A 72089-nucleotide genomic window follows, 5' to 3' on the forward strand; every position below is an offset into this window, starting at 1 on the left:
AGCTCCGGTGGCGAAACATTGCATGTATGTGCCCATGATTTGGTATAGCCCCCATATAACGGTACCTCCCGATATTCTGCAATTTGATGATTTTTGCCACATTTTTTCACGTATTTGTCTGAAAATTGGTATTTGTAGGTCATAATGGGTTCTAGCTCCGTTGGCGAAACATTGCATGTGTACGTCCACGATTTGGTATAGCCCCCATATAACGGTACCTCCCGATATTCGGCATTTTAATGGTTTTTGCCACATTTCTTCTAATGTTTCCTTTACCCTAAGGTGGAGGGTATTAAAAGTTTGGCCCGGCCGAACTTAATGTTTTTTTTCTTTTACTTGTTTTTTTTTTTTTAGACTGAATTTGACATTTCAGAGTTTATTTCATATAGACGTACATCCCAAACCTATTTTCCCAACCAATATTCTCTTGGGGGTTACAAATTCAATAGAATGGGAAAGTGGACATGCGGGTACACAAATGTGGGGACTATACTTAAATAATTGTCCTATGTGGACAATTTTCTTTAGGGTAGCCAAATCAATTGATGAATGTGGTCAAGGCCAAGATGGTCCTTGCTGCCAAAATTGAAAATTGTGTGCGAAGAAGTCGTCTACCTATTAGAAACAAAAATGCCAAAAAAGGGCCAAAAAATTAAAAAACCTCGAAAATTGCTTTCAGTTCTCATTAAACTCATTATTGTCAGGTAAAAGAAGTAGGTCCACGTTTTGAAATGAGCCCCATAACGCTTTGTCGGTCATTTTTGTTTATTTAAATGTGTTCGCATCTTCCAGCTGAAGCACGATGTAGGCCCTGTAGTTGAAAGTTAGATGCCAATTTTAGACATGAAAGATCGTTATTTAATATCGTATTGCGCACTCATTTCATTTTTGATATTATTCATTCAGAATTCGAAACAGTAAAAAAAAGTACATTTCAATATAGTAGGTCAAATTGAAAAAATTTCACGTCAAAAATAATTTTTCTTTCATATATTTATTGGCATATTTTTATTTCTATGTACAGGTTGAGATAAAAAAAAAATTGCCACAAAGTCAAATACATATATATATATATATATATATATATATATATATATATATATATATATATATATATATATATATATATATATATATATATATATATATATATATATATATATATAATATATATATATATATATATATATATATATATATATATATATATATATATATATATATATATATAATATATATATATATATAATATATATATATATATATATATATATATATATATATATATCTATATCTATAAAAGAGGAAAATGTTTGTACGTTTGATTGTTTGTTTGTTTGTTTGTTTGTTTGTAATTTATGGACTCGAAAACTGCTGAATAGATTTTTCTGAAAATTTCCATATATACTGCAACATCGCCTGAAAGTAACATAGGCTATATAAATTTTTGAATTTCCACTTGGAACTGGAGATATAGCATCAGAATCGGAGGTACCTCCCAAAAATTTAGATTTTATATGCACATATCTATTGATCGGTTAAAGATACAGTCTCCAAATTTGGAATGTGTAACGGAATTTGGAACAAAAATAAGTTTGCTAAATTATATTGTAATCGGTTCAGATTTGGATATAGCTCCCATATATATTTTCGACCGATTTCGTTCATTTGATGCCTCAAACACAATATGAATGTTCGATTCCAATGAAATTTGGAATATGTGACGGGATTTGATCCGAAAATAAATTTGTCAAATTATATTGAAATCGGTTCAGATTTGGATATAGCTCCCATATATATTTTCGGCCGATTTCATGTGATTGGTGGACCAAACAAGATATGTATGTCCAAATTTAATGAAATTTAAAATAAGTAACGGAATCGGGAGCAAAAATGAATTTTTCAAATTATATTGAAATCGGTTCAGATTTGGATATAGCTCCCATATATATTTTCGACCGATTTCATGTATTTGATGCACCAAACACGCTATGTATCTCTAATTTCAATGAAATTTGAAATGTGTAGCGGAAATTAAAACAAATATACATTTGTCAAATTATATTAAAATCGGTTCAGATTTGGATATAGCTGTCATATATATTTTCGACCGATTTCAAGTATTTTATGCACCATACACGATATGTATGTTCGATTTCCAAGAATTTTGGAATATGTAACGGGATTTTGATTAGAAAATAAATTAGTCAAATTATATTAAAATCGGTTCAGATTTGGATATAGCTCCCATATATATTATCCGCCGATTTCACATATTTGATGCACATTTGACAAATTATATTCAAATACGCTCAGATGTGATTATAGCTCCATATATATACTCAGCCGATTTCACATATTTGATGCACCCAAAGCGAGAGAGACAAAATCTGGCACCAGCAAAAATTGCACAATTATATTGAAATCAGTTGAGGTTTGGATATAGCTAACATATATATTTCGGCCGATTTCATACATATTATGCACCAAACACGATATATATGACCGATTCCAATGAAATTCAGAATGTGTGGCGGAATTTTGTTATAATAATAAATGTGATAAATTAATTGGAAATTAGTTAAGATTTGGATATAGCTCCCATATATATATTCTCGGCCGATTTCACAATTTCAATTAAATATGAAAGGTGTAGCGGAGTTTGGTGTAAAAGTAATTTTTTTTAAATTATATTTAAATCGGATCAGATTGGGATATGATTTTAATAAGAACCATTGACCCACAACGCCTTAGGCTAACACTAAAAAACAACACAACAATTTATTTGAAATACGCTTATTACGGCGAAGTATGTTGCTATCTCGAATTCACTATTTGCAATAGAAATGCCACTCTACTTAAAAAAATTGCAGTTTCCTGCACGCTTGGTATTTGCTATGAAATAAATAAATGCAAAGGACAAACCCTTCGTGTATGCATGTCATGTTACTGCTTTTGTAATGATTTTGTTTATTAACGCATTAAATTAGTGCAATATTTTTTTAATTTTTAAATTTGTTTTTCTTTATCCAACATATATTCGTAAATAAAATTTTGAATGCATATAAAATCAAAAGGGGTAGCGAAGCGCACCGGGTTCAGCTAGTATATATATATATATATATATATATATATATATATATATATATATATATATATATATATATATATATATATATATATATACATATACATATATATATATATATATATATATATATATATATATATATATATATACATATATATTAATTTTATTGAATGAAAGCAAAAAAATGTCGGAAATATCATCAAATGTTAGAATAAGTTAAGATTTGTTCGAATTGGTCACCTTTGGCACGAATTCAAACGGCCAATGAAACCGTCACTCACTACCCGAATGTTTCTCTGCGATATTTTTTGAGGTGATCGACACTTTGCTTGAGGTGATCGACACTTTTGTATTTTTTACTGCCAACCTTGCTTTCCAAAATACTCGAGATTTTGGTGACCATTGTGCCCTGGAAATGAAGCGAGGAACCTAATTTCGTAACCATTCGTGGGTGGTGCGTGCTGAGTGCGATGGTGTCGAGTCCTGCTGGAATGTCCAAGGTCTGCGGCAAAAATGTTTGCGTGCCCAAGGCTTTAATACACCCTCCAGAATATTTTCGTGATAATATTCGGCATTTATTCTGATGCCACGGTCGATTAATACGAGCGGAGAGCGACCATCGGCTGTTATGGCGGCCCACACCATCACCATGGCCGGCGCTTGAGTTCTGGTGGCCAACCGAAGGTGCACATTTTTAGCTGACCTCCACGGCAAGTAAACACGATAATTTTATGTGGTTACGAACTGCTGGACAACGAATGTTTTCTTATCGGAGAAAACCAAATTTAGCAGTTCACCACTTTTGACCAAGCGACTCTTTAGCTCTTTTGAGTCTATTTTGCTTTCTGTTGCGGTGTAAATTCTTGCACTTTGGCTTTGACTTTACCCCGAGCTCATTTTTCAATATTTGCCGAATGGAATATTGCGATATCTTCAGTTCACGAGCCCTCAAAATGGCCACTGTGACGCGGGTTTCGGTCAAGTCGCTTCTTTACTTTGCGAACCATTTCTGCTGATGTTGCTGTTTTCTTCCGTCCACTTCCACTTCGACGTCGGGCTATGCTACAGGTATCACGGTAACGAGCGATGGTACAAGATACAAAAGATTTATTTACATTTAAATGCTGGAGTGCTCTAACGCCCAAACGATAGCCACTTGTGGGTTTCCAGCCAAATATAAAGAAATCACACTATCACGCTTGAATTCCATCACGAATAACTTTTTTCTGGAAAATTGTCACCAAAATGTACATTTTGTACATTTGTAAACAATATAATGACCTGTCGCTGGAATAATTTTAACAGCTGTCGGACGAGTGGCAGCAGTCTGAAGTTGGTTGCAGTTTTTTCAACTCACCCTGTGGTTCTCATATAACAGTTACTCCAGGTATTGAACATTTTTATGATAAGTGAACCTAGCAATAGATTACAACCACTGTGGATTTTTTTATTATAGCCCCATATGACGGTATTTTGAAGACTTAAACTGCATACTCCAGCCGATTTCACAGACATTTGCAAGTCTGTAAAAAAAAACAAGTAAAAAAACCGGGCCGAACTTTTAATACCCTCCACCTTCGGGTAAAGAAAACATTTGAATATAAAAGTTTCTGAATTCAAGCGTGTTCCACTTTAAACTACAAAAGTTCCACTTTAAACTACAAAGAAACCTAAAAAAACATAAAGTGAGTGAGTACCCATACAGACAACTTTATACTACAAGGATTGTTATATATTGCGAGTCTTAAATACCAAATTTGAAAACATTTCGTAGGCAAATGTGACTAGGATTATCAAAATACCGAATATCGGTGGAAATCGTTATATGGGGGCTATAGGAAAACATGAACCTATATATGCATTGTTCTGCCACCGGAGATAGAACAAATTATGACCTACAAATACCAATTTTTAAACAAATCCCTGGAAAATATGCCAAAAATCATGAAAATACCGAATATCGGGTGGTACCGTTATATGGTGGCAATACGAAAATGCGGGACTAGAACCCATTATGAACTATAAATACCAATTTTTAGGCGAATTCGTTAGAAAATGTACCGAAAATAATCAAAATACCGAATATGGGGAGGTATCGCTATATGGGGGCTATGCGAAAACATGGACCTATACGTGCAATGTTCCGCTACCGGAGCTAAAACCCATTATGACCTACACCTACCAATTTTTAGTCAAATCCGTTGAAAATGTGGCGAAAATTATTAAAATACCGAATATTGGGAGGTACCGTTATATGGAAGCTATACCAAAGCGTGGACCAATAAATCTCAATTTTAATATCAATTATCCTAGGCACAATTCAAATTGTTCTGCCAAATTTTGAAGGTCTACGTGATTTCAACAGACATACAGACAGGTTGGCAAACAGACAGACGGACATAATTAAATTTACTTCAAATGTTATGGGGATCATGAATATATATATACTTTACGGTGTCTACGTCGAATATTTAGGAATGTTACAAACGGATATACCCTCCTTTTCAAGTTATAATGAAAGTCTCTCGAATATATTGTTATTAATATTGAATTCCGAAACTTTTATTTACAAAGATTTCTTTACCTCATGGTGGAGGATATTTAAAGTTCGGCTTGGTCGTATTGTAAATCTGGTTGAATAAATCTAATAAATCCTAATAATGTGGGTTAAATCAGATGTAAATTTGTACATAAAAGGTTCATAAGTCAATTGGTGCACAACTCATAAATAATACTCAGTCATAATAACCCCCCATTTTTTAGCAAATATCCTCGTAATCGCCTTATTTTACAATTTTCTTGCACTCTTCTGGATATTTCAGTATCGGATGTTTTAACTTAGAAGGATGGCGTCAGAGAGAAAAGTATTATCATCAAATGTAACTATAAGTCACTAAAGAAAAATAACTATTTCCAATATTTACATCGATGTCAAAAAAAAAAAAAAAAAAAAAAACAAGTTAAAAAGCAGTAAGTTCGGCCGGGCCGAGCTTTAAATACCCTCCACCATTAGGAAATAAAATCCTTAAAAAATTCTGTTAAAATTTAAAACGTACCGAACATAGCCATTATATAAGTGTCTATTCGACGTGGACCTACATGGGCATTGTTTTTCATAAGTCACTGCCATATCCAAATTAGAAAATTGAAATAAACGGTGAATAATGTAGCTAAAATCATCATAATATCGTATATAGGGAGGTAGCGTTATATCGGAACTGTGCTAAGACCTGAACCAGCATAGACAATTTTCTGCCATAGGCTGACGAACTTCAAATATGCGTCTCAGACAATTTCGGTGGGTATTGTACCTAAACTCGACAAAATGCCGAATGTAGGGAGGTACTGGTATGTGGGGCCTATACGAAGACCTGGACCTGCATAGACAATTTTCTGTCACAGATTGTAGTTCCCATTACGAGTTCTAAATACGTAATTGGAAACAATTCCGGTAAATAATGACGCTAAAATCCTCAAAATATCGAATATAAGGAGGTACCGTTATATGGGGGCCATACGAAGACGGGGACCTGCACAGACAAATTAATTACGAACTTTAAATGCCAAATTTCAAATAATTCTGATTAATAATGTCGCTAAAATCATTAAAATACGGAATATCGGGAGGTACCGTTATATTGGCGCTATATGAAAACGTGTGAAAACGTGAACCTACATGGTCCATTTACGAACTTAACCTGCCTACTGGAAAAATATACATGTGCGCAAAATTTTAGCCTTCTATCTCAATTCGTTCGAAAGATAGCGTGATTACAACAGACAGACGGACAGACAGACGGTCATCGCTAAATCGACTTAGAATTTTACGCTGATCAAGAATGTAGTTTGTGGTAAATGTATTATATAATACACAACTTAAGAATTAAGATGCCTCTTACTGAATATTTTATGTAGTAAAATAGTTTAATTTGTTTTAATGGCTGGGGAGCCAACTTTTCTTTTCTTTTTTGAATATTAGAGTAAAAGTAGAAATAGTTTTAAATAAATTAAGAATCTTTATATTGTAAATAAATTAAGCTCAGGTTATATTATTTAATGCAAGTTGATACACATTATTGGCCTTGGAGGCTTTGTATCACTAATGAATTGAAATAAATAAATAAATAAAAAAATAAATATATATACTTTGTTGGGTCTGACATGAGTATTTCGAGGAGTTACAAACGGAATGACAAAGTTAATATACCCTCCATAGTATGGTGGAGGGTATAAAAAACAGAAATATTCCCTAATTTTTTGATAAATTTTTCCTCGGACTTTTTTTGAGTTGAAGCCTGAAAGCAACTTAAAATTTCGTATTTGGAGGAAGGTGTTGAACGAAGAAATTTTCTACACAAAATTTCACTATAATTTTCAGAATAAACAGTATGTCTAGGTAGAATAGTTTATCTCTAAATAAACAGTATATCTATGTACAATAGTTTTTATGAAAATTACATTCAGAATTTATGTACTACAAGCAAAAAAGTGTCAATCGGGTTTGCCAACAGATGTATAGCCTCAGCCAATTTCGATTATTTAAAAATATTTTGACTTCTGTTATGATTATTCAAACTCTTGACAATATTTAGATACAGCAAGTTGTAAGAAGTCGCTGAGTTGTTTCGCAATTTATGACAGCTAAAAATATTGAAAATTGTGTGAGGTACCACAAGGGGTTCGCAGATATATAGCATCTTCACAACAGATCTGTGTTAGCAAAAATGTTTGTATGTGAAATTTATAGAGAGTTGGATGCTTATTTGGCCTTCTTTGAGCGTTTTGTTTTTCAAAATCTTGAACAAGCAGCAAAAGAAATGGACCGATCTCTACCATCTTCATAACAGATATTGTGTTGGTGGAAATATTAAGATGTACGAAGTCTGGAATGGAATCATATGTTGATTTCGCTTTTTATGAGTTTCATGGATATTTGAGGCCTTGTGGAGGATTTACCAGAAGGAGAGGACCGACATATCCCATCTTCACAACAGATCTTGTGTTATTGGTAAAAATATTCAGATGTGCCAAGTTTAAATAGAATCGGATGTTAATTGCCCCCTTTTGTGTGGGAGGTACTAGAAGGAGTGGGCCGATATATTCCATCTTAATAACAGATCTTGGGTTCATAAAAATATTATATGTGTGAAATTTGAAGACAATCGGACTCTTACATCACATTGTATGAGAGTTGTAATTATTCAAAATTTTGACCATTTGTGGGAGAGACAATTGATGGAGTGGACAGATATTGTTCATTTTTGCACCTGACTTAGAACTGGCGTAAATATTAGGATTTTCAAAGTTAGAGCAAAATTTGAGTATTGTTTCCCTTTCTATGCAGGAAAAAAAATATATATATATATTTTTTTTTTTTTTTTTTTTTTGAAAGTTTAATAATGATGTAATTCATACATCACCGATATTGTCCATTTTCGCACCTGACCTAGCACTGACGCACATATAAAGATTTGCAAAGTTTGGGCAAAATCGAATTATCGTTTCTTTTTATGTGTAGAAAATATTTTTTTTTTTTTGAAAATTTCGACCAGAAGGTGGTGTACAAGAAGGAGTGGACCGATATATTCCATCTTATCACCAGACCTTGGGTTAATATAAATTTTGGGATGTGTGAAATTTGAAGTCAATCGGACTCCTACAACACATTTTATAAGAATTGTAATTATTCAAAATTTTGAACCTTTGTGGGGGAGGTACTTGATGGAGTGGTCCAATATTGCACATTTTCGCTCCTGAACTAGCGCCAACGCAAATATTAGGATTTGAAAAGTCGGAGCAATATCCGATTATCCTTTCCCTTTCTGTGCAGAAAATGTATTTTTTTTTAAATTTCGACTTTTTGTGGGGGAGGTACCAGAAGGAGTGGACCGATACATTCCATCTTCACAACAAACCTTGGGTCAGTAAAATTATTGGGATGTGTGAAATTTGAAGACAATCGGACTCTTAAATCGCATTTTCTAAGAGTTGTAATTATTCAAAAATTTTCCCCTTTGTGGGGGAGGTACCTTATGGAGCGGACCAATATTGTCCATTTTCGTACCTGACCTAGCACTGATGAAAATAATATAATTCGCAAAGTTGGAGCGAAATCGGATTATCCTTTCTCTTTCTATGCAATAAATTATTTTCTTTGAAAATGTTGACATTTTGTGTGGGAGGTACCAGAAAGAGTGGGCCGATATTGCCCATCTCCGAACTAGATCTAAGATTGACAACAATATTACGACTACCCAGTTTGGATCAAGATCAACCAGCCAGCCAGACAGATAAACGGACGGAGAGACGGACATCGCTAGATCGACTCCAAATGTCCTAAAACGAATTTGGTCCAAAGAAACCTAGGGTCTTAAACCGTTATTTCGATGAGGCACGTTTTGGCCGTATCAAATGACATATACCCTCTGTAGCCTTATGACTGAGAGTATAAAAAGTCAAAATAATGTCCTTGCTTTTTTCTGGTAATTTAACGCGTATCCAATCCAAGTGAAAATCTCCCTTTATAATTCATATTCTGCGGAAAGTATCAAAGTAAGAAAAGATAAAATAAAGATAGATAAAATTTCATTATGAGATCTTTAGATCACACGTAGAATTATTGGTACTATTTGGAATAGTCGCCTTGTAAGGACATTTTTTTTCAATTTAATTTCACCAAATTTTGCCATTTTGAGTTATTATTGTATAGAAAAGCTATTTACAAAAAAAAAAAAAACTATCAATATAGTTCCACCTTTTGGTCCAGCAGTTGTATAATGATACCCCTGATTTTGGCTATTTCGGTTAGTTATTTTTCAATCGATTTGGATTGAAATTGATTTTTTGGCACCTTTTGCCCAAATCGAAATCTTATGCCGAAAAAAATGGATCCCAAAACTTTGTAAATATTTTCTTCTATTTTTTTTTTGCATATTATTAAATTTGATAAAAAATATTTTTGTCTTTGACGTCATTTTTCTAAAACGATGTATTGTAAGAGATTTTTGCATAAACTCACATAAGGTACGGCATTAACCCTAAAATTATTTTTTTAATATATATGAATTCCTGGCGTTTAGGAAGCATTAAGACTCTTACGTTTTTTAAGACATATAATAAAATTTTATGGCAAATAATTTTGTAGAATACTTTGACTTGTTTAACCGTATTAAAAAAGAACCATTAAGGCCACTTTTTTAACTCGCTTGAGTGTTAAAATTTACTACGAAAATATTCCTCGTATATTTTTCTGCAATATTGTCGAAGGCAATAAATACCTAATATTCAGAAAAATCTTATTTCAATATGTGTCGAAGAGGGAAAATTTGTACCCTCTATTTTGTTTACTTTGCGAAGTAAACTTTCAAAACGCCGATATACGTGTCTCCTTCTTTTAGCTCTACTTTTATAATATGCTGAGTTTCCCTCGTATTTTATAATTTTTATAAATTGGTGTGGCACAGTGTAATCGATGCGTTTATTACAATTTATTTCCTTTTTTTGGATTTTGTAATCTTTTTATTCAATTGACAATTTCCTTGCATTTGGCCACCAATTATTCCTGAATACTTAAATTCCTTTCTACTGGACAGTTTACTTTTTGGTGATATGTATGCAAATACAAAGTTTAGTAGATATAGAAAACTACTTTAAAATTATTCTATGTAAACTGTTGTAAAAACAACATTTTGGTTGCCCAAATAGATTTGTTCATATCTATTTGGGCAACCAAAATGTTGTTTTTACAACAGTTTGCTACTGATATTCTATAAAATGAAACGAGACATCCTTCGGAGTCTGCAGCAAAATTTCTCTTTTAGTAGTTCTGCTCAAAATAATTTCCACTCAATTTGAATTAAATTTTATTGCCCTATTTGCGTTTTATTGATATATTCATATACACATTCGAACGTATGAGCGTTCGTTGACAATCGATTACTTTCTTCCAATAGACAAGCAATGCAAACAGAGAAAATGTAAAATAATGGGGGGCCTTCTTCATTCTTTCACTTCACCTTGTGATCAAAATCAAACATCGCCATTATAAAAACAAGAAGAAATAGCGGTGGCAGAGCCACGCTAGCAACATACAGGGGTTTTGTTTGTGTTATATTAGTACGACAACGACGACGTCGATGGTGATGATGATGACGACGACCACGACAACGAATGTCAAATGACCTCGTTTTAAGCCAACTTAAGTTAAAACAAAATTCAACGAGCAAAGAAAAAATAAGCAATAAAAACAATGAGACAAAAGCCGTCGCAGCAGCAGCAGCAAACACGAAGGCAACCGACCAGCACCCGAAGATGTTGCCGAAGAGGAATTTTTTCAAAAAAAAAAAAAAAAAGAAACAAACAAACATGATGGCGAAGACGCCAACGATGTTGTGAAAAAAAGACAAACAAAAATATTACAATAAAACAAACAATTGCTACGCCAATGTCTTCTCACAAAGGCCAACAATTGCATAAAATTTTAATTTCAAACTAAATGAAACGAAAAAACTTGGTCTAATAAATGACAGCTCACTCACTACTTCATCCATCCATACATACATACATACATAGATAGATACAAAGAATTTACCAAAAGTGAAACGGCAACAACGGATAAAGGCAGGCTGCATTGGCAGATGTCCTTGAATAACAAAAAAACAGGATACCAACACAAAAAGGAAACGTGTTTTTATATGGCCATAAGGAGGGAATGATTAATTGCCAACAAAAGGTCCCTACAGAGAAGTAGATCTCCGATGGGAGGGAGGGGCCACTCGCAAGGATATAACCTTTTGACAGAAAAATCAATTGAAAAGAAGAAAATATTTTAATTTTTATTTAACACCTATTTTCCTCTCTCCTTTAATTAAATCTTACACAAAAGAAAGTAATCCTTCAACTAAAAAAATTCTTAAAAAAAAGGAATAATATCGTTTGACTTTCTTGTTGAGGCATTTTTTTCTCATTTCTCAATGGAGTTTAATCGAATTAGTATAGGAAAAAAGCCACATTTATGGCTACTTAACTCAACAGCTGGGGCAATTGTATACATTGTGGACATGTGTTTGTTGTTGCTGCTGTTGTTTTGGAAATATAAGGAGAATAAGAGTGCCATAATACAATTAAAACGCACACACACCACTCGGCCGGCCCTCGGCTCGGCTGTATGGTATGGACCGAAGTCATTCAATGCTGAAGAGAATACAAAACGAAGCGCATTGCCGTAGTCGTCGTCAAGCGAGCGATGTGTTGTTGCTGTTTTTGTGTGTACCATAGTGATTTAGTGAGGGACCGCGAATGAAGAGTTTAGTTCTGTTTCCAACCCCGACGAAAGTGGGTTTACAAATCGCCGCGTTGTTTACATTGAAGGCACAGCAGAAAAGCAACAGCAAAAGAAACACACATACGGACAAAAACAACAAATGCTTTTGAGAATAATCAATTCCCAAGCAGACACACAGAGAGAAAGAGACCCGCACACAAACCAAAGACACAAGAGAAATGTTAGTAGATTTAAGAGTGTTTACATGGCTCTGTTAATGTCATAGAAAAAGAGAGGGAGAGCGGCGGCGGTGTCAGTTGTACGACGTTTGCTTGCTTATTTCTCGGTTTCTGTTTTATTATGTTGTGTGTTGTGTTTCCACACACAATTTGACAGATTTTGTTTTATTACGCGAGTTAACCAACGACAACACGACGACGTGCATATTTTCCAAAGCAAGTGAAAATTTTAGTTGAAAATTTCATTTAATTTGTTTTTCCTTGGTTGATTTTCACCATTGAATGGTAAATTTCTTTGTGGATAAAATGTAGAAACTAAAAAAAAAAAAACTTTTTTAAAGTATTGAATATATTTAAATGGAAAAATTTGCAAATTGCAAAAATTATTTTCGTTTTTTTTTTATATATTGTGTCGGTTTTCGTTCGTTTGCAATTTGTGTTAATGGCTCGCTGGCTAAATGATTGGAGTAAACAGCAAAGAAATGGAAACTTTGTTTTTACTAAAAAAAATTAACTTTCATGTGAATTTTCATATGTTTTCTATTGCAATTTGCAAGTGTTTGGCATTAGCGTCGTCGTCAACGTCTTGCCTAAGCATTTTGTATTATTATTTCTGGCTTTATCATTTATCGGATTTTCTTCAAGTCGTCCGTGCCGTGTTATATTTGTGAGCGTGTTTTGTGCATTTCATATTTACAGAGTTTCTTTGGTTACGTTCGTTTATTGTATATTTCCTCTTTATGCCTGCTTCGTTCGTGTTTTCTTTTTGATTATGGTCGCCATTTACGCGTTCAGCCGACCGACCGACCGATTGAAGACATCGTTAATTTCCGTTTTTGTTACGTTTCCTTTTCACATTAAATAGCAAAAAAAAAAAACAATAATAAAACAGAAAAGTTGATGATTCTTCGGCGTTGTCGCCGCCACCATCGTCTCTGTCGTCGTTAAGGCTTTGTAGTTATTGTTCTTTGGCCGTTTGTTATTTATTGTTTTTCGCTGCTTCAACTTGAAAATTGTATTCTTAAAAGAACATGGCCGTCACAAGTTATTGCGGTAAACAAATTTTGCTCTCCACTCTCCCTCTCAATGGTTTTGTTCAATTTGCCATTCAGTCTTGCTCTCTCACACAGATTCAGTGTTTTTGTTTTTGATAGAGAGGCTGTTGACTGACTGGCTCTGAGTTTAATGTTTTGTTACATTCTTCCTAAAAAATTGGAAATTTGTGAAAAATGTTTAATTGTAAAAAAAAATGTTTAATTGCAATTTTAAAGTGTTTTATTCATAAAAATTATGCATATTGTTGTTTCTTTGCCTTCTAGATATTATTTGCATATTTATAAGACGAAATTATAATTTCTAAAGTGAAAACAAATGCAAAATTTTATGCAAATTAACTGAGCAAGAAACTCCTAATAAAAAATATCAAGCCACAAGCCAAACTTAATGAAGATAACATAAGAAGAATCGAAAAAAATTGACAAAAAAAAAAAAAAGAAAAGAAAAGGAATAAAAAAACTAGATCAAAAAGGAAAATTGCAAGCAACAACAAAGCATCATCAACAATTCACCCTAGTAGTGCTAGTGTCACCATCAGCAACAGAATATTACACTAACAGTGGCCGCGCCATCATATTCGTCGCTGTTATTACAATAAATGTCAATTGCATACCTAACAGCATTTATTGTTTGTTGTGTGTGATTTTCATTTTTTGTTTTATTATTACACCGCCCCCTTGGAAATTCTTTACGTACGGCAGCTTAAACATCCAGCAGCTCAGTTCCCCCATAACCAACAAGTATCGATATACAGCAACACATTGATGGGTGTTCTTTGAAGCAGTGAAGAGAGGCAGGGAATCACAACTGTCAATCTGTGTTGCTGCAGCAGCAGCCGAAAAAAGCTTATGCTTCCATAAAACGCAATTCAGGATTACAATTAACGCTTCTTTTGAGTTTGACACAAGATATTGTTGACTGGCTTATATTTGCTTTAAAAAATGGTAAGTGTGGGTGTTTCCCAAAATGCTGTGCAGTAGGCTATTTTTTATTTAGATTTTATTCTGTTTGGAAAGCTACTAGCGAAGGTTATGCAATTGCATCCATATGTCAAGCTTGTTATTGTATGTGTGAGATTCTTATTGGAATCTTGAGAACATCCTATATTGGGTTTTAAGGAGATTTATCTCTTTTGCAAACCTATCGGTTTTAAACTTTTTTTAGTAAATAGACATTTGGCTAGTATTTTAGTGAAAACTCGAAAAGTTTTAAATTTTTTGGAGGTAGATATTTTCCCTTGATTACGGGAAAGTGTTTACTTGTTGGTGGACGGAATCCAAAATCTGGGTTCAAGCCTCGGGTTAGACACAGATTTACCTGATATGTGGAATATTGGTATTATTTGAAAGCTAATGATAAGAGTTTTCGATAATAATTACGTTTTTTAGGCCCGAAGTTTTATTCATTAAGTTCATGCATTTTTTCTGTGCCAAGATTGGGAAATTGAAAGTTCCAAATGCCTACGTGGTTATAATCAGGAAATCGAAACCATATAGAGTTTGGCCGGTACAACTCATCCGTGTCGCAATCCAATTTTTAGATTTGCGGCCTTCGCCGGTTTGTACAACGTCCACGATTTTCTAAGTCCTCGTGCGCTATGGAAGTTTATTTATTCAAAAATAGCATATCTGAAAATCTTAAAAAAGTCTCCATGTATGCAAAATTTATAAAAAATGCTGTCTAGATTTTAAGAGTTTTCTAAATAATATAGTTTTCAATGGCCATTTGATGATGCATCCAACAAGTGGTACTGAGTTAGAGTATTCTGTTTCCATTCCATGGTAACAGTAGTTTGGAATCACAATTGAAACAGTCTTAAATATATCTCATTTAGGTGACATCCTGCAATAATATTTGGTATTCGTAAGATCTCACATAAATTCTATCTTATAGCTTAAACATGAAACACAAAATAAGTCAAAGAAAACGATGGAGAATTTTTGGCAACTTTCGTTTCAAAAGACCACTTCCACAAATTTAGATTCAACATCACAGTTGGATCCTAAATGGCGCTGCGTCCTTATCTATTGCAAAGATGTAAATATTAGGGGCTTAAATCAGTTTAATCGGGACTATTATTTTATAAATAGAACTGCGATTTGTTATAAGACAGGCTGTGAAACCATCCAGTCAACAATCCAGAAAATCCCTCACATTTAATTATTATATTTTGAGAACGCTGTGTATGTGCAAACATCACCACATAATTTCATTAGAAAATCTCGCAATAGACCTCAAAGTCATCGAGGCAATGGGCCTTAAATGTATCAAGTCATACACTGAATTTTCTGTATAACTTTATAGAAGAAGCCTTATATGACTACAGGACATTTGCTCAAAACTACTTTTCGTTAAGGACTACTACTTTCTGCTTGATTGTACGTATTTTTCCCTTCCTCCGCACATTCACAGTTTTAAAGAATGGAGTCAATAAAGAAAATGACGAATTATCTACACAGACATTAATTATGAATAACTAAATAAGTTGATACAATGATGGATACTTAAAATCTTAAAATATTCTATCACAGATGTTGGGAAGGGGAAGTGAAGTATTATCGTGGGTGAAGAAAATAAAATAAAAAAAGAAAACTAAATTTATTCTGGTAAAGGTAGGTTGATACTCAACACAAAAATATATTCTTTCTCTTTAAAATATTATAAAAAAGTAAGGACAGATTGGTCCGGATTTCATTCGAAATTTGAGACTATCACTAAACTAACTGATCTAGAATTTTTTAAAACTATTTTTAATATTTTATTGACCTGCATTTTTTTTATATAACTCGTAAAACAGTTCTTCTCAAAATTAACAATCCACTTTTAACCAATAGCACACACATTTATAAAGGGCCTGTTTCTGTATGACTATATGAAAGTGTATGCAAATTGAAAACACAATTCCAAATAAGTTGTTCATATTTTTTTTAATTTAAATTCGGACCAACGTTACTTAAAGTTTTCTTCGTTTTTTTATTTTTTTTTTATTTTGAAGCTAACATATTATCTGTTGCTCTGAACAAAAAAAAAAAAACATCACTTTTTCCTCAATTATGAAAATAACTATCGAAAAAGGTAAAATGCCCTTACTCACAACACACATACCATCAAATGAGGCTGGGAAACCCCTCGTTTGTTGCCACGGCCTACCCCTATTTGTTTCTTATTATGTTTTTTATCTTGTTTTGAGTTTCCTTATTTTTATACTTCATTTTCACACACTCAGGAAAAATGGTGGTAGAAACAGGAGCCAAAACACAACAGCATCTGTTGAAAAACCTGACCTACCAAATCAACAATGTATTGTTGAATGATTTTGGTCACAACCCTAGACATTTCTGTTTGTCGCAATGTGAGAGACAGTGTGTGCTTTTCTCGATTGTTTTCTTTTTTCCTATGTACAAAAAAAAGAGATAATGTGTGAAATGTTTGGAAGATTGTTTTTCATCAGCATGTACACAGTAAAGCGAGTTGGTACTTTGGTGCGTATACGTATTGCAGAGTTTCCCAATGTGTTGCTGGCGATGAATTGGCCATGACAATGCATGACAACACTGTTGCACTCAAAGAAATTTGTATATTTTGTCAAACATGGGAATCTCAAATAGTTGAAGGTTGTTTTATTTAATTATTATTATGTATATAATTATTAATATGTAGGTTCTGGAACATAGCTTATGTGCAAAATTTACCTAAAATTCGACGTACTCAGTCGACGTTTTTCACCACACAATTCAAACATATGTATTTATCTGGAAGTTACCCAAATGCGTCGTGCTTACAACATTTCAACATCAAACTTTTTCAATATTAACATTTGAATTTTTTTTATTGAAAATATAAATGAAAATGCTAATCCGGACCGCGATGCTGCTCCATAGTATTAGTCTTTAAAGTTTTTTTTTGGGAACCTAATATAATTTGTAAACGTTTACCTTTGCTCTTTGAAAAAGTTGACTTACAACGGCAGTCAATCTATACATTTACCAGTTTTCATAGTTTAAGGTTATTGATGTTTTCCTTATTTTGTGGTTTATTGTTGTATTCCTTTGAATACAGTTATTTAAGGTGCATAATATTTATGATGAATAAAGGTAATTTTGCATATTCACTTGTATATATATTTCTTTTTTTTTCGTCCTCAATAGTAATTTCTAAATTAAAGTAGACACTCACTGCAAAAATGTCAATGTAGATTTACGTAACGGTATATTTTAATGTTTCTAATTCTCTGGCTACATGGATTTAATTGAACTATCAAAAATAAGGTGTCATCGGTTTATAAATGTTAGGGACACCATAAAGTATGCCAAATATTAGAAATCTTAGTCGATTAAATTATGCTATACAAGGTATATATTTATCCTCATTTAGATATAGCTCTCATACAATAATATCTCCTAATATTCTTCGACCAAATGTGTTCTAATTTGACATTTGATGAGTTCAGTACAATTAATTCTTGTTTTTCTTAATACTGGTTTCACCCATATAACCTGCCGATTTGAGTTATTTTAAAGGATTTTCAAGGTTATAAATCCTTTGTCAATAAAAGTCATATTTATGATTTTATTTCCTATTTACAAGTACCGCTTTATACTCGTTATATCATCGTATTTAATACATTTTCAAACTTCAATTATTGGTATTATATAAAGGTCTTAGCAACATTTTCCAAATTAAAAGTAATTTTGAATTCATAACTTTTAGGACCATGTTGAACGGGTATTTAGTTTTGTCAACCTCATTTATTCTAGATCAGGATTAAAACCTGTAAACCACATATTAAAGCGCATTATTTGGGATAATCTATGAATCTCGTTTTGGTTTAATACTACCTTTAAGAATTAGTCCTTTTGCATGTTTTGTTACAATTTCTACCGAATGAATTGTAATTTGATATTTCAAGTTTTCAGTGTTGTGAAATCTATACCGTCAATAACTGTTTAACTGAATTTCCATTAGGCATAGCTGCAATTTAAAAGTACGTGTTTCGTTGCTTTGAGAAGTATTTTGTAAACGATCTCAAATCAATAAGAATTTTCAATTTCAATGGCCTCTCTTTTCAATTTCAAGTCTACACAAAATTCCATATCAAAAAACATCTTTCGATTTTTTCAGTTTCGCGACTTTTTTTAGAGGTTTTTCCTCCTAATTTTCTTTCGTATAACCTTTCCATTGTAATTACAAATGAACGGAAGTCAAATCGGCCCAGCCGTGTTTAATTGATGTGTTACTAGACTTTCAAACATAATCTTCTTTATTTTGTCAAATATAAAGATTTTAAGTAAATCGCAAAAAAGGATGTTGTTAATTTTTATTTGCATAAAAACATGTTGCAGTTACTTTTGTCTCTGGGCAATTCGTTACTTTGTAAATAATAAAATTGTTTTTATACTTTTTTTCAACATGCAGTTGCACCTAACGAGACTTATAGGAAGATAAAATGCAATACATCTTGTTTTTCAAAAACAATCTCTTAAGTATCCTTCGCTTAGGTAACTGAAGGTGATGACGAAAGCGACACGCACACACTTTTAAGGGGGTAACGACAACACCGATTATTACAGGCTCTGTCAAGGCGAGTAGGAAACTGAAACGATGAAACTTACTTCGACACTGTCCAACTGTTTTCGGTGTTAGACATAGGCTTATGGGGAAGCAAATTATGCAGTACTTGCTTTCATTCAGTCCAGCAGTCATTCTCAAATTATGCAGTACTTGCTTTCATTCAGTCCAGCAGTCATTCTCCACTTGGCCACAAAACTAAAAACACAATTTTTTTTAAACAATAATCTCTTGAACTTATGGCTTCGCATTTTGGGTTTTTAGAAAATAAAATGTTTGTCTTCAAACATTTTAATGCTTCATTATTTAACCATTTTGTAGATATTTTTCATTTTGTGCACAGGGACGAATGATTTTCTTTATTTAAAAATTTTAATTTAAATTATGTGAAAAATCCAAGGGATTATAAAAGTAGAGTTAAACAAGTAAGCAAAGGCTACAGTCGAGCGGGGCCGACCGTTGAATACCCTACAACACTATAATAAACGATACAGTTTATATAGGCGAGATACTCGAAAGAATTCCACAAGATATTGTGACAAATAATAAAAGAAAACCATCAGGTTTCGTTCTCTAATTTTCGAATGGTCTTCCTAGATCTGGAACCAATACTTCCCAAAGAACTATAATCTCTCAGAAGTGGCAGGACATTGTGAAGAAGTGAGTGACATTTATTAATGGTTTTTGACTGAAATGCATCTATATGAGATACATACATTTGACTATATTCTTCAATGAAATCAGCGTTAACGAAATAGTCAGAAGTGCGGCTTTCCAGTATTTGTGAATTCTCCAAAAAGTCACTGGAATGGACATTTTCTTATTTTGTCTATAAAAGTTGGCAAACTATTTCAAACATTGAATATTTTTGGATGGCCATCCAAAACTGCTTGTCTTTTGCAATGTTCGGTAACCCCCATTCAAATATGCGTGAGGATCGGGCGACAATTACGACCTGCTCACAATTTTGCAGTTTTTTGGTCCATTTCAACTCCGAAATATATGGCGATCATCTCCAAAAAGAGTAGGCTTATATTCTGACCCTCATCTTATCCCCATGCAATATTTCGTAAGGATCGGGCCATAAATGCGATCTGTTTATGATATCCTGCTATCCTACCTACTTAGTTTTGTTAGCTGCAGAAATATTACCAAATGTTTAATTCAAAATGAAAATATGCCAAAAATATGACAAAATTTAAAAAATATGAGAAAATGTTACAAAATCAATATTTTTATCGTTAGAGGGATATTTTTATGCGATTTTTTAGACGTTTTTTCTTTCCTGCCAAGAAGCCATTCTGAATTAATTAGAACTGTCGAAATCAGTTCAGCAGTTTTCGACATATAAGAGATCTTTCAAGCATATCTTCTTTGATAGACATATATATCGCACATATTTTGCTATATATCCCAATTTTTGGATGTTAACATCAATGTAAAGGTTAGAACTAACCTTGTCATGGCTTCGTGATTTCGCCGGGATTTAAAATATTCACGGTTTAATGAAAAATGTTGAATTTTTTCAACACAAAAGATATGGTCTATTTTACCCGCTAAATATTATCCGATGACCACCCTAATTGGTAGGCTTCTTCCCCGCCCTAAACTCTAGCTACATACGAAATTCCGCGTCGATTGGTCTATAATTGCGACCTGTATATTTATTTCAGTATTCGATATTTTTTCAGTACTTGGTCCATTTCAACCCCTAAACAATTAGCGATCATCTCCAAAATAAATAGGCTTCTATTCTGACCCTAACCCCATCTCCATTTTAAATTTCGTGAAGATCGGACCATAATTGCGACCTGTAGAGTGATTACAAATTAACATGGACAGACGGACGGTCGGACATACATAGCTAGATCGACTCAGCTCGGCGAGCTAGGAAGATCTAAATATACTTTCCTATATGGGAAACCAATATTTCGAGGTGTTACATAAATTCTGGCCCAAACCGACTAATTTTTCTGTAACATTCATTATTGGTTAGTTCTTAAAAATTAACAAATGATCAGCTTTTGACATTTACATTTGACGATTTTCTCCTTGAAAGCAGTTCTACGAAAGGGACATGTACACTCCATATGAATTATGAATTGTAAAATCAAATGATAGAAACTCAGGTCAACAGATTAATTCCAATAAGTTTGTTCGAAGTATGTATAAAGGACCCAAAAATATATGATTTGCTTTATATCGGAAGGGATGTCTACTTACCTCCCTCCGTTGGTCATATTGTTTTAATTCTTTCTTATTCATTGATTATGCTGGAAAACGCGAAAACCTTGTTCTGTTTGAAAGTTTGTCTTAATTATGTTTTAAAAATAAAAATTTGAAAAACCGAAGTTTGTGGAAATGGGTGCTAAGATTCAGAAGAAAATAATTACTTCTACAGAGTAGTCTTTTCGGTTTATATGTCCAATAGAAAGACATTTTTTATAGCCTGAAAACCCCAAAATGTCCTTTAGTTTCAAGAATAGAATTCCGACACAAAGCCAAACTGACCCACAAAAACATTTTGTGGCACGAACAGAGATTCTTACCAATAGTCTTAACTTTATGCATACAGCGTTTGAATATGTCAAAAAGCTGGCGCTGGCCTCAAACACACACACACACTTTTCCAACTTCATCTTGTTCTTTGCATTACCAACTCTAAAGAACACAAACTCCATGGTCGAGTGACAATATAGACAACAAACTCTCACACCAAAAACCGGTTTCAAGGAGTTTGTTTTAGCACATAAAACCAAGAAAAATATAAAGCAAAGCATAAAAGCTAAAAGAGCAAACAAGCAACAGCTAGAAGAAACACATGCTTCGTTTTTTTGTTTTTCTGATCCAACCATCATCATCGTCATCCATCTATTCACAATGCATACAGCAGCAGACATATCAGCAGCATCCAACTTTCAATATATCTTCATAATGTGCTACATCCAACAACCAAGTGTTGCGTTTCACCGCTGTGCATGGGGTTGAGTGTAGTTGTGTATGCTATCAATGACTTTATATTTGAGCTTAAAAGTCTACCCTACTGAGGAGTAACCAACAAAAGAACTTACTGCATAGTTACAGTATTAGCTGTCATCACCAAGCTTTAAATACAGCTATCTGATTCAGATTTGTTGTTGACCAAAGAAATGAAAATACAAGGGATACTAATTTGCTAAGTAAAGGAAATCTTTGGAGGGAGGGTACATTTTTACATCTATGCATGCACAATGTTTCGATAATTTGATTAATATTTACCCTTTTATCTTTTTTCCAGTTGACGTAATGGGAAAACAAAGGGACCAATCTGTATTTTATTGATCCGAGATTTTCGGTAACTGAACACATTGAGAACATCTCATACACCGTTTGTGGGCGACACCGCTTATATATTTTTGGACCATGTCAACACGGAAATCGACAACAGCCACTTCGACAGTTCAAGGGACGAAGGCAGAAAATGCCACAACGACGACAGCATCATCAGGAACGGGAACAAAATCGCTGGACACTAAAACAATTAACACCACAAATACACAGAATACAACAAATACAACAACTGCATCAAAACAGGAAACGACGACAGGAGGAGGAGCTGGCACCGCAGCTTCAGTAGAAAAGAGTGGAAACGAAAATTCTGTTGAAACAAAAACTTTCCAACAACGGGTAACAAGAAATTCGCCCCTCTTATTGCATTCTCCGGGCTCTTCTGTGGTAATAAAAAAGGAACCATTAGATCCCTCGGATCCCACAAACAGTGAAAGTGAAGAAAGTAGTTCCTCGCATGCAGGAAAGAAACAGAATATAATAAGAGGCAGGAAGTCCATCAAAGATCATAAAGAAGCTAAGGAACAACAGGAAAAAGAAAAAGAGACAAAAGAAGAAAAGAAATCTGACTTGGCGGACACCAAGGACAAAGAGGACAAGTCTAAGGAAAAGCAAGAGAAGAAAGATTCAGGGGAATGTAAAGAAACCCCAAAAGACCAAAAAGATACAAAGGACCAAAAGGAACCGACAACAACAACAACAAAAGAGTCTTCTTCTGCTACCAACAACACCACCAGTAATCGCTCTACTCGCAAGTCAACGGCCAGCCAGGAAAATTTAACAACTTCCTCGTCCCGCATAACACGACAACGACAAACAACGGCCACCGGCGGAGTCACCACACGTTCCGAGACTCCTCCGGCAACACGTGCTGGAAGTAGAAGTCGCACTTCAAATCGTGTAAAAATGCCACTACCCATAATAGAGCCCGCTACCACAGTTACAAAACGTAAACGCTCCGTCGATGCTGAAATGACTGCCACCAATGCCCGCAAGGCATCGAGTGATGAACCCGGACCAAAATACATTAAAATTGAAGTACGTGATCCCGAAATAGACGGTGATGAACCCATGCAGGCTTCTCAAACAACCACTGCCAGTAACGAGAGCAATGATGATACTCCAATACTCGACAACATAAAAATCAAAGAAGAAATCATGGATGAGGATGAAATTAATGTGGCGACCTCGGACTCTACCACACCCACAACAACTACAGATAGTGCAGTAACAGCATCTGCCACATCCAACAATACACGTGGTAAGGGTCGTTGGGCTTCGCGTAAGTCCAATACTGGGGCCACCACCAACCCCACTGCATCAGCCAATTCTAACGCCGCCTCGCCTTCGACCAGAGCGACTAGGCAAACCAAACAAAATTCGCCAACAAGAACAAGCGGCACAGTTTCTGAGCCCAAGAGAAGACGTGTGACCTCTCAAAACAGAAGCCTTCTCAAAACCAATCAATCAAAAGGCAGCAACACCGTTAATGCTGACGAAGAAGAAGATTCCAAAGACAGCATGGCATCATCTACGAACACAGATGATATAGTATTGTCTCAAATAAAAACGGAAAAATCTAACTTGGAATCAGAAGAATTCATAGCTGTTAACGAAGAAGAAAGCAAAGACGATGCGTCGGTGATCAAGCCCAACGATAAATCCAATACCACTGAAGATGTGAATAGTAAATCTAAAGACACTGTTGCTGTGACCGTTGATTTGCCTACTCCTCTTACGGTCGATACCGAATCTGTACACACTGAAAGCGCGGAGGCACAAACAACTATAGTATTGACCCCTGTGACAACAAGTTCTCCACAATCGGTGGCTTCTGGCTCCGAAAAAGCAGCATCCTTAAGTCCTGCCGACTTGGTAAGCGAAGGTGTGTCGGAAATAAGTGTACAGCAGTTTTACAAAAAACCTAAGTTTTTGGAAAACAATTTGGGCATTGAAGAAGATCCTAAGTTGGGTAACATTGTTCAAAAAGCGGTAAACCAGGAGGCGGGTGCCACAACATCAGCTACTAGCACTGCCACAACCGCAGCCAACGTAAGTGCCGTGTCAAAGGTTAATGATGACCGTGTGCCTGAAGATTCCTACTCCAATGAATCGATGAAGGAAGGCACGTTACGTTTTGACGAAAGTGTAGATGAGCGGAAGTCTATTTGTCAAGAGGATGGAAATAGTCAAAGCTCCGATGATAAACTTACACCGCTTGTTGTTGAGGATGATGATGAAGATGAAGCACCCGTGGAGGAGTTGGAAGGAGATGAAGTTTTGCTGATTGATCCAAAGGCAAGAGTAGAAGATGAAACTGAAGATATTAACTTATCAGATTGCGGGGATAACCACACAGACTTGACAATCGTTGATAAAACCGAAGTCACAGGTGATTTAAACAAATCCAACAGCAACGTTGCTACCTTAGCTGATGAAGAACAAGAAGAAGATGAGCTGACGATGGAGGAAAGTGAAACTATTTCCATGGACAATAATGCCTCCGTGAATGATGATATTACCAATGAAATTGAAGAAGATGTTGATAATGATGAAGATATCCCAGCCGAAATCGATGATATTGAAATAGCACCAACAGCGGCAGACACTTTAGACAACAAAGCTGAATCTGAGTTGAGTGCACCGCTAGTGCTTACCGAAGAATCGCAATCTTCCAGCGATCATTTAGTCATTGATGACAAAGAAAATATTGAAATTTCAACTGATGACGCTGTTGTGGATGAAAATAAGGATGTGCTGGCTAAAATTGATGCCGAACTTAAGAAAATTGATGAACGCCACAAGGAAAAGTTGAATGCCGCTCAAATTGCAGACAAATTAATTGTGCCAGTTGAAGTTACAGCCGGATCCGAAGAAACAACGGTGACCATAAAGGAAAATACTATTGAAAAACCAGAGCCAGCAATTTCACCATTGGACACAGTGTCCATGGATGTTGATGACGTCATAAATGATATTAAAATAACTGCCGAAGATGGTAAAATCAATTCAAATGATGCCGATATTGCAGATTTGGAATTAAAACTTGATGATGAGAGCACTTCATTACTAATCGACGACATTAAAATAAATGAAAATGCCAAAGTGATCGAAGAAGCTGTAGATGCTGTAGAGATGAAGAAAACCCATGAGGCCGAGAAGTTTAGCAAGATCGAGGAAAGCGTGATTCCCGAAGAAAAGACTGAAAAGATAGAAAATGAGGATGAAAAGACTTCGCTTGAGAAATTCGAAGAGAAGCCAAAAGTTGAAGTTGAGGTAAGTTAATTATAGATAGTGCAAAACTTATAATATATTTTCAATGCAATTTTAGGTTCCTATTGAATCAATTCTGCCAGACGATGGCCCCTTCAACGTCAACAATATTGAAACAGCAGATGTTAAATCTATCCCCTTAACAAAAGATGATGATGCCACATCCATGAAATCGGGCCAATCAACCAATTCTTGGATGACCCTAGATTTCGAGAATGACGATGAAGAGTCGTTGAGGAAAAAAGAATTGCATTTGCAAAATCTGGGCTTGGTAACTCATAAAGCTGCCGAAAAACGCCGTCTCGAGGTCATACAAAGCTCTGCAGCGGCCGTTGAAGCCAACAGAGCTGCCAACCAGCAACACGGCAGTAACAAAAGAAATGGTAAAAACTCATCTCATGCTGCATCCACCCATCACGAGTATACTGGTACATTGAAAACAATCATCAAACTTAATCGTAATTCAACAGGTGGTTCTACTAGTGGCAATAATGGTCGCAAGTCCAATGCCGCCGGTGGAACATCATCATCGTCGTCGTCTTCGGCCGCCAACAAAGAACAGCAACAGAGACGTCAATCACTAAAAATGACATTCCAAAAGAGTCGGGGACGTGGCCATGGCTCGGGCTACAGCGATCGTACGCCGCACGACCGTGAAGGTCATGGCGAGGATAATTATTATACCATACAAAATGAGGTAATATTTGTGCTGATCGCGAAAGTTGACACATTTTAATGGGGATTTGTTTTCTTATTTCTTTTATTTGCAGACTGAAGGTGCGCTTCACAAATTACATTCAAAAACCACAACCTGTACTACTACCTCCAATACTAGATTAGCTTTAAACCAAATTAACAATAACAGTAAAACTACTACTACTACTACTAACAATACTAGTTGCAATTCCTTCTCCAACACTAATTCTACGTACGCTAGAAAATCATACAATTACCGTCACTCCAACCATCATCAGTATAACAAATTTAGTGCCCATTCACAAAAAATGGGTGTGTATTTTAGTGTTTGTGTGTGGTGTTTGTAACATAACCCTGGGTCCATAATAATGTAAAAAAAAAATTATTTACTTTTTTATTTTTTTGGTGTCGAATCTCAGGAATATGTCTGTTTCTTTGTTTCTATTTTAGATTTGAATTTTCTCTACTAACAGCTAACAATGTAAAGACTTTGATGAAACACATATACCAGTTATGAAAAATTATCATTAAGTTGAAGTGAAAATCTGATTACAGACTTTTGCACTCAAGGCAATACATCATCAAATTCTTTACGTACCATTACAATTTTGATTATGTTCAAAAGAACAACCTAATTTGCAATATAATCCCCGAATTCGCCTGACCACCACCCTTCATTGTTTTCTTTTCTTTTTTGTAAATATCTATGTGTGTGTGTGTTCTTAACTCTATGGTATACATTTCTCAATATAGATTCTTCCCATTCAGAATCACACGATCACCAGTCCACAACATCAGGCATTTCCACCAAGAAGGATGATAAGGAAAAAATACTCATACCCGAAAAGGCATCATCCTTTAAATTTCATCCCGGACGATTGTGCGAAGATCAATGTTTTTATTGTAGTGGTAAATTTGGGCTTTATGATACTCCCTGTCATGTGGGTCAGATAAAGTCGATGGAAAGACAACAGAAAATATTGGCAAGTAAGTTAATGGGTAAAAGATTAACTCGCATTTCTTCCATGAAATTCTCCTATTTGTTTTTTTTTTTTTGTTTTTTTTTCAGATGAAGAAAAACTTACTGTCGATAATTGCCTTTGTGATGCCTGCTTCCGTCATGTGGATCGTCGTGCAAACGTACCGTCGTATAAGAAACGTCTATCAGCACCCGGTGGCTTGGAAACAACTTCGAATGGCGTGAAATCTGCTGATAACCAACAGGACTATGACCAAAATGAATCTGAAGCTGCTGTTGCCGAACATTATGCCTCAGCATCTTCACACAGCTGTTTGGTAACAGGATGCTCAAATCCAGCCGCACACTCCTTGCGCCGTAAATGCATACGCAAGAGTGTTAAGAAGTTCTTGTTGAAGTTTGAGGTTCCAACAAACTCACCATGCATTTGGTTGTGTCAAACACACTACGATACTGTGATCCAATGTTCGGGTTGTGTTTTGTGTAAGCGTCGTTTGGGTAAAAACCACATGTATCACATCACCTCGGACACGGATCGTCTCGAGAAGGCTTTAACGGAAATGGGCATTCCCGTGCAACTGGGCATCGGCACAGCTGTTTGTAAATTATGTCGTTATTTTGCCAATCTCCTAATGAAACCTCCGGATACAACAAAATCTCAGAAGGCCGAATTTATTAAAAACTACCGAAAGCGGTTGGTATTGCACTCCTCTGACTTTGCAGCTCCTATCACAACCCACTCATTTGTTTTTCTTTTCTTTTCAGTCTGTTGCAATTCCATAACATACATGATGGCAGTAACGATGCCTCTGAAGCTGATGAGGACGACAATAGCAATGGTCCCACACCCAACAATGAGAACACTGAATCACATCAACAACAACAAAAGCAACACCATGATGAAACAGCCCAAAAATCTCCGCTGCCTGAAGATGATGGTTCTTCGAATCAAAAGGATCTCCTGTCGCCTCTAAATTCTTCACATTCCGGAGAGGATGAATCGGCAAAAGGCAATGCCAGTGTGCGAGAGAGTACTAGCGAGGCAATGGATCGTGAATTCGAGAATGCATTAATGGATTCTTCAAACTCATCGACATCAAACGCAGCTGACAATTCGCCAAGCGAAATGTCTAAATTGAAAGCCATCCTGCAGAGTAATAGTTTGCCTGTGGAGAAAGCGGCCAGCACAAACAACAGTTCATCCTCTTCCTCCTCCGACATCTCAAATGTTTTGAGAGCAAATCCCAACATTTCAATGCGAGAATTATTCCCTGGTGAGGAAGATTTGGGTTTACAGTTCAAAGTTCCATTTGGCAGTAGCGCCAGCCAAAGAACTCCCGAGGGCTGGACAAGAGTACAAACATTTTTACAATACGACGAGCCTACACGACGGCTTTGGGAAGAGTTACAAAAGCCTTATGGCAATCAAAGCTCTTTTCTTCGCCATCTAATTTTGTTGGAAAAATACTTCAGGAATGGTGATTTGATTTTATCCGCTAGTGCATCAAGCAATGCTAGCGTTTATACGCAAACCGTTCGACAAAGGTTGACGTCTTATGATAAGGGTCATTGTGGAGGACTTCACCAAGAGGTTCCCTCAGATAATTCATCCACAAGTACTGCCAAGGAAACCAGCAACAAACCTAAAGAACCCGAACCACAAATTCCCACCTTCGAAATCAACGAAGACGATGATGACGACGACGACGTTGAAATCACAGAGGTGTCCAAACTTCCGAAATCGCTACAGTGCAGTAATAACAACAGTCCAGATAAACAAGTTTCGCGCTCAAGAAGTCTTTCGGTAGACAAACTCACTAAGCAATTGAGTACCAATGCTGTAACAATTACGGCACGTCCCAAGGATGGGTCAAGCAATAAGCGCACTCCCACTCCATCGCCTCAGAAATCATTGCTTAAAGACACTCTAGCAGGAAATACAAATAACAACGGCAGTTCGAACGCTGCAAATCTAGCTGCAGCCAACGCAGCAGCAGCTGTTGCTCTGGCTGCCTCTACGGCAAGCTCTGGTGCCCCAAGCAACAGCCGAAGTATTTTGAAATGTAACCTCCTGGGAATTAATAAGGCAGTTGAGATTTTACCCATCAACAACTCAGCTACATCGTCTGCTGCTGCATCCCAGCCAAACAAAACTGGTAGCAATTCCACATCACACCCCGCCCCACCACCTCCTCCTCCGCCAATGGAATCAAAACAACAGAAGATACTAGATGTGGCTAACAAATTACTGGGCAATCAGATGGATAATAACTCCTCTGCTGCAAATAAAAATGCTATTTCTTTGCTCAGTTCTCCACCGGAATTGGTTAGTCTTCAAAGGAGATCTGCTGGTCCAATAATGACTTCGGCACCGGCTGCTGCGCCTGCGCCTCCTGCCCCTTCGGGTGTGAACCCTAATGCTAGCTCAAGTAATAATAGCAATACCAACAAACGGCCTCAATTGAATAAGCCCGGAACATCAAGGCCACCTCCGAATGTAGTTGTTTTGCCAGACACATTGACACCACAGGAGCGGTTGCAAAGTAAAACGTGGCGCCCAACCTTGATGCCGGTGGAAGAGAACCTGAGTATGCTTAAGAATGGGCCGCTCTATCAGACGGCAGATGGCAGGAAATTGCCAGCCCTGGTTCAAGTGCAGTCGGGTGGTAAACCCTTCCTTATCTCCATATTCGACTATAATCGTATGTGTATTTTAAGACGAGAAAAGTTGTTACGGGATCAGATGCTGAAGGCCACTAAAAAGAGGCAAGAAGCCAAACAACAGCAACAGCAGCAGCATCAACAACAGCAACATCAACAGCAGCAACAACAACAGCAGCAGCAGCAACAAATGCATCAACAACAGCAACAACAATTGCAACAACATTTACAAAATAAAAATCTGCAAAACATGAACAAGAATTTCAATTCCACGAATGCAGCTGCTGCAGCAATGAATCAACAAAGGCAACAACAACAACAGCAGCAGCATCATCAACAGCAACAACAACATCAACAACAAGTTACCCAGCAGCAGTTATTACAACTGCAAATGCTGCAACAGCAAGCGTTAATGAAAGCCGCCGCTGCCAACAACAACCAAACAACCAATTCGCAAGCGGTAGCACGATTTCAAGCGATGACTCAGAAACAAACCCCCACAAGCAATATCTCCACCATACCACCACTACAAGCCTCCATTAATAGCAATGCCAATTTCTCTGCCCCCATAATGCCTCTGTTGGCCAATGCCATAACAAATGCAACCAACAGCAGCAACATTAATCCTGCCTCCAATTCCATGAACAATACCTCCTGGCTGTGGAATAATTTCCCCGACTCCAATCAGCTGCTACTTAATGGAGCTTGTGGTGGAAGCGGTGGTGTTGGAAATGCGGGCGGCGGTAACGGTGGTCCCTCCAATATGATGCCAAAACTACCGCAACTTCTAGCGAAACCAAATCATCCCAGTAATCCCGCCTCATTAGCTGCCCCGAATCACATCATGAAACAGCATCAACAACAGCAACAACAATTGCTGCTCTCAAAAATTCCAAAATCTCTGACAGTTATACCACAACATAAGCTAATGAATCAGGCAACGGCTACAGCGGGTGCCAATGTTGCTGGAAACTCATTAAAGGAGTGATGATTATTGAATTGTTATCGGGCGGTAAAGCGTCGTAAAAGGCTTCAGAAGAAACACCTAAAAGGAAACCGAAGGGCTTGCACGAAACATTGTCGTAAAACGAAGTAAGTCAATGGCAGTTGTTTATTGGAAAAATCAGGAATTTGTCGGTCTAAAAGGTTTGAGAATCGGTATTTTGAAGGAGATGAATGAGTTCAAATTTATGTACACATGAAAGGGTTTAGGGTTGAAATTACCATCAAAGTTAAAATGCCTGAAAAAGTTAACACTTTTAGCTTTCACGTCGATCGGTTATGGAGTCTTGGTTATCAGAATATCTACTAAATTCCTAAATTGTCCTAAATCTTTGTTCGCTTTTTTCGCAAAAAAATCCCATTTGGGGTTATCCATATAAAAAATCCTGAAACTCAACCTTTACAAACCCGAATTCATACCGCTCAATATCCTTAACTCAAAAACAACAAACCAAATGTTTGTTTAGAACATATTAGTGGGTTATACTAGCATCTGTATGCCCTCTGTCTATAATACCTAACATCCCATCTTCTTTTGGTAGAACTATTGCAAAGTTCTAATTATTTCAAATTTAAATCCACAACAGCTGATCCAACCACATTTTCGAATAAGTGAAATAAAATCTAGTTCTTGATTTTATTCCTCACATCAGTAACTTGTCCCCAAATACTAGATTTTCTACTAATTTCTGTATTGCGGTTCGACTAGTTCCTTCACGACGATCCAAAATTGTTTTTGCTTGGCGGGTTTGAAGCGTAATGGCAAAATAAAACATTTTCAGCATGAGCCTGGCTGGGAGCAGAACACACGTCCTCGTCAACCAACGGAAAGTGTTACCGGCGTCTTAGCGTTTTAATCTACAACACGCTTATAAAACTTCCCAATAGCATCTAATATGCCTGTTGAGCCACTTAACCAAATGGGACTTCGCTAGATTCCAAATTTCAGTGTCATGTTATCAAAAGCTCAACTCGAATGGGAAAATTATCGAAAATATTTTAGATTTTCCATGCAGATTTTCTTACAGACGTTGAGATCTTTGCAAGTCCTTCAAATCGAAAGTTGCCTCTGTAATTTAGTCCATTATTTATGCCTCATTTAATTGACCTCATTGTCATGAAAAGAAATTTGCAGCTAACCAAATAGCTGTTCAGACATCCAAGCATTTGATACCCGAACCGTAAACCTTGAATCCTGTACAAGTGTTGGTTATCAGCAGGTAGTCCATATATTTGAGGACCTTTCCACTATAAAAGTTTAGAGTTCAATTCATGATCCACCAAACAAATATTGTTTTCTATTAATTTTTATACCCTTGAAAATGCGCCATGTAGGTCCAAGTTTTGGTGTAACCCCCATATAATGGTACCTCCCAATTGTCGGTATTTTGGTTATTTAAGCGACATTATTCACCGGAAATGTTTCAAATTTGGTATTTCAAGTTCGTAATGTATACTGCAGTCTATGACAGAAATTTGTCTGTACAGGTTCACGTCTTCGTATAGCCCCCATATAACGGTATTCGCTATTTTGATGATATTAGCGACATTATTTACCAGATTTTTTTTTTAAATTTGGTATTTTAAGTTCCTAATGAATACTACAGCCTAAGACAGAAAATTGTCTGTACAGTTCGACGTCTTCTTATAGCCCCCATATAATGGTACCGCCAAATATTCGGTATTTTGATGATTTTAGCGACATTAATAACCGGAATTGTTTCAAATTGGGTATTTGAAGTTCGTTATGAATACTACAGCCTAAAACAGAAAATTGTCTGTACAGGTCCACGTCTTCTTATAGCCCCCATATAATGGTACCTCCAAATATTCGGTATTTTGATGTTATTAAAAACATTATTCACCAGTATTCTTTCAAATTCGGTATTTGAAGTTCGTAATGAATACTGCAGCCTGTGACAGAAATTTGTCTGTGCAGGTCCACGTATTTTATAGCCCCCATATAATGGTTCCCTATATTTGGTATTTTGATGACTTTAATGACATTATTCATCGGAATTGTTTCAAATTTGGTATTTGAAGTGCGTAATGGATACTGCTGTCTAAGGCAAAAAATTGTCTGTACAGGTCCACATTTTAGTATAGCCCTCCCTATATAGCCCTAGTACCTCCCTATATTGATGATTTAACTACATTATTCATCGATTTATTTTCAAGTTTCGCATTTGAATATTGTAATGGCTTATAACAAAAGTTGCCTAGCCGTCTATTAGACCCTAATATAACGGCTACATTTGGTATTTTTTAGATTTTAACAGAATGTTTAACTGATTTTATTTTTTTGAAAATTACCAAATTCGTTCCAAATGGTGGAAGGTATTCATATTCGGCCGGGCCGAACTTACAGCTTTTTTACTTGTTATTTTTAAAATATTTAATTCAACTATTCGTATTTTTTATTTCAGGTAAAAGGAAAGACTTTTTTTTTTGGATGAGTTGAAAACTTTGCAAAAGAACAACAACAACTAACATAAATGTGAATGGAATAAATTATGAGATGCAAGCAAAACAAATCTAATTACATATTCGTTTATTTTACAATATACATACAAACTTATATTATTTATCATTTTCAAACAAGATTATTTTATAAGGTTCACAACATCAAAATTTACCACTCCACTGGAAGTGAATTAATTATTTAAAAGAGCAAAATTAAAGAAAAATTGTTAATTACAGAACCTCATCTTAACAAAACCTGTAGAACATAAGCAATACTTAAATATTTAGATTTACATGCAAAAGCAAAACAACAAGGTTTTAAGAAAACATAAATTTAAGGAATAACAGTGCCTAACATTACAGCAACAAAAACAAAAATAAAAAAGTAATAAGAATTTTTTTTCGAAAGTTTTCGATTTGTTTAATAAAAAATACCTACAAATTACATACAAATTAGATTTGGCTAGAACAAACATGACTAAGAAGAAGCCTTGTTTGGTGGCAAAATGTTATGGAAAACAAAATAAAAATTTATACAAATACCAATATATATTTATAGTTAAACATATATTTTGAAAACAAATGTTAGCAGGTTACAGAAAAGGCCTCCATAGTATAGTCATTAGTGGTTAAGTATTAAAAGATATATAACATAAACTTATGTATTTACTTTATTTAAAAACAAAATTTAAAAAAAGGAAACATCAACAACAAATTGAAAAAAAAAAACACTGAACAAATCATACAATGATTTCATATATTATAATTATTAAAATAAGAGATAACTAATTTCTTTATATATAGAAAACTATAACATGTATACATGATATACTTATTTATAGTATATCAACTAGAATTAAACAATATTCATATATGTATATGTTACACAAGACGTTATTTGTTTAAAATTTCTTTAATTAACTCTCTTTTTCTTGCTTAAGTTTTCATATATTTTATTTATATAAATATTACATATATCAATTATTATTTCAATATATTTTAGGATTTTATAAACATATTACTCTTTTTGTTAATACACACACAACCACACATTTACATATTTTGAAAAAAGCAAAAAAAATAAATTCACCACACATATTAATATGTTTATATTTTAAGAGTTTTAATTGTTTATTAAAAAAAGAGAAATGAAATGAAATCAATCAAAAATGAACACACAGATTTATTAGTTTAACAAGAAGAACAGTAATTTATGAAATTATGAAAGAATAAAATACACGTTTTTATTTTTAAATCAAACAAATTTGCTTTATATTTAAAAAAGAAACGATAGAAATGTTTATATTTGTGCACACGTCAGGTGCGTAGTTATGGAAAAGTAATCGTTAAAAAGGAAAAATCTTAAAGAGCCGATGTTCGATTAAAGTAAATTGACTAATAAAGAATCAGAGACAATGTAGCCTTTTTGTGAAATTATGGATGTCGAAGGGTTCCGTGTCTGAATGCACACTAAGATCATGAGTCGAAAGTTCACCCAATGCTCGTAGTTTTTTCTTTCAGCAGGAAAGTGACACAGTCCATGAAGGAAAACCAAACCCAGTATCAATTTTCAGCCCGCTGAGGCAAAGCCCAATAAGAAAATATCAGGATCAAGGGATCTATTGTTTTACAAAATTGCCAACAATGATATGTTCCAGAAACTGCAAGAATCTACTAGCTTTGCAATTTGTTTCGATATCATAAGAAAAAAATGGCTATCGTAGTAAAAAAATTACATTCTTGCAGTTCTGGAACAAAGCAAATATGAAGCTAAAAAATGTTAACTGTTGTTTACAAAAAAAGTTAAAATATTCTCCATTTTGGATTTTAAGTTAGAAACAGATTAATCAGTAAGAATGCAGAAGTACGTGCTACTGCAACAACAACAATTATTAAAGGCAATTGATCACCAGACAAAGATATATAACAGGACTTTTATTCAATAGCACTGTGCAACAAATTTTTTTTCAATAATTACAGTGAAAATCCTGCAGATTATGAAAGTAAAAATAAATTCGCTCATCTTCCACACATTTATGGAAATTTTCGGATTAAGATTCCTCGAAATCTTCCGTGCATTTTCGGTATATAGTGTCGTCGGGAATATTGCAGAGGAAAATTTGGGTAGAAAATTGTAACCCACAAGAGAGTCAATTTTTATTTTATTTTTGATCAAATTATTCTCGGCTTGTTTCCGAGTTGACGCCTGAAAGTAACTTAACATTTCATTTTAGGCAAAAGGTGTCAAAAGAAAAAATATTCTACACAAAATGTCACTACAAATCTCTGAATTAACTATATATCAGAACAAAGGTTTTTGAGAAAATTACATTCAAAATATACGTCCTGCAAGTGAAATTTATGTTTTTTTAACAAATTTACTTTCACTGTTTATTTAACAAGTTTCCAATCCGAGTAAAAAATTTCCTTTATAGTTAATTTTAAGGGGAAAGTGTCAAAGGAAGAATTATTCTAGATCAAATTTCATTGTTAGTCTCGGAACAAAAGAAATTTGTAGACTCAATATGTACCACGAAAAAATATCAAGTTTTGTCAATCCTCGTTTATTTCTCAAAATGTTGACATTTTTTTTCAAATTTGCTGAAAATACTTTTATAATTACACATAATTAAACAGCCAATTCAGGTTGTGGACAATTCCAAGTGGATTTAACAGAACTCGTTTGTAGATCAAAAGCCCAACGAGGTTTTGGGTTTTAGGCCAAAAGTTGTTAAGGCCTTCATAACCTTTTGACTGTAGACAAAGGGACTACTATAGTTTGAGATATATTTCGCAATATTTAAGATAGAGCTTTAAAATTTGATAAAGATCTGAGGAATACATCCAGAATCATTGGTACAGAAAATGTGTCATATCGGTCGACTTTATGAAATATTTCCATCTAAGACTAACTCAGATTTCAAGGTTATTTTCGTTTCGGCCATGATTTTATTTAATTTCACCAAATTATGGCATTTTGAGTTCTTATTGATTAAATGATCAATAAAGGTCCACCTTTTGATACATATGACCAGTCTTGACCATATATTCCATATTTGTTGATATGTTTGGCCTGTCGATTTTATATATAAACAGGATATACCTGACCAAATTTGTTTTGATATCTTGCACCGTGGTCTCCCTAAAGAGTAATTGTTATTGTCTGTTGAATTGAAAATAGGGGATTTTAGGTCTTTTGACTGCGAGCATATTCTTGTCAATTCGTCGGCTTTCTCATTTCCTTCAATATTACAATGATCAGGTACCCAGCAAAGCCGGATAGCAGTATACAGGACTGTATCAGAATTGATTTTGGAGATTTAATAGCTTTTAGAGCCGATTAGAAAGTCCAACAAGCTGGCATGGGCCTGTCGTGATAATACATTTTTGACTGGTTCATGACTAAATAATTAAAAAGCGAAAACTGATTGAAAGTCCAACATTTCTTTTAAAATCAAGATCAAAATATCTTTAACTCGTTACACCTTTTTATACACTCCATCATTCTATGGAGGGTATATTAACTTTATCATTCCGTTTGTAACTCCTCGAAATATTCATAATAGACCCTACAAAGTATATATATATTCGGGATCAGCGTAAAATTCTTAGACAATCTAGCGATGTCCGTCTGTCTGTCTGTTGTAATCACGCTATCTTTCGAACGAATTGAGATAGAAGGCTAACATTTTGCATACATGCATAGTTTACCAGTAGTCAGGTTAAGTTCGTAAATGGGCCATGTCGGTCACGTTTTTGTATAGCCCCCATATAACGGTACCTCCCGATATTCAGTATTTTGATGATTTCAGCAATATTTTTCACCGGCATCCTTTTAAATTTCGTACTGGAAGATACTAATGGGTACTACAGCCTATGGCAAACATTTTTGTATGCAGGTTAAGATCTTCGTATATCCCCCATATAACGGTAACTCCCGATATTCGGTATTTTCATGATTTCAGCAACATTATTCGCCGGAATCGTTTCAAATTTCGTACTGCAAAATCCTAATGGGTACAACAGCCTATGATAAAAGTTTTTGTATGCAGGTCCAAGTCTTCGTATAGTCTCCATATAACGGTTTTCATTTATGTGGTAGTTTTCTTTTTTTTTTTTTTTTTTTTGAAAATTTTCAATTTCATCGAAATGGTGGAGGGAATTAAAAGTTCGGCCCTGCCGAACTTAGCTTCTTTTTTACTTGTTATCACTCTAAAATGGACATACAGAAATTCATTTTCATCGAACACTTTTCGATATCGAATGCAAAAATTTGACCCTGAATTTGTAAACAACTTTGATGCATTTTATTCCATATTTGATTTATGATTGAAAATTCTACGAAATCCTGTTTTTTTACTCATATCATATTTGGTATTTTTTTAAATATTTTAATTTAAACTGTCAGGCTAAAAATATATTTTTGGCTTGTGGTTATACAGCTAATATGTTTTTTTATGATTCTGAAATTTTAATTCAAATAACGTATTTTTCAACATTCTCAACATAAATTTATATATTTTGTATGTATATAATACACAAGAGAATTTAGAATATATAAAATAAACTATAAACAGAAATGAAATAAATCAGGTTAAACAAAACAATTAAAAAAAAACACAGTTAAAAGGGTAGATTGAGCAAGGACAATTGTTATATACATAGATACAATATGGTATAATATAAGATATATAATTAGTTTTAACAAAAATTATTAAAAAATGCAATCAAAAATCTTATTGAACATTTTCATGTTAAGTTTTGGATTCAAACAAATATTAAAAAAAAACACTGTTATAGAAGTAATAATCAAAAATATGTTTATCCTGGAAAATAAGTTAAAATCGCCGAACATTTTTTATTGGTCAACAACAACAAAAAATTGTTTATTCGAAATAGAAATTTAAAAACAACCTTTCCAAAAATATGCTCGTACAAAGAGAACTCCCAAAGCCTTGAAAAAAAAAATACAGAGAAAATAAAATTTTCGTAATAAAAAAGAATTTAAATATTGTTTCAATTTAAAATTAGAGATTGAAGGAGAAATGGGAAGCCGGGTGCCTTGGCGTCCCTGATTATGAAATATAAATATGTATTTCTTTTCACTAAGCAATGCCCACCACATGAACTATTTTCCCATAATGCATTTTTCAGTCGTTACAACTTTAGGTTTTTGGTTGCGTGCAATCGAAATAACTTTATTTGAAAAAGAAAACAAGAAAAAAAGCAGCTAAGTTCGGCCGGGTCGAACTTTTTATACCCTACACCATCCGAAGGAACTTGAACATTTTGAAAAAAAAAATAATAATTCTTCGAAAAATTCGACTCAAATAAAAATCTTTATATAAGGGCTATACGAAGACGTGGTGCTAGATAAGTTATTTTCTGTCACAGGCGGTAGTACCGATTCCGAAATTTAATACGAAAGACGTGGACCTGCATAGACAATTTTGTGTTATAGGTTGTACTATCCATTACGAACTTTAAATACGAAGTTCCGGTGAACATTATTCACCTGGCAATAGCGAATATCTCGGGGTAGTGTTATATGGGTGCTATACTAAAATGTAGACCTATATAGACAACTAGTTGAACCCGGTGCGCTTCGCTACCCCTCTAGATTTTATATAGGAACAACAAAATTATTGCATTAACATAACAGGACCAGCTGATCATGAGAAAAGCAGGAACATGCCAAATTTAGGCCGCATTACGAAGGACTTGTCCTTCGGATTTATTAATTTCATAGCAAATGCCAAGCGTGCAGGAAATTGCAACATTTAGAAGTTGAGTGGCCTTTCTGTTGCTATTAGAAAATTCGAGGTAGCAACATACTTCCCCGTAATAATCATATCCTCAATTACATTGTTGTGTAATTTTTTACCTTATACCATTACAAAGGCTTATTGGATCAGTGCATCTTAATAAAATCATATCCCAATCTGAACCGACTTCAACTTTTACACCAAATTCTGTCACACCTTCCATATTTCATTGAAATTGGTGCATCAAAGATGTGAAATCGGCCGAGAATATATATGGGAGCTATACCCAAAACTTTGGCAAATTTATTTGTGTACCAAATTTAGTCACTCATGCTGAATTTCATTGGAGATCGGTCGAAAATATGTATGGGAGCTATATCCAAATCTGAACCACTTTTAATATAATTTGACTCATATATTTTCTGATCAAAATCCCGTCACAAATTCCAAGTTTCATTGGAATCGAACATACGGATCGAAAATATGCATCAAATATGTAAAATCGGCCGAAAATATATATGGGAGCTATATATTCTAATCTGAACCGATTTCAATATAATTTGGCAAATTTATTTTTGTTTCAAAATCCGTTATGCATTCCAAATTTGGAGACTGTAAATGTAATCGATCAATAGATATGTGCATATAAAATCTAATTTTTTGGGAGGTACCTCCAAATCCAATGCTATATCTCCAGTTCCAAGTGGAATTTCAAAAATTTTATAGCGTATGTTACTTTCAGGCGAATTTGTAGTATACTTGCAAATTTTCAGGATAATCTGTTCAGCGGTTATCGAGTCCATAAATTTAAAAAAACAAACATACAAACAATTTTCCTCTTTTATAGATATAGATTCTCTTTCAGGGAATAAAGTACTCACCGAGAACTCCTTGGGTAGAGTTTCAGACATTCCATTTGAAAATGTGGCTAAAATTATCAAAATACCGAATATCGGGAGGTACACTTATATGGCAGATATACAATATCGTAGGGCTATATAGACAATATTTTTCAGGCGTTAAAGTAGTCACGAAGAACTCCTTGTGTAGAATTTCAGACAATTCCATTGAAATATGTGGTTGAATCCTCAAAATATCCAATACCGGGGGTATCGTAACATAGTGGGCCTATGCGATATCGTGGACCTATATACACAATTCTCTTGCAAGTAGTAAAGTACCTACAAAGAATTTCAGACAATTCCATTGAAAAATGTGGCCAAAATCATCAAAATACCGAATATCGGGGGGTATCGTTATATGAAGGTTATACGATATCGTGGACCGATTAAGCCCATCTTCGAACTTGACCTGCCTACACATAAAAGACTGATCTGTGCTTCCTATCTTAATTCGTTTTGACTCTAGCGTGAGTACAACAGACGGACAGACTAAATCGTCTTAGAATTTTACACTGATCAACTTTGTTGGGTCTAAAATGACGAACTTAATATGTATGATGGAGGGTATAAAAAACAGAAGATTTTTTGCCCCTGCTGGTTGCAGCCGTGGATGGTAGGAAAAAGAACCGGAAAGGATACAATACTAATGACAATGTTGGGTAATGTTGGGTAAAGCTGCTTTTCACAAAGTGCTGACTGTTGGCAAAATAAATGGTCATACAAACAAAGGAATAAAGACTAAGAGTGCAATTGATTTGTTTAGTTTAAAGACTCTAATAGTAGTTATGAAGTTGGCGTTCTAACATATTTGGTCTGTTCCAGAACTGCAAGAATGTAAAACTTTTTACTACTATAACCTATTTTCCTGCAGGTTGTGGAACAGAGCATTTGTAAGTTTTATTATATGTGTGTAGGTAGTAGTGTATTGTTATGTTAATGTTCGAGTCAAAACATAGGCTGAGGGTATACATCTGTTGTTTTTTGTTTTTTCTTAACAATAAATACATACACAAAATTGGCAGAAGTCGGGCATACGTAATTAGCTGGTAGCTCCACTTTACCTTTTTATTGTAACAAGGTTTTGACTATTCTATTACTTCGTTCTCTACACATCGATAATTATAAACAAAGTTAATTTGTCATGTTAAAAAAAATTAAATTAAGAAACAATTTGTTGCTGCTATAGGTAGTCCCATTATTTAGTTGAAATGAGCACTTTTATTATTGTTTGTTGATATCATCGCTGGCATCGTCATCGTTTTAATGCATATGACAGCAGAACAAAATATCAGTAACATTATCGTCATCTACATTGTCGCCATTAATTTAAATGGTGTTCACTTTAATTTGCCCAGTGATAACAGCTAATTGAATACTGAAATTAAATGAAAAATAATAACAACAGCAACAATGCAGCAACAAAAATATATTTTCAATAAACAAAATGTATATCATGGTAGAAATACCAGGTAGCAACATAGGCGAAAATTACAACAAAGCAACTTTTTTGGAAACTTGTTATGTCAAAGTTGTAGTCAGGGCGAATTGATTTGAAGTACAAAATTTGGGGCAAATTATTTTTCCAATCAAAATATTGAATTAAAAATTTCCAAAATTGTTGTTTTTTCTATTACAAAAGCAAACATTCAAAACTTCCATCATCGATTGAAAGTAATGCTGAAGCCGCTGCACCTTGGTTTGATTATAGCACGTTCAATACAACATTTTTGAAAATCACAGAGACTGGAAATGGAGTGATCGTAGTCTCCAGCGCGCCAACGAAGGGCATTTGCGATAATAGATGTCCAATCGTTGTTATCTCTTCATCATCCTTACACAGCATGCAGTCTTGGTAACGTTGGCAACGTTTATTTCATATTCAACAGCGATAATGTTCTTTACAAGAAAATATCCGAAAAATTAGTTTTGATGCTTTAAAATTAGGTTTTGTCGTGGTTCTGGGGTGTAGCCTTTTTTCTTTTGCTACATCATCAGCTTTCTCGCTGTAGTGACATGCTACCTAAAAGGTACTTTAGGGTATATTTACTCCTCAGGCTTACTTAAGATTTGGATCAACGATTGCAGAAGATACAGGGGGCTGAGTCTACTGTGAGTCCACGCATATTATTTGCTTAGCTATGAAATGTATAGCAGACAGGAAGTCTTTAATGTATAGATAACTTTAATACATTCGAGCAATTTGAAATAAAAAAATCTCAATATTTAATCACACCCCAAAAATTGCCAATGTTTTGTTCCCCAAACCAATCCAATATGCTTTGGAATCATTTACCTTTCACTGTTGAAGCCCTGTAGTGTATAACATAGTTGTAAATCCGTACAAATAAGATGATGAAATTCCATGTATCGGTTTATTTCCTATATGAAATTAATTCCCTGTTTCACTTATTTCAAATATCCACGAATTTCAGATCTCCATATTACCTATGCCTAACATTTGTTGAATATACACTTTTTCCCTCATACTCTATAAAAACGTAAAATCTCGATTTTCTATCAATAGCATTGTTAAAGTTTGAAATCATGCAACAATTTTCTTATGTGTAAATGAAGGCGAATTCAAATTACAACAATTTTTTGACATATCAAATTGATACCAGCTGGCCTGAAAGGGTTACCTTGTAATTCTACCATGATGTATATATAATTCTCCAAACATTCAGTGTTTTATTTCGATTTTTCTTACATCTTTGGAAATGAAAATTTGACTTGAATAAAAACAAGTAAAAAAGCGGCTAAGTTCGGCCGGGCCTAACTTTTAATGCCCACCTCCATTTGGAAGGAACTTGGAAATTTTTAAAAAACTTCCGAAAACTACCACTTAAATGAAAACTATTATATGGAGACTATACGGAAATATGAATCTGCTTACGAAATTTTTTGTCATAGGCTGTAGTACCCATTACGAACTTCAAATACGAAATTTGAAATAATTCCCAAATTTCAGTACTCGAAGGATATGCGTCACTTTTGTCGTTAGGAATATACAATACCTTCAATCCACCATAGTATGGAGGGTATATTAAGTTTGTCATTCCGTTTGTAACACTTCGAGATATACAATGTAGACCCCACAAAGTATATATATTCTTGATCAGCATAAAATTCTAGGTCGATTTAGCAATGTCCGTCCGTCTGTGGAAATCACTCTAGCTTCCGAACGAAATGAAGTAAGTTGATACAAATTTACTCAAATGTGTATTATGTTTTCAATTTTTGTTTTTGGAAATGGGCAATGTAGGTCTACGTCTTCGTGTAGCCCCCATATAACGGTACCTTCCTATATTCAGCATTTTGATGATTTTAGCTACATTACAAACAGATTTTTTTTCAACTTTCGCATTTGAATATTGTAAGAGCTGATGACAAAAGTTGCCTATGCAGGTCCTCATCCTCGTATAGACCCTAATATACGGCTACATTCAGTATTTATAATATTTTAACAGAATTTCTGACGGATTTTATTGTTTTGGAAAATTACCAAATTTGTTCCAAATGGTGAATGGTATTTAAAGTTCGGCCCGGCCGAAGCTAAATTTATCCAAATACTGGATATGAGAAGGTACAATTATATGAGAACCATACGAAAACGTGGCCCTGTATGGACAATATTACGCCACATGAGGTAGAACCGATTAAAAACTTTTAATTGCAAATTTTAAACTATCCCGCTAGAAAGTGTGGCTAAAATCATAACAAATACCCAATAGGGGAAGGCACAATTACATAGGGGCTATTACAAAACGTTGACCGATATGGCTCATCTTCAATTTTTGTGCATTTGTTTGTAACAGGCAAAAGGAAAGGAGATAAACCCATAGTTGATCTGCATATAATCACATTCTGAGTCGATTTATGCATGTCAAGTTCGCATTTATTGCAAGTACAGTTCGCATTTATTGCCATATCCAAATGAAATTTGGCACAAATTATTTGTTTGGCCCAAGGACGAACCCTATTGAAATTGGAGATAATTGGTCAAAGTTTAGATATTGCTCCCATATATATCTTCGTCTGATTTGCCTTTTATTGTGCACCAAACGTGTAATATCAGCCCGAATAGTATGGAACTTTGCACGTACGATCAGATTGGACCTGAAAATAAGAATGCCAAATTTAATCGGTTCAGATATAGCTATAGCTCCCATATATATTGTTCATCCGATTTGTTATATTTGTCTTCTGCAGCCGTAAATTGCACTCTGTAACAACAACATTTGGGAAATACATCAAATACAGCTCAGAAATACATTTGCTAAATTTTATCGAGATCGGTTCAGATTTGGATATAGCTTCCATATATAACTTCGTCAGATTTACCTTTTATTGTACAACATTTTGGCTTACTATCACATGCCGTTTAGACTCTAGCGCGATTACAACAGACGGACGTAGAAATTCGGAAGGGAAACTAGAGCTGTCGGATCGAAATTGGAATTGGTCGATTTTTTTATTTTTTTGCCCACTTTTTAAAAGTTTTCGGTACTAATTCGGAAGAAAGGTCATGAGAAGTTCAGACGTACATATTAATAATGTTCAACCATGGTAGAAATAACAGGTAGCAACATAGGCGAAAATTAGAACAAAGCAACTCATTTCTAATTGAATTTTGCAAGGAAATGTTGTGATGCTGTAACTTGCACAGTTTATGACGGCCCCCGATGTAAAGTATAAAAATGGGTTGAATACCAGGTGGAATAATAATCTCATCGAGAAAATAAATCAAAATGAACTCGAAGTACTTAAAATAAAGCAATGTCTGCAATATACGGTGGATTTGTATGAACTTTTTGTGTTATGTAATTATAATAATTTTGTAAATTTTCAGCGCCATTTAGCGGATTTTTTCAAGACCCAACTCGTGAAATTTGAAGGAATCTGGAGTTTTTTACAATATCAAATTCTGCTATTTCAAATATTTGAGACTCTCAAATTGTGGGGTTTGAAATAATTTCACGAATTTAAAGAATATTTCCGAGTCCCAATTCATGAGTAGATTCTGAAGAATATTTCCGTCTGACTTTGTGTGGTCATTAAAGAACTGCCCATGGGAGTAATCATTAATTTCTTATAATTCGGGGAAATTTCAAAATTATGTTCCCCATTTTAATGCAATTACCTCGTGAATGCTCTGAAATTTCTATAAATAAATTGTGGCCTTAAATAATGAAGACACAAATAGACGGATTTCATACAAAATAATTAGCGTCCAAAACCATTATTTCTATGAGGCACATTTTGCCCGTATCAAAAGGTATAACCCCGTGTAGCCATTTGGCTAATGGTATGGAAATCACTCTAGCTTCCGAACGAAATGAGGTAGGTTGATAAAGTTTTACTCATATGAATATTATGTCTGCAGGAATTTGGTATTGAAAATGGGCCATGTAGGTCCACGTTTTGGCATGGCCCCCATATAATGGTACCTCCCGATATTCGGTATGATTTTAGCGACATTATTCACCGGAATTGTTTCAACTTTGGTATTTGAATTTCGTAATGGATACTACAGCCTAGGACAGAAAAATGTCTGTGCAGGTCTACGTTTTGGTATAGCATATTTTGGTATATTCGGTATTTTAATGATTTCGGAGAATAATGTAGCTAATTCTCCGATTTTTTTTTTCAAGTTTCGCATTTGAATATTGTAATGGCTTATGACAAAGCCATTACATAGACGTATAGGCCCTAATATAACGGCTTCATTCGGTATTTTTATACCCTCCACCATACATAGTATACATACATAGAGGGTATATTAAGTTCGTCATTCCGTTTGTAACTCATCGAAATAATCATTTTAGACCCAACAAATCAGCCTACAGTCTAAACGAATTAAGATAGAAAGCTAAAATTTTGCACAGATCTCTCTTTTGTCTGCAGGCAGGTCAAGTTCGAAGATGGGCTATATCGGTCCACGATATCGTACAGCCCCCATATAACGGTACCCCCAATATTCGGTATTTTGATGATTTTAGCCACATTTTCAATGGAATTGTCTTAAAATCCACACAAGTAGTTCCTTGTGGGTACTTTATACCTCGGCAAAGAATTATCTATATAGGTCCACAATATCGTATAGCCCCCATATAACGATACCCCCACGGTATTCGGTATTTTGATGATTTTAGCCACATTTTTCAATGGAATTGTCTGAAATTCCACAAAAGGAGTCCCTTGTGGGCATTTTGCCCCCTCAAAAAGAATTATCTATATAGGTCCACGATATCGTATAGCCCTCATATAACGGTACCCCCGATATTCGGTATTTTGGTGTTTTTAGCCATAGTTTTCAACGGAATGGTCACAAGGGGTTCTTTGTCAGCACTTTACCCCCCGACAGAGAATTCTCTATATAGGTTAACGATAACATATAGCTCCCATATAACAATACCCCGCGATATTCGGTATTTTGATGATTTTAGCCACATTTACCAATTGTATTGTCTGAAAATCCACACAAGGAGTTCTTTGTGAGCACTTTACCCCTGAAACGGAATTGTCTATATAGGTCCACAATATCGTATGTCCCCCATATAACGGTACTCCCCTATATTCCGTATTTTGATGATTTTAGCCACTTTTTCCAATGGAATTATCTGAAAATCCACACAAGGAGTTCCTTGTGAGTACTTTTCACGCAGACATAGATTTGTCTTTATAGGTCCACAATATCGTATATCCCCCCATATCGGTACCTTCCTATTTTAGATATTTTAAAGATTTTAAAAGAATTTTTAATGGATTTAATTTGTTTGAGAAAATTTTCTAATTCGTTCCAAATGGTGGAGGGTATTCAAAGTACTTGTTACATTTTAGACTTGAGTGACTTCAATATTTTCACTAATACCCCTGAAACGATATATACAACATCTGGTGATTCTATTTTTTTTTTTTTTCGAAGATATGCGGTAACAGCATTTCTTCGTCTATATTTTAGTAGTCTATGGTCATAGACAAATAAAGGTAAATACAAATTTTTTTTTATATTTACCCCTCCCGGCAGAGGCCACCATGGTCGATCATTGGGACAGTAAAGTCAATCGACTTCGAAAACATTTAATTCATTTTTCTGCTATTTAAATTGTATATTTTTATTTTCCACTACAAAGTTGGGCAATGTAAATGTAAACGAAGTCTCTGTCTTGTTTTCAATTGATAAATAATACAAATCATAAAAATACTAGCTGACCGGTCCGCGTTGCCGGCCCGTAGTTTTTGTCTATTATGCATATTTGTCAAAGCATTATTATTCAAAGATATGAATGTTATAAATGTTCACGTACAGGTCGATTAGTTTTTCATTTTTAGTCAAATGAGCAGTAATTTGGAATTTTCTGTACTTTGTACACCTCATAATTGAGGGCTAATTGATTTAAGAATAGCCAAATTTAATTACTTTTTTAAACCCATTAGCACCTCAGATTGTGCATTAGAGTCCTCATAAGTCCCCCTAACCGTGTCGGTCTGTTTGTCCCCCAAAAGGTGGGCTTGAGGGGGTACTATTACATGGAGAAAATTCTAAAATTTGTAGATATGTTGAAATTTTTGTGTAAGATTTTCACCCCCCTATTACACATTTTTAGCCAAATCCTTTGAAATATGGTAAAATGCGAAACATCGACCTACATTGAAAACTTTCTTCACCCCTTATAATCCAAGATGACAAATAGAGGCCAAATCGAAAATATAGCAGAACAACAAAGCATGTCAAACAGAAAAAAAATCACGTGATTTAGATAAGTAAAAATACTTTTATCCACCTCATAATTGAGGTCAGACTGATTTCAGAATAGTGAAATATAAATACTATTTTACACCCATTAATATGGGATCTAATTTTATTTGTCATTTAAATTGTAAATTGGAGACCCCATAAAGTCCATATTTTTCATCATAGTATAATTCAATGACGATTCAACAAATATTCGGTCCCGTGCTACTTTCTTATATTTGTAATTTGTTCATGTTTTCACAATTTATTTCATATAGATGTACATCCCAAATTTACGTTCCCAACCAATATACTCTTGGGGGTTACAAATTCAATAGAATACAAAATTTTCTTTTCTGACCACACATTAGATGTGAAAGTGGACTTGGGGATACTCCAATGTGGGGACTTTACATGAATAAATTTCTATGTGTCAATTATCTGTACGATGGTTCCTTACCCCAGGGTAGCATAAATACAATTTTTTAGTGGTCAAGATCAGTATGGGCCCTACTCCGAAAATTTTATGCGAAAAGGTTCTCTACCCCCTTAGAAACAAAAATGCCAAATAAGGGCCAAAAATAGAAGAAAGTGGCGAAGACTCCAAAAATGGCTTAAATCATACGATGGTTATTTATGATCGATATCATGACCTGCAAAAGCGATTTAAGGTATCTTAAGTGTTCAGGAAGAACTTTTGGAAGGATAGAAATCCTTCTCTTACTAAAAGTCCCATTCGCTCTACTATTTTGCACCCTTTATATTTGGTATTTTACTGATTGTACTCCCAAAAATTTTTGCATTTTGAGCTCTTATTATTATTCGGATTATTGCCACATGAAAGAAGTAGGGCCACGCTTTGAAATAAGCCCCATTAGTCTTTTTCGGTCATTTTTGTTTGTTTAAATGTCTGCGCATCTTCCAGCTGAAGCACGATGTAGGCCCTGGAGTTGAAAGGTAGATGTCAGTTACCATCGTATTTCGCACTTATTTCATATTTTTTGGTGAAAAATTGTATATAGTGAAAAATTATTCTTTATTTTGTTCACAAAAAATCCACTGAATTCAATATGATAATACAAATTGAAAAAAATTGACAAAAGAAGAATAACAAATAGAAAAAATCTTCAACTTGTTTGCTGATTTTTTACAGCAACTTTTTAAAGATCCTTACAAAGTTTGTCAATAGAATGTACTTTTATTTTAAAATTCAATTCCATTGGAATTTTTTTTCGATATTTTCCCGTTTTGAGAATTGTTGCAATGAGATCTCTTTTTTCGTGTTTCTTTTTAACGATTTTGAAAAAGTAATTTTCTTTTAACTTTGGTGTGACCGCATTAAATTATTTCGGTATCATCTATTCCGTTTCGCCACCACATAATTCGGTACTACACTTCCATGTAACCCGTCATCAATTTCAGTTCTCAAGAAATCAAGTCAATTAAATAAATTGGTATTAATATTCGAATTCAAAAATAAAATATAAAAAACACTACAAATGTACATTAGAAAAAAGTAAGTCAAAATGGAAAAAATCATGCAAAATAAAACATTACTATTGTACATTTCAAAAGTCAAAATGAAAATGTTAACATATCACATTTATAGGCAAATTTTTTGGATATTATCCTTTTCGGATAAGAGACAATTCCGAATTTGTATGAATCATTAAAATCAGTTCAGCGGTTCTTAAGTTATAAAGTAGTAACTAACACAACTTTCATCTATAAATATAGATGTATAGATAGACTAAAAAGTATTCGTGGTCAGTTCCTCAGCCCCCAAACAAATACTTAGGGTTGGAGGGAAGGTCAACAGTATCTCGTGTAATAATTTTTAAACCAATATCTTGTTTATTTGGGATTTTAGATAAATCGAAATAGTGGGCGTAAATGGAGGCGTGGTCAATATTTTTTTCTTTAAAAACCTAACTCTGAGTATGACAAACGTTTGTACAAAAAATTATGCAAATCGGTCTAGCCGTTTTCAACTGATTCCGTTACCAACAAACAACAATTGATTTTTATATATATAGATAGATAACATTGGTATAGAGTGCATGAGAAGGGTTATATTAAAAATATATATATCGGAGAAAAATAGCACAAAATGGAAACGTACGTCCCGAAATTCACTCCATTTGGGCTGATATTAGCCATTATTTCCTCAATAAACCTGAAATCGGATTTAGGGAGCTATATCCTCATCTTAGCCGATCAGGAAGAAATTTGGCAAAGGTATTTCCGGGCTCTATAAGATATCTAGTACCATTGAATCATTGTTGTTGAATGCATATTACGAATGTGAGGGACTTAAACACCAAATCGGATGAAACATATATATGGGAGCTATAGCTATATATCAACCGATATTCATCATATTTTATGTACTTGCTTCTGGACTGAATTCGATTGGATATTCCAAAATTCATGTTATTTGGATGATATTAGCCATTTGGTGCACAATTAACTCGAAATCGGTTGAAGATGTATATGGTAGTTATATCCAAATCTGAACCGATCTTGATAAAATTTGGCATATCCGATACCAAGCTCCATATCTCAACCGATTTTCATCAAATTTGATTTACTTGCTTCTAGACTGAATTCGGTGGGATATGCCAAAATGCATGTCATTTGGACTTATATTGGCCATTTGGTGCACAATTAAACCGAAATCGGCTGAAGATATATAGGAGCTATATCTAAATCTGATCCGATTATCACCAATTTCAATAGAGTTCGTCCTTGGGCTAAACAAATATTGTTTGGATAACTTCATCTCAATCAAATAATAAATGCGACCTGCATTTTGTTCACAAAAATGGACATGGACATACGGACTGATGTGCATAAATCGACTCAGAAAGTGATTCTAAGAAGATTCCCAAAAGTGACTATGGGTCTATCTCGCTTCCTTCTCCATGTTACAAACAAATGCACAAAGACATAATACCCTTACCTCTGAGTTGTGTAGGGTATACAAAGTGTATGTCTATTGTACATCTAAAAATGGAATCTTCTATATCTATAAAAGAGGAAAATGTTTGTATGTTTGTTTGTTTGTTTGTAATTTATTGAATCGAAAACCGCTGAACTGATTTTCCTTAAAATGTACATGTATACTGCAACGTCGCCTGAAAGTGACATAGGCTATATACATTTTTGAAATTCCACTTGGAAGTGGAGATATAGCATCAGAATCGGAGGTACCTCCCAAAAATTTAGATTTTGTATGCACATATCTATTGATCGATTACAGATACAGTCCAAATTTGGAATGCGTAACGGAATTTGGAACAAAAATAAATTTGCCAAATTATATTGAAATCGGTTCAGATTTGGATATAGCTCTAATATATATTTTCGACCGATTTCGTTCATTGGATGCCTCAAACACGATATGAATGTTCGATTCCAATGAAATTTGGAATGTTTAACGGGATTTGATCCGAAAATAAATTGATCAAATTATATTGAAATCGGTTCCGGTTTGGATATAGCTCCCATATATATTTTCGACCGATTTCATGTATTTGATGCACCAAACACGCTATGTGTTTCTAATTTCAATAAAATTTGGAATGTGTAGCGGAAATTAAAACGAATATACATTTGTCAAATTATATTGAAATCGGTTCAGATTTGGATATAGCTCCCATATATATTTTCTGCCGATTTCACATATTTGATGTACAATTTCCGATTCCAATGAAATTCGCCATGAGTGACTAAATTTGGTACAAAAATAAATTTGATTCGCTCAGATTTGATTATAGCTCCCATACATACATATTTCGGCCGACTTCATACATATTATGCACCAAACACGATATAAATGACCGATTCCAATGAAATTCAGAATGTGTGGCGGAATTTGGTTATAATAACAAATGTGATAAATTAATTGGAAATTATTTAAGATTTGAATATAGCTCCCATATATATATTCGCGGCCGATTTCACATATTAGACGCACCAATTTCAATGAAAAATGAAAGGTGGGGCCTTAGGCTAAAACTAAAAAAAACACAAAAATTAATTTGAAATACGCTTATTTCGGGGAAGTATGTTGCTACCTTGAATTCACTAATTGCAATAAAAATGCCACTCAACTTCAAAAAATTACAGTTTCCTGCACAATGGAGTTTCCTGCAAATTGCAGTTTGGTATTTACTATGGAATAAATAACTCCGAAGGACAAACTCTTCGTGTATGCATGTCATGTTACTGCTTTTCTAATGGTTTTGTTTATTAACGCATTAAATTAATGCAATATTTTTTTTTTTTCATTTTTAATTTTTTTTATCTAACATAAATAAAATTTTGAATGCATATAAAATCAAAAGTCAAAATAAAAAAGTAGCGAAGCGCACCTGGTTCAGCTAGTTAAATCATAAAACGTTATATCGAATTTGACACTAGTATTACTATAGAGTCAAATCAGATTGGATTTGCTGCAACCTGTAATAATTATACCGTGAAGCAAAATCTTGTTCTATTTCGAGCTTTTACAATTTTTTTTATTTTCACCCTTATTGTGAACCATAAGTGTATCATCAGCTAAAATATGATAGATTATGGCACATACTACCGTATTCAGTCTAGAAGCAATTTCGTCAAATTTCGTGAAATTCGATTAAATTATAGCTTCAATATAGGAATATGTTTCATTCGACTAAAATTAAACTTTCCATGTAAAATGTACAAAAAATGGAAGAAAAATAAGTATTTTGAGAGGTCCGCGTCTAGCATTGTAAAACAAATTCAATAACAAACGGTTCTATGACATCTAGATGGTGCTCCGTTTTTTTTTTTTCTGCGTGCACATATCAAATAGGAAATTCAAAATAAAATATCACAGTCAAATTTCAATTTTCAGATGACATCTAAAAGTCCAAAAACTAAAAGGTTACCTTCATTTTGAAGTATTTTGAAGATCGGAACCCATAATTTCACAGATGAGTAGTTTTCAATTGGATAATTTGATAAAAAATATGAAAACTATAATTCATTTTTCATATAAATAACTGGAAAGTCGCAATTGGATAGCAGTTGAAATTTAAAATTTTAAGAATAAACATTAAATCATTTAATTGTTTTTCGTTTAAAAGAAACAAAAAATCAGAAAAATGTCGAAACTATTGTCAGTATTGTTTGTTATGGGCATTGTTGCAGCTGTTGTTGTTCGTGGAGAATTCGATAGGCAAGCAGCCCATGAAAAACTTAAAATGAAAGCCGGAGAATGTAAAACCGAAGTTGGTGCAACGGATGGTGAGCATTGAATCCATTTACATTTTGTAATTTTAAATGTTTTATTTAAATAAGCATTAATAACAATTATGTTGAAAAGAAATGCACAAATATTAAGAATTAATTTATTCCCCTACAGCCGATATAGAGGAATTGGTGGGAAGAAAGCCAGCCTCAACAATGGAAGGAAAATGTTTGCGTGCCTGTCTAATGAAAAAGTTCGAAGTGGTAAGTAATTTATTTAAGTTTTCCTTTTCTGTATGTAAATCATGTGTCATGTACTACTACTTTTCTTTTAGATGGACGCTTCGGGAAAATTTGTTACTGATGTTGCTCTAAAACATGCCGAAAAAGTTACCGATGGTGCTGCTGATAAAATGAAAGTTGCTTCGGAAATCATTAACGCTTGTGCTGGCATTGAAGTTTCGTCCGATCATTGTCAGGCAGCTGAAGATTATGGCAAATGTTTCAAACAACAGGCTAGCGCTCATGGAATCAATGAAAATTATCAATTTTAACAACTGATAATGGTTTAGTTTTGAAAACGGCTCAACATCGCGTTTTTACTAATTTTCCAATACTATAAATACAATCCTTACAAAAAAAAAAAAACATTTAAAATAACTAGCTTTTTCTGCGACTGTTAAAAATTCGATAAAAAAAATAAATGTAAATGAAGGAAAAAATTCCAAGTTACTTAAAAAAATTAAATTTTCTCAAAATACTACACATTTTTGAGATTTGAAAAGGTGTAAGGTGAAAAAAAATTCCTATTTACTTAATTTCTTTTTTAATTCTCTCATTTCTCATTTTTGACACTTGGAAGGGTATAAGGTAAGAATGCATAGGGGATTTTCTTATACCCTACACCACAAGGTGGTCAGGGTATTATGTCTTTGTGCATTTGTTTGTAACAGGCAAAAGGAAACGAGATAGACCCATAGTTCCTTTTGATGATCTGCATAGAATCACATTCTGAGTCGATTTATGCATGTCCGTCCGTCCGTCAGTCTGTCCATGTATTTTTGTAAAAAATGTACAGTTCGCATTTATTGTCCTATCCAGAATTTTGCACAAATCATTTGTTTGGCCCAAGGACGAACCCTATTGAAATTGGAGATAATCGGTCAAAATTTAGATATAGCTCCCATATATATCTTCGTCCGATTTGCCTTTTATTGTGCACCAAACGTGTAATATCAGTCCGAATAGTATGGAATTTTGCACATACAACCAAATTAGGCCTGAAAATAAGTATGGCAAATTTGATCGAAATCGGTTCAGATATAGCTATAGCTCCCATATATATTGTACATCCGATTTGTTATTTTTGTCCTCCGCAACCGTAATATGCACTCTGTAACAATAATATTTGGGGAAATATATCAAATACAGCTCAGAAATACATTTGCTTAATTTTATTGAGATCGGTTCAGATTTGGATATAGCTCCCATATATAACTTCGTCCGATTTACCTCACTTACGACCGAATTGAATCTAGAAGCCAGTATGTCAAATTTGGTGAAGATCGGTTTAGATATAGCTATAGCTCCCACATATACTGTTCATTTGTTATATTTTTTTACCCACAGCCGTAATATGCACTTCGTAACAACGATATTCAGGGAAATATATCAAATACAACTCAGAAATATCTTTGCCAAATGTTATCGAGATCGGTTCAGATTTGGATATAGCTCTTATATATATTTTTATTCGATTTTAAATTATTTGTGCACCAAATAGGCAACACAAGTCCGAGTTTAAAAGATACAAATGCTTCGGCATATTTAGTCCTTTGAACTTTAAATTATAATTATAATCATAGCGTGTATGATTGAATTCTCCCATAAAAACTTTTAATTGTTATGTGCAGCTCTACTAAATTAGCAAATTGGTATAGGGTATCATAAAGTCGGCCCCGGCCGACTTCAAGACTTTCTTTACTGGTTAGTCTATACTTTTATTTGTATATCACGTCGGTTAGTAAAGAGGTAGTGAAAATCTGTGTGCTAAGTAAATTGAAACTTAAAGGAGTGGGATCTGTGCAAAGCAATGGCATGAGTAAATTATTGAACAAATTCGTTATACCTTAGTTTTCTTTGGCGCAACTCGCATCGGGCAATAAATCATCCCGTCCACACGGGGTTATGTTAATCCCTATTTGCGTAACAAACTTATCAGCGTACAATTCAAAAGTCTGCGTTACATAGACACCTTAATTACCCATCCCAAGAATATTCGTCATCTGGTTACGAACACATGTTTGGTGTAAATAAGGTTTAAGTCGATGCATCTTTGCCTGTTTTGCCCGTCTGCTGAACTCGAAGTAGAGACAATATCATTTTATGTAGATCTTTAAAATTTGACAAAAAAAATATAAATTATGTCTTAGATGATTGACCGTTGTGGTATTACCCTTTTCTTTGGTTTATAAAATATTAAAGAATGCTAGGCGAGTTTACTTGCCGCAATATTTATTGTTCTCTTTTGTACTTGCCTCTGGCATTCATACAAGACAATTTGTCAAAGACCACAATTCTATGATTGCCGGAGAGAGGGGCGAGGACAATGGAAAAAAAGTCCGGTAAGTCTTTTTGTGTTTTTATTTTTGTACAAAAATATGACTGTGAGGCAATGATGAAAAAGGAAAATTTTTGAAAATAAATTCTTTGGGATAACTTGCCTAACATATTTACGGACATATTTTATATAGACTATTTGGAACCTTCAGATTTGAAGGGTTTTAAGTATTTTGGGTATTTTCCAAATCAGATTAGTCTTAAAGGTTCAAACATGGCACAATAACATAAGGTAGAACATAACTGATTTCTAAATACATTTTTATACCCTCCACCATACATAGTATGGAGGGTATATTAAGTTCGTCATTCCGTTTGTAACTCATCGAAATAATAATTTTAGACCCCCATATTCGATATTTTGATGATTTCAGCCACATTTTTCAATGGAATTGTCTGAAATTCTACACAAGAAGTTCTTTGTGTGTACTTTACCCCCTGAAAGAGAATTGACTATATTGCTCCACAATATTGTATATCCCCCACAATCCACAATATTGTATTCTCCCTGATATTCGGTAATTTGATGATTTCAGCCAAATTTTTCAAAGGAATCGTCTTAAAATCCACAAAAGGATTTTCTTGTGTGTACTTTATTTCCTAGAAGGGATTTGTGTGTATAGGTCCACAATATCGTATAGCCCCCAAATAACGGTACCCCCGATATTCGGTATTTTGATGATTTCAGAATGGAATTGTCTTGGAATCCACACAAGGGGTTGCTTCTAAGTACTTTACCCCATTGAAGCGAATTGTCTACATAGGTCCACGTTTTAGTATAGCGCTATATATTGGTATCCCCAGATATTCGATATTTTCATGATTTTTGCGACATTATTCACCAGAATTGTTTGAAGTTCGGAACCGTTACTACAGCCTATAACAAAAATTATTTATGCAGGACCACGTCGATGTATAGCCGCCATATAACGGGTTTCATTTGAGCTGTATTTTTTGAAATGTTTCAAGTTTCTTCCAAATGATGGTATAAGAAGTTCGGCCTGGCCGAACTTAACAGCATTTTACTTGTTTTCTTTTGGTGTCCCTATTATTATTTCAAAAACTTATACATTGTTTGTGTATGTATGTGTGTATCTAAACAATTTAAAACTTTTTCAAATTCATTTACCAAAATAGTCATATTTTAGCCGCTAACCGACAAAAGATTAATCACATTTAGGATAAAACAATATTGTTATACCCTCCACCTTGAAAAGGAGGGTATATTAACTTTATCATTCCGTTTGTAACATCTCTAAATATTCGTCGTAGACCCCCATAAACGATTTAACAATGTTCGTCTGTCTGTTGAAATCACGATACAGTCCACATTATTTGACGCATAGCTTCAACAATTTGTATTGGGTCTAGGATGGTTGGTATTGAAAATGAGATATATCGGTCCACGTTTTGGTATAGTCGCCATATAACGGTACCTCCCGATATTGGGTATTTTGATGATTTTCGCCACTTTTTTCTACGGATTTTTCTACAAATTGGTATTAGCAGGTCATAATGGGTTTTAGCTCCAGTGGCGGAATATAGGTCAACGTTTTCATCAACGTTGTAAATTGGCTTCTCATTGAATTTATATTCGTCCCTTAGACATTTTTCAATGTGGGTCAATATGTTGACACATCTACCGATTGTAGATAATTTTGGTATTTGGTATTTTTCTGCTCCTCATAACAAAATATAAATAAAATAGGTTGGTTATATAACCCGAGATCATTCACAATTTCTTATCGTCAAAAGAAATTTATTTGAAATTAATATAACGAACCAGAAGAGTTTCGAATTATCTGAAAAGCTAGCAATGGTAACATCCGTTCAAACATCACGGTCAAATTTAGTCAATAAGCCACGTTTTTATTATCTTTTAATTTTGAGATGACAAAAGATTGTCGATTAGCTTTTTGTTGCGCTTAAACTTTAACTTTGCCAATGAACAATGCGAGTAATTGAGAACACGAAACAATGCCGTTATCAATTAGAACCAAAAAAAAAACTCTAAATGAAAAGCGAAATATTAATGCAATGTGATGAGTTTCCAAAATGAACGTCATAGTCGGCGATCATTAAAGCGCTTTGTCCAAAAATGGAGTACGTGTACATTGTATAAATACTTTCGATTCGATTCAAAATTTGTATCACTTCACAATTAACATTCAACAAATTAACATTTATTTTGAATAAATTGGAGAACTATCTATCGGGTGTTGATTCAAATTCGAGAAGAAGAAAAACAATGGCTAAAGTATTTTTAATTGTCGCCTTAGCTGTACTTTCCCTCTTGGCAGCTACAACTGTTGTAAAAGCTGATTTAGACAGAAATCAGGCTATGGCTGTCCTCAAAGCGAAAGCCGATGAATGTAAAAAGGAAGTGAATGCCAAGGATTGTAAGTGGAGATAGCTTTAAGTTCAAGTAAAAAAAAAACAAAAACAAGTAAAAAAGAAGCTAAGTTCGGCCGGGCCAGACTTTTAATACCCTCCACCATTTTGGAAGATCTCGAAAATTTTAACAAAAGCCGTCGAAAAATGCTATTTAAATGAAAACCGTTATATGGGGGTTATACGAAGATGTGAACCTGCATAATTTTGTGTCGTAGGCTGTAGTACCAATTCCGAACTTCAATTATCAAATTTGAAACAATTCCGGTGAATCATGTTGCTATAATCAACAAATACCGAATAAAGGGATTTTCCGTTATATGGGAGATATACAACACAGGGTGAGATAAAAAAACTGCAACAAAGTCAAACGCCATAATTTTTACATTTTTAAATGTTATTGAATGAAAGCAAAAAATGTCGGAAATAGCATCAAATTTTAGAATAACTTTAGATTTGTACGAATTGGTCACCTTTGGCACGAATTATGGCCTTCAAACGGCCAATGAAACCGTCACACGCTGTCCGAATGTTGCTCTGCGATTATTTGGCCGAAGCCCGGCGAAGCGCTTGCTTGATGTGATCGACACTTTGGTATATTTTAGTGCCAACCTTGCTTTCCAAAATACTCCAGTCCAACGGATTGGTATCCGGAGATTTTGGTGGTCATTGTGCGCTGGAAATGAAGCGAAGAACCTCATTTTCTAATAATTCTTGGGTGGCGAGTGCTGAGTGCGATGGTGCTGAGTCCTGTTGGAATGTCCAAGGTCTGCGTCCAAAATGTTTGCATGTCCAAGTCTTTAATACACCCTCCAGAATATTTTCGCGATAATATTCGTCATTTATTCTGATGCCATGGTCAATTAATACGAGCGAAGAGCGACCATCGGTTTTTATGACGGCCCACACCATCACCATGGCTGGAGCTTGAGTTCTGGTGGCCAACCGAAGGTGAACATTTTCAGCTGACCTCTTTTTGCAAATAAACACGATCATTTTGTTTGTTTACAAACTGCTTGACAACGAATGTTTTCTCATCGGAGAAACCCAAATCTGGCAATTCACCACTTTCGGCCAAACAAAGCAACTCTTAAACTCTTTTGAGTCTATTTTCTTTCTGTTGCAGTGTAAGTTCTTCCACTTTTTGGAATTTCAATGGATTTACCCCGACCTCATTTTTCAATATTTGCCGAATGGAATATTGCGATACGTTCAGCGCACGAGCCATTTTTCGGCCACTGCCATGCGGGTTTCGATCAAGTCGCTTCTTTACATTTCGAACCATTTCTGCTGATGTTGCTGTTCCGTCCAATTCCTTGACGTGCGGCTACTCTACCAGTATCACGGTAACAAGGGATGGTACGAAACACAGAAGATTTATTCACATTCAAATGCTCGAGTGCTTTAGCGATAGCCACTTGTGGTTTCCAGCCAAATATAAAGAAATCACACTATCACCCTTGAATTCCATCATAAAATTTTTTTTTTCTGGAAAATTCTCACCAAAATGCTTTTTACGCTTATAAACAATATAATGAGCTGTCACTGGAATAATTTTAACAGCTGTCGAACGAGTTGCTTAGAAATGACAGCAGTCTGAAGTTGGTTGCAGTTGTTTCATCTCACCCTGTAGATAAAAGTCCTCAATAAAGGGAATATTTTTCATTTCATATTTTCCTAGATAAAGAATCCAGCTCCTGGTCTTACATACATACATATTTTTTTATATCTTACAGCTGATGTCGAGGAGTTAGCCACAAGAAACCCAGCATCCACCAAAGAGGGCAAATGTCTAAGAGCTTGTCTAATGAAGAAGTTTGATGTGGTATGCATGGATCAGATTATTTCCTTAGAAGTTATAATTATAAAGTTTTCTTTAACAAAAAATAGATGGACGAAAATGGAAAGTTTGTTGCCGATGTTGCTGAAAAGCATGCCGCCAAAATTACCAATGGCTCAGCCGATGCAATGAAAATATCTCGTGAAATTATTGATGCTTGTGCCAATATTGAGGTGTCATCGGATCACTGTGAAGCAGCAGAGGCTTATGGAAAATGTTTCAAGGATCAAGCTGCAGCCCATGGCATTAATCACGATTATGAGTTTTAAGAAGCGGAAGTGAGTTGTTGCAACTACAACTACATGCTATATCTATAGAGCACGAATATATAATATTGATATTGAACCAGTTTAATCATAATAATAAATATTATTAAAAACATGTGTATATAAAAATTTAAATACCTAAATAATATTAGGTTCTTGGCAAATCACCGATTGGAAATACCAGTTATTCTGGAAATAATAGCTTCGTTACAGATAGAGCAAGAGTTTATTCCTTTCACTTTTCTACCAAGTTTTGGCTACACCTTTTTCAGATGTAATTCGAAAAATTTTAATTTGAGAATTGCAAAAAGAATATTAATGCCATGGATGGTAAGTGGAGATATTTTTAAGTTTGAGGAATATCATAGAACAAGTTAGATGTTAGAAGAACTCATGGGCCACTATGAGAGAGATAAACAGGTTCCACTCCCTCATTCTCCTCGTTTCGTACGAGTAAACTCAGAAATATTTCAAAAATAGAAGTGTAAGGATTTTTGTACATAGTTAATTGCTCTGTTCCAGAACCTGCAGGAATCCACTATTTTTGCAAACTTTCTCCATATCATAAAGGGAAAATCGGTTACCGTGGTAACAATTTTTAGATTCTTGCAGTTCTGGGATAACCCAAATTTATAACCAGTAAAGAAAGTCTTAAAGTCGTGCGGGGCCGACTTTATGATACCCTACACCACTTTGCTAATTTAGTAGTTCAAAGGACTAAATATGCCGGAGCATTTGTGTCTTTTAAATTCGGACTTGTATTGCCCATTTGGTGCACAATTAATTTGAAATTGGATAAAAATATATATGGGAGCTATATCCAAATCGGAACCGATCTCGATAAAATTTGGCAAAGATATTTCTGAGCTGGATTTGATATATTGCCCTGAATATCCTTGTTACGGAGTGCATATTACGGCTGTGGGTAAAAAATACAACAAATCGGATGAACAATATATATGGGAGCTATAGCTATATCTGAACCGATCTTCACCAAATTTGACATACTAGCTTCTAGTCTCAAATCGGTCGTAAGTGCCAAATATCATCCAATTTGGGCAAATATTAGACGTTTAGTGCACAATAAAAGGCAAATCGGACGAAGTTATATATGGGAGCTATATCCAAATCTGAACCGATCTCGATAAAATTTAGCAAATGTATTTCTGAGCTGTATTTGATATATTTCCCCAAATATTCTTGTTACAGAGTGCATATTATGGATGCGGGGGACAAAAATAACAAATCAGATGAACAATATATATGGGAGCTATAGCTATATCTGAACCGATTTCGATCAAATTTGACATACTTATTTTCAGGTCCAATCTGATCGTCCATGCTATTCGGACTAATATTACACGTTTGGTGCACAATAAAAGGCAAATCGGACGAAGATATATATGGGAGCTATATCTAAATTTTGACCGATTATCTCCAATTTCAATAGGGTTCGTCCTTTGGCAGAACAAATGATTTGTGAAAAAATTTCATGTGGATAGGGCACTAAATGCGAACTGTACTTTGTTTACAAAAATACATGGACAGACGGACGGACGGACAGACGGACGGACGGACATGCATAAATCGACTTAGAATGTGATTCTAGGCAGATCATCAAAAGGAACTATGGGTCTATCTCGTTTCCTTTTGCCTGTTACAAACAAATGCACAAAGACATAATACCCTGACCACCTAGTGGTGTAGGGTATAACAATGAATACAAACTTTTTTTTTAATGTTCTTTGATAACCCAAAAGTCCACTAAGTAAGAGCGCAAGCATTTTTGACAGTTGAGTTGAGGTTTTGTAATTTTATATTGGGAGCAATTTTCTAGTTAAAGTTTATGATTTTTCATCAGTTCTCTGTTCCAGAACTGCAAGAATCTAATTTTTATACCCTACACCACATTATTACGTCTCTGTGCAGTTGTATGCAAAAGGAAGAAGGAAGCGAGATAGGTCCATCGTTACTTTTGAGGATCTTCATCGAATCACTTTCTGAGTCGATATACGAATGTCAGTCCGTCCGTCCATGTATTCTTGTGAAGAAAATGCAGGTCGCACTTATTATCCGATTGAGATGACATTTTGGCAACAATATTTATTTGGTCCAAGGACGAACCCTATTGAAATTGGTGATATTAGATATGCTATGCTAATATTTCGGGTTAATTGTGCACCAAATGGCCAATATAAATCCAAATGGCCTGAATTTTGGCACACTCAACCGAATTCAGTCAAGAAATTTTGTCAGTCAGTCAAAATTGTGTGAAAATCGGTTCAGATATAGCTATAGCTCCCATATATATTTTTCATCCGATTTGGTGTTTAAGCCCCTCATATGCGTAATATGCACCCCACAACAATGATATTTGGTACCGGATATTATTTACATCCCAGAAATACCTCTGCCAAATTTTATGAACATCGGATCAGATTTGGATATAGCTCCCATGGATTTCTTCAAACGATTTCGGGTTAATTGTGCACAAAATGGCCAATATCAGTCCAAATTACCCGAATTTTGGCACATCCGACCGAATGAAGTCTAGAAGCAAGTGAAAACCGGTTCAGATAAACCTATAGCTCCCATATATATGTTCCATCCCATTTGGTGTTTAGGTCCCTCAAATCTGTAATATCCGATTTCAGGTTTATTGTGGAGTGAATTTCGGGACGTACGTTTCCATTTTGTGGAACTCGTCTCCGATATATATTTTTTAATATATCCCTTCTCATACACTCTATAGCAATGTTATTTGAAATAAAATATTAAAATGTCTCCGTCAAATTTAGTAAAATCGGTTCAGACTTGGATATGCCTCCCATATATTAGTTCCCTCTGAAACCAAACTATAACTGCTCTAAAACCAAATGTTGATAGGTGGTATGACCTACTTCAATTAAATTCTTTCGTTACGGGAGCTCTTCGAAATATGCATGGTGCTTTACGGTATTATATAGTCAGTCCCGTCCGACGTTTGACTACTCCTTACTTGTTTACTATTATAAAAGATTTTTTCTTTGTGATATCGAAAAATACTAGAAAATTCTACATCTCTTGCTGTATGACGTCAGACAACCTCTTTACGAAAGAAAATTAAATGGTACAATATTTGGTACAATGTGGTATTGGGTGAACAGGTAGTGATTGAAATCTGAAAGTTGGTATTAGGGTCGCTGTTCATGTGTAGCCTGTACGTAAGGATGTGGTTTCGGAAATGTGTATTTTAAGAGTACTAAATGGTATTAAAATAAGCTATTGGGCGAAGGAATAGAGCTGATATCCTGAATTTTGATATTTATACTACTGATGGTATCTGTGATTGAGATTTGGTGGTAGATATGCGTACTATAGTTGTTCGAAAGGTAATAAATTGAACTAAATTTGGTATTGGGTAAACTAGAATAGAACTGAAACTGTGTTTAAATTTTATATTGCGATAACTGTTAGTGTCTAGGATTGACATATGGAATGCTTTGCAAATGAGTACTAAAATTATACGAAAAGTTCTAAATGTTACCATAGCCACATTGTACCAAATATAGTACCATTTACTACTTTTCGTACAATTATAGTACACATTTCCGAAACCATCTGCATACCATACCGAACCAAGCTACATAATGAGCAGAGACCCTATCAGATTTCCAGCACTATATGTTACCCCAATACCAAATTGTACCAAATATAGTACTATTTAATGCAAAATTGTCACCGACAAGGACCCCAATACACCCTAAACAAAAACTTTTCCAAATTTACTAAACTTACTTTGTACTCGTGTTTCTCATACCAAATCTCAAGTTTTTAGCTCTCTCCGTTCACGTAATACCAAATTATTCTATTTAAGAAGATTTGTATCATTTTAGAACATTTCGTAACTTTAAAGTTCGATCTTCCAAAAATCCTTTCGTACACCTATCCTGCGCTCCATCTTTGAGTCTCATTCCAATAAGCTCGTTCCGTTTGTTCAATACAAAGTATTACTGAAGTAGATTTTAGTAACGTTATCACACGTCTACGCACTAATTGATTCTCTGAACGGATGAACAAGTATAAATTATGGGATAAAATTGTACTAGGATAACTTAAAACGCCGGTGTTATTTTACGAAGAAGCCAGCCGATAACGTAGGCCATTCAAAAAAAAAAAAAAATAGTCTCCTATGCATTCTCACCTTATACCATTTCAAGTGCCAAAAATGTATAGTATAGTATAGTATAGTATAGTATAGTATAGTATAGTATAGTATAGTATAGAAAGTCTTAAAGTCGGGCGGGCCGACTTTAGGATTCCCTACACCACTTTGCTAATTTAGTAGAGCTCCACATAACAATTAAAAGTTTTTATGGGAGAATTCAACCATACACACTATAATTATAATTTAAAGTTCAAAGGACTAAATATGCCGAAGCATTTGTATCTTTTAAATTCGGAATTATATTGTCCATTTGGTGCACAATTAATTTGAAATCGGATAAAGATATATATGGGAGCTATATCCAAATCTGAACCGATCTCGATAAAATTTGGCAAAGATATTTCTAAGCTGTATTTGATATTTCCCTGGATATCGTTGTTACGGAGTGCATATTACGGTTGTGGGTAACAAATATAACAAATAGGATGAATAATATATATGGAAGCTATAGCTATATCTGAACCTATCTTCACCAAATTCGACATACTGGCTTCTAGACTCAATTCGGTCGTAAGTGCTAAATTTCATCCCATTTGGGCAAATATTAGACGTTTGGTGCACAATCAAACGTACATTGGACGAAGTTATATATGGGAGCTATATCCAAATCTGAACCGATCTCGATAAAATTAAGCAACTGTATTTCTGAGCTGTATTTGATATATTTCCCCAAATATTGTTGTTACAGAGTGCATATTACGGCTGCGGAGGACAAAAATAACAAATCGGATGTACAATATATATGGGAGCTATAGCTATATCTGAACCGATTTCGATTAAATTTTCCATTCTTATTTTCAGGTCCAATCTGATCATACGTGCAAAATTCCATACTATTCGGACTGATATTACACGTTTGGTGCACAATAAAAGGCAAATTTGATCGATTATCTCCAATTTCAATAGGGTTCGTCCTTGGGCCAAACAAATGATTTCATCTGGATAGGGCAATAAATGCGAACTGTACTTTGTTTACAAAAATACATGGACAGATGGATGGACGGAGGGACGGACATGCATAAATCGACTCAGAATGTGATTCTATGCAGATCATCAAAAGGAACTATGGGTCTATCTCGTTTCCATTTGCCTGTTACAAACAAATGCACAAAGACATAATACCCTGACCACCTTGTGGTGTAGGGTATAAAAAAATTCCCTATGCATTCTCACCTTACACCCTTTCAAGTGCCAAAAAATGTATAGTATCATGAGAGAATTAAAAAAGAAATTAATTAAATAAGAATTTTTTTAAGGCCGAAGATAAAAGCCTTCTATGTATTCTCACCTTACACCTTTTCAAATGTCAAAAATGTGTAATATTTTGAGAAAATTTATTTTTTTTAAGTAACTTGGAATTTTTCCCTTCATATACAAATATTTTTTATTGATTTTTTAACAGACGCAGAAAAAAGCTAGTTATTTTAAATGTTTTTTATAAGGTTGTATATATAGTATTGGAAAATTAGTAAAAACGCGATGTTGAGCCGTTTTCAAAACTAAACCATTATCAGTTGTTAAAATTGATAATTTTCATTGATTCCATGAGCGCTAGCCTGTTGTTTGAAACATTTGCCATAATCTTCAGCTGCCTGACAATGATCGGACGAAACTTCAATGCCAGCACAAGCGTTAATGATTTCCGAAGCAACTTTCATTTTATCAGCAGCACCATCGGTAACTTTTTCGGCATGTTTTAGAGCAACATCAGTAACAAATTTTCCCGAAGCGTCCATCTAAAAGAAAAGTAGTAGTACATGACACATGATTTACATACAGAAAAGGAAAACTTAAATAAATTACTTACCACTTCGAACTTTTTCATTAGACAGGCACGCAAACATTTTCCTTCCATTGTTGAGGCTGGCTTTCTTCCCACCAATTCCTCTATATCGGCTGTAGGGGAATAAATTAATTCTTAATATTTGTGCATTTCTTTTCAACATAATTGATATTAATGCTTATTTAAATAAAACATTTAAAATTACAAAATGTAAATGGATTCAATGCTCACCATCCGTTGCACCAACTTCGGTTTTACATTCTCCGGCTTTCATTTTAAGTTTTTCATGGGCTGCTTGCCTATCGAATTCTCCACGAACAACAACAGCTGCAACAATGCCCATAACAAACAATACTGACAATAGTTTCGACATTTTTCTGATTTTTTGTTTCTTTTAAACAAAAAACAATTAAATGATTTAATGTTTATTCTTAAAATTTTACATTTCAACTGCTATCCAATTGCGACTTTCCATTTATTTATATGAAAAATGAATTGTAGTTTTCATATTTTTTTTTATCAAATTATCCAATTGAAAACTACTCATCTGTGAAATTATGAGTTCCGATCTTCAAAATACTTCAAAATAAAAGTAACCTTTTAGTTTTTGGACTTTTAGATGTCATCCGTAAATTGAAATTTGACTGTGATATTTTATTTTGAATTTCCTATTTGATATTTGCACGCAGAAAAAAAAACGGAGCACCATCTAGATTTCATAGAATCGTTTGTTATTGAATGTGTTTTACAATTTTAGACGCGGACCTCTCGAAATACTTATTTTTCTTTCATTTTTTGTGAAAAGGTTAAATTTAGTCGAATGAAACATATTCTTATATTGAAGCCATATCTTAATCGAATTTCACGAAATTTGACGAAATTGCTTCTATACTGAATACGGTAGTATGTGCATAATCCATTCTATTTATGGTTCACAATAAGGGTGAAAATAGACAAAATTTTAAAAGCTTCACGGTATAACTTCACGGTATAACTTCACGGTATAACTATAACAGGTAGCAGCAAATCCAAGCTGATTTGACTCTATAGTAATACTAGTGTCAAATTCGATATAACGTTTTATGATTTAACTAGCTGAACCCGGTGCGCTTCGCTACCCCTTTTGATTTTATATCAAAGCTAGGCAAAGAGTATCCCTTGGGATATATGTGTGTTCACCAACACAATTGTAACAAGTAAAAAAGCAGTAAGTTCGGCCGGGCCGAACTTTGAATACCCTCCGCCATTTGGAACGAATTAGAAAATTTTCAAAAAAATAAAATCCATTAAAAATTCTTTTAAAATCTTTAAAATATCTAATATAGGAAGGTGCAGATATATGGGGGGATATACGATATTGTGGACCTATAAAGATAAATCTATGTCTGCGTGTAAAGTACTCACAAGGAACTCCTTGTGTGGATTTTCAGATAATTCAATTGGAAAAAGTCACTAAAATCATAAAAATACCGAATCGCTAAACTATATAGGGAATTCTCTGTCGGGGGGTAAAGTGCTCACAAAGAACCCCTTGTGTACAAAGAACCCCTTGTGACCATTCCGTTGAAAAATAAGGCTAAAAGCATCAAAATACCGAATGTCGGGGGTACCGTTATATGAGTGCTATACAATATCGTGGACGTATATAGATAATTCTCTGCCGAGGTATAAAGTACCCGCAAAGAACTCCTTGTGTGGATTTTCAGACAATTCCGATGACAAATGTGGGTAAAATCATAAAAATACCGAATATCGGGGGGTACCGTTATTTGGGGGATATACGATATCGTGGACCCGTATAGACAATTCTCTCTCAGGGGGTGAAGTACTCACAAGGAACTACTTGTGTGGATTTTAAGACAATTCCATTGCAAAGTGTGGCTAACATCATCAAAATACCGAAAATCGGGGTACAGTTATATGGGGGATATACGATATCGTGGACCTATATAGACAATTCTTTTTGAGGGGGTAAAATGCCCACAAGGGACTCCTTTTGTGGAATTTCAGACAATTCCATTGAAAATGTGGCTAAAATCTCAAAATGCCGAATACCGGGGGGTACCGTTATATGGAGGCTATACGATATTGTAGACCTGCTGAGGTATAAAGTACCCACAAGGAACTACTTGTGTGGATTTTCAGACAATTCCATTGAAAAATGTGGCTAACATCATCAAAATACAGAATATCGGGGGTACCGTTATATGGGGGCTATACGATATCGTGGACCGATATAGCCCATCTTCGAACTTGACCTGCCTGCAGACAAAAGAAAGATCTATGCAAAATTTTAGCTTCCTATCTTAATTCGTTTAGACTGTAGCGTGATTACAACAGACGGACAGACGGACGTCTTAGAATTTTACGCTGATCAAGAATATATATACTTTGTTGGGTCTAAAATGATTATTTCGATGAGTTACAAACCGAATGACGAACTTAATATACCCTCCATACTTTTTTTGGTGGAGGGTATAAAAAATAAATTATTTTGAATTTTCTGTCAAATTGGTTTTGGGAGAATATTTAGTTTTGTTCGAGCAGTCGATAAGGAAGGTGCTGTCGGATATTTTTATAAATACACCGTAATATTGGAGCACATAAATATATCTTACTACATATTTCCGAAATTGTCAAAATTACAACTTTTGACATTTATCTTTTCTGATTGAATTCCATTTGACAAAATTTGCATGCGAATTCACATGTTAGGAATAGAAATTAATTTCACATTGTTATATAAATTTATTGTCCTTCCAAATTATATATAATTATCACATCCTTTGATTTCTCTGAAATTATATGTACGTTCTAGTCAATTTTAGGAAAAATAGCAAGATGCGATGTTTATCATTCTATTTGTAATTCATAGAAATAATCTTTTAGAACCCAACGCAGGATATGATTTTCTGATCAGCATAAAATTCTACGACTAATTACGTATGCCAGCCTGTGGAAATCGGAATCGGATTTTTAAAAGGTCAATATAGATGGTTAGCATGTTATGTCCGAAATTATTAAAAAAAAAAATAACATCAAAATTATAAATTACTTTTTTACCAACGAAGTTGTTTTGAAAACAGAAATTTTTAAATTGAAAATTTAAAGATAACAAATTATTTCTCACTCTGTAAATAGAATCAAAGAAACACTTGCAATATTTTGTTATTCAAAACACATTCAAAATTGCATTCAAAAATTTTTTTATGTTAGATAAAAAAAATAAAAATTAAAAAATATATATATTGCACTACTTTAATGCGTTAATAAACAAAACCATTAGAAAAGCAGTAACATGACGTGCATACACGAAGTGTTTGTCCTTTGGATTTATTTATTCCATAGCAAATACCAATTTGCAGTAAACTGCAATGTGCAGGAAACTGCAATTTTTTGAAGTTGAGTGGCATTTTTATTGCAATTAGTGAATTCGAGGTAGCAACATACTTCCCCGTAATAAGCGTATTTCAAATTAATTCTTGTGTTGTTTTTTAGTTTTAGCCTAAGGCGTTGTGGGTCAATGGTTCTTATTAAAATCATATCCCAATCTGATCTGATTTAAATATAATTTTTAAAAAATTACTTTTACACCAAATTCCGCCACAACTTTCATATTTCATTGAAATTGGTGCGTCAAATATGTGAAATCGGCCGAGAATATATATATGGGAGCTATGTCCAAATCTTAAATAATTTCCAATTCATTTATCACATTTGTTATTATAAACAAATTCCACCACACATTCTGAATTTCATTGGGATCGGTCATATATATCGTGTTTGGTGCATAACATGTATGAAATCGGTCGAAATATATATGTATGGGAGCTATAAACAAATCTGAGCGAATCAAATTTAGTCACTCATGGCGAATTTCATTGGAATCGGAAATACGTATCGTGTTTTGTGCATCAAATATGTAAAATCGGCGGAAAATATATATGGGAGCTATATTCAAATCTGAACCGATTTTAATATAATTTGACTAATTTATTTTCTAATCAAAATCCCGTCACACATTCCCAATTTAATTGGAATCGAACATACATATCGTGTTTGGTGCATCAAATCAGTTTGAAGATATATATATGGGAGCTATATCCAAATCTGAACCGATTTCAATATAATTTGACAAATGTATATTCGTTTTAATTTCCGCTACACATTCCAAATTTTATTGAAATTAGAGACACATAGCGTGTTTGATGCAACAAATACATGAAATCGGTTGAATATATATATATATGGGAGCTATATCTAAACCGGAACCAATTTCAATATAATTTGACAAATGTACATTAGTTTTAATTTCCGCTACACATTCCAAATTTTATTGAAATTAGAGATACATAGCGTGTTTGAGGCATCCAATGAACGAAATCGGTCGAAAATATATATGGAAGCTATATCCAAATCTGAAACGATTTCAATATAATTTGGGAAATCAATTTTTTAGATAAATCCATCACACGTTTTAAATTTCATTGAAATTTGGGATACATAGCGTGTTTGGTGCATCAAATGCTTGAAATCGGCCGAAAATATATATGGGAGCTATATCCAAATCTGAACCGATTTCAATATAATTTGGCAAATTTATTTTTGTTCCAAATTCCGTTACGTATTCCAAATTTGGAGACTGTATCTATAATCGATCAATGGATATGTGCATACAAAATCTAAATTTTTGTGAGGTACCTCCGATTTTGATGCTATATCTCCACTTCCAAGTGGAATTTCAAAAATGTATATAGCCCATGTTACTTTCAGGCGATGTTGCCGTATACATGCAAATTTTCAGGAAAATCTGTTTAGCGGTTTTCGAGTCCATAAATTACAAACAAACAAACATACAATCATTTTCTTCTTTTATAGATATAGATAGAAGATTCCATTTCTAGATACACAATAGGCATACACTTTCTATACCCTACACAACTTAATGGTAAAAGTATTATGTCTTTGTGCATTTGTTTGTAACATGGAGAAGGAAGCGAGATAGACCCATAGTCACTTTTGCGAATCTTCTTAGAATCACTTTCTGAGTCGATTTATGCACATCAGTCCGTATGTCCATATATTCTTGTGAACAAAATGCAGGTCGCATTTATTATCCGATTGAGATGAAATTATCCAAACAATATTTGTTTAGCCCAAGGACGAACCCTATTGAAATTGGTGATAATCGGATCAGATTTAGATATAGCCCCCATATATCTTCAACCGATTTCGGTTTAATTGTGCACCAAATGGCCAACATAAGGCTGGAAATACATAAAGCGCATATTTGGCTGGCTTAAGTCATCGGCTGGCTTCTTCGTAGATGAACAAAGGAGTTTTAGGTTGACCTAGTTCGATTTTGGCCCTAGGCTCCTTTGTTCAGCCAGCCAAATAAGCGCTTTATGTATTCCCAGCTTAAGTCCTAATGACCTGAATTTTGGCACATCCCACCGAATTCAGTCCAGAAGCAAGTAAATCAAATTTGAATATCGGTTGAGATATGGATATAGCTCACAATACATATGTATATGCTTCATCCGAGTTTGTGTTTAAGTTCCCCACATTCGTAATATGCACCCCGCAAGAATGATGTATGGTATCGGATATGCCAAATTTTATCAAAATCGGTTCAGATTTGGATATAACTACCATATATATCTTCAACCGATTTTGGGTTAATTGTGCACCAAATGTCTAATATCATCATAATAACATGAATTTTGGCATATCCAACCGAATTCAGT

The 72089-nt window shown here is 34.5% G+C and overlaps 4 protein-coding genes across 11 annotated transcripts; 3 read left to right on the forward strand and 1 right to left on the reverse strand.

Moving 5' to 3' along the window:
• The first annotated feature begins 12393 nt into the window (after positions 1-12393).
• LOC101893881 (protein split ends) lies at positions 12394-38235 on the forward strand. Of its 8 annotated transcripts, XM_059118594.1 has the most exons (10): positions 12394-12594; positions 13912-14592; positions 22494-25819; positions 25875-26199; positions 26287-26513; positions 26587-26824; positions 27266-27499; positions 27582-28185; positions 28257-31244; positions 33581-38235. In XM_059118594.1, the coding sequence occupies exons 3-9, from the start codon at positions 22619-22621 to the stop codon at positions 31138-31140; spliced, it is 7713 nt and encodes a 2570-aa protein (XP_058974577.1). In that variant the 5' UTR covers positions 12394-12594; positions 13912-14592; positions 22494-22618; the 3' UTR covers positions 31141-31244; positions 33581-38235. The 8 variants fall into 8 exon arrangements, with proteins under 8 accessions (XP_058974577.1, XP_058974569.1, XP_058974576.1 ...); XM_059118586.1 differs by having other exon boundaries at positions 25875-26513; XM_059118593.1 differs by having other exon boundaries at positions 25875-26513; positions 27281-27499.
• A 14753-nt stretch (positions 38236-52988) lies between these two features.
• On the forward strand, positions 52989-53863 carry LOC101894723 (general odorant-binding protein 28a). The gene is made up of 3 exons (XM_005188729.4): positions 52989-53293; positions 53412-53500; positions 53572-53863. The coding sequence occupies exons 1-3, from the start codon at positions 53152-53154 to the stop codon at positions 53788-53790; spliced, it is 450 nt and encodes a 149-aa protein (XP_005188786.1). The 5' UTR covers positions 52989-53151; the 3' UTR covers positions 53791-53863.
• Positions 53864-58015: 4152 nt separating this feature from the next.
• Positions 58016-60441, forward strand: LOC101894399 (general odorant-binding protein 28a). The gene is made up of 3 exons (XM_005188727.4): positions 58016-58254; positions 59983-60071; positions 60137-60441. The coding sequence occupies exons 1-3, from the start codon at positions 58104-58106 to the stop codon at positions 60353-60355; spliced, it is 459 nt and encodes a 152-aa protein (XP_005188784.1). The 5' UTR covers positions 58016-58103; the 3' UTR covers positions 60356-60441.
• A 5478-nt stretch (positions 60442-65919) lies between these two features.
• On the reverse strand, positions 65920-66746 carry LOC101894885 (general odorant-binding protein 28a-like). Its single transcript, XM_005188730.4, has 3 exons — positions 66574-66746; positions 66367-66455; positions 65920-66295 (listed from the first exon to the last, which is right to left on the reverse strand). The coding sequence occupies exons 1-3, from the start codon at positions 66713-66715 to the stop codon at positions 66077-66079; spliced, it is 450 nt and encodes a 149-aa protein (XP_005188787.1). The 5' UTR covers positions 66716-66746; the 3' UTR covers positions 65920-66076.
• Positions 66747-72089: the final 5343 nt, after the last annotated feature.

Source organism: Musca domestica, unplaced genomic scaffold, assembly GCF_030504385.1.
Source record: "Musca domestica strain aabys unplaced genomic scaffold, Musca_domestica.polishedcontigs.V.1.1 13, whole genome shotgun sequence".
Lineage (NCBI taxonomy): Eukaryota > Metazoa > Arthropoda > Insecta > Diptera > Muscidae > Musca > Musca domestica.

What these genes read in the sequence shown, in the direction of transcription:
- LOC101893881 (XM_059118586.1), top strand. Translation starts at nt 22,619, where the DNA reads ATGTCAACACGGAAATCGACAACAGCCACTTCGACAGTTCAAGGGACG. An exon ending in AGCCAAAAGTTGAAGTTGAG is followed by an intron (nt 25,820 to 25,874) that starts GTAAGTTAATTA and finishes ATGCAATTTTAG; the next exon opens with GTTCCTATTGAATCAATTCT. An exon ending in ATTATACCATACAAAATGAG is followed by an intron (nt 26,514 to 26,586) that starts GTAATATTTGTG and finishes TTTTATTTGCAG; the next exon opens with ACTGAAGGTGCGCTTCACAA.
- LOC101894723 (XM_005188729.4), top strand. Translation starts at nt 53,152, where the DNA reads ATGTCGAAACTATTGTCAGTATTGTTTGTTATGGGCATTGTTGCAGCT. An exon ending in CGAAGTTGGTGCAACGGATG is followed by an intron (nt 53,294 to 53,411) that starts GTGAGCATTGAA and finishes ATTCCCCTACAG; the next exon opens with CCGATATAGAGGAATTGGTG. An exon ending in TAATGAAAAAGTTCGAAGTG is followed by an intron (nt 53,501 to 53,571) that starts GTAAGTAATTTA and finishes CTTTTCTTTTAG; the next exon opens with ATGGACGCTTCGGGAAAATT.
- LOC101894399 (XM_005188727.4), top strand. Translation starts at nt 58,104, where the DNA reads ATGGCTAAAGTATTTTTAATTGTCGCCTTAGCTGTACTTTCCCTCTTG. An exon ending in GGAAGTGAATGCCAAGGATT is followed by an intron (nt 58,255 to 59,982) that starts GTAAGTGGAGAT and finishes TATATCTTACAG; the next exon opens with CTGATGTCGAGGAGTTAGCC. An exon ending in TAATGAAGAAGTTTGATGTG is followed by an intron (nt 60,072 to 60,136) that starts GTATGCATGGAT and finishes AACAAAAAATAG; the next exon opens with ATGGACGAAAATGGAAAGTT.
- LOC101894885 (XM_005188730.4), bottom strand. Translation starts at nt 66,715, where the DNA reads ATGTCGAAACTATTGTCAGTATTGTTTGTTATGGGCATTGTTGCAGCT. An exon ending in CGAAGTTGGTGCAACGGATG is followed by an intron (nt 66,456 to 66,573) that starts GTGAGCATTGAA and finishes ATTCCCCTACAG; the next exon opens with CCGATATAGAGGAATTGGTG. An exon ending in TAATGAAAAAGTTCGAAGTG is followed by an intron (nt 66,296 to 66,366) that starts GTAAGTAATTTA and finishes CTTTTCTTTTAG; the next exon opens with ATGGACGCTTCGGGAAAATT.